This window comes from Melospiza georgiana, chromosome 23 (genome assembly GCF_028018845.1).
Source record: "Melospiza georgiana isolate bMelGeo1 chromosome 23, bMelGeo1.pri, whole genome shotgun sequence".
NCBI lineage: Eukaryota > Metazoa > Chordata > Aves > Passeriformes > Passerellidae > Melospiza > Melospiza georgiana.
This window is the reverse complement of record NC_080452.1, coordinates 5,913,766-5,970,414: the sequence shown is the minus strand read 5'-3', so window position 1 is coordinate 5,970,414 and position 56,649 is coordinate 5,913,766. Positions and strand designations below refer to the sequence as shown.

Sequence of the window (56,649 nt, the reverse complement as noted above, 5' to 3'; positions counted from 1 at the left end):
CCGGGCCCTGGCTCTTCTCACAGGGCTGCAGCCCGAGGAAGCCAAGCAGAGCCCCGGGAAGCTGCACACACATCCACGGCCTTCAGGTGCTTTGGCTCCGCTCTGTCTCCGGTCCATCTGCCCCCTGCAAGCTGCTGCCTTTGCCTTCCAAGCGTTCCCCGTGCTCGGAGGAGCCCAGACTGACATCCTGCTCCCTCCCAGAGCCTCGCAGGGAGCTGGTCCGGCCTGCCTGGGTTCCTCCCCTAGCCCGGCAGGAGCAGCAGGGCCCAGCAGGACTCGGCCCATCCGCAGCCATCCCGGCAGGCAGGCGCCTTTAAACGCTGGAGCCTCCTCTGGAGCCATTCCCATGTCAGCACACGGTGACACGGCCGGGGATGACGGACGAGCTGGGGCTGGCTGGGCAGACACCGAACAGGTGGCAGCTCTGGAGGGGGCACATCACATCACCACAGGCTCCCAAACACCAGAGGCTCCATCCCAGCCAGGGCTCTCGGCTGCCTTTGGCAAAGGATTCTCTATGGATAGGGAGGGAAAATGGGGGAGACCCCCCCAGCCCTGCTCTGAGCTATAACGTCACCATTGTGTGTGACGTGTCTGCAGGACAAGTGGCACTGGCTCCGGGAGGGAGAGGCAGCGCTGAGGATGCTCTGAGGAGCCAGACAGACAGACAGACCAGCAGCGAGACCTGCGCCCTTCCCCGTGTCCCAGCGGGGAGGAACAAGGACGCAGCCTGCGGCAAAAGCCATTTTCCAACCATTTGCACAAGCAGCCGGCAAGGGAGGCGCTGGGCACTCACACGCAGAGACCAAGGAGATGGCCCCAGGAGGCAGCTCCATGTGCCAGCCGGCTCCAGGCACCTCACACCTCTCTTCCACACCTCTGAGGATCATCCCCATCTCCCTTCACCTTCAGGGTGGCGTGTGTCACGTCTGGCAGCTCTTCCCTGTGACAGGCTCCAGCCACGGGGGGAGTGGAGCGTGCCATGCCGAGCAGCACGTCCTCCCCTGTCCCTGCTCCTGTCCCTGTCCCTTCAGGGCCTTGCCTGCAGCCCTGGAAGAGAACAGACAAATCCTCCTGCCACCTTCCTTCCTCTCCAACACCTTCCCAAGTACAAAAGGTGGAGTGCTGAGATGCTTCACCCCAGGGCAGATGCTTCACCCAGAGAAGGTGCCTGGCATCCCTCAGCTCTGAGAGTTCACGCTCACCATAAAACTCCAGGATTTTTCCTGTTGTCTGCCCTTCTCATCCCCTACAATGCACAGGCAGCCCAAAACTGGTTTCTCCTCCCATTCACCTGCAGACAATTTCCTACCTCCTCCTAACCAGCTCCAGTGCCTCAGTTTCCCCACACTGGGGGAATCAGGGAGCAGATTTTCCATACATAGGGGTGGGTGATGCCCCCACCAAGCCCCCAGCACGTCCTGTCTCGGATACTCCAGCATGGATTCATCACGTCTTTGTGTCACCAGGAGAAGGGACAAATGGCAATTAAAATAAGCCAGAGGCTGGCAGCTCCATTTATCATCTGGAGGGGAACAGTTCCAGCCTGGATGGGGAGGGAACTCAGGCAGGAGACAATCAATAAGGCCGTGGGTCTGTAAGGAGACACCCACCAACCTTCAGTCGGGGCCCCAAAGTCAAAACCTCGCCTGATTTTGCTGTTGGAGGAGCGCTGGACCTGAGGAGGAAATGTGTGAATTAATTCCCTCAAGATCTTGTGTTTCCAAGCTGACAGCTCTGGGCAAGGCTGTGCTGCTCAAGGAGACCCTTCTCCAGGTGTAAGGGGATCCTCCACCCTATGGAGGAGCTGTGAATAATTCATGGTGCTGGCTGGTGGCACAGCTCCTGGGCAGACCTAGGCGCTGAGGGCTGCTCTTCACAGGGGGTTTGAGCCCAGGATGATCCTTGGAACAAGGGAATCTTCTCATTTCCAGAAACTGGGAGCTGGGCAATGCTTTGGGAGCTCAGTCCCAACTGATGCAAAGAGCACAATGTCACTCTGGGCTACCCTGGTTATTCACACCCACCAAGCTTCATTCCTGTGGTGGCTCCATGCTCCTCATCCCATAGGACCACATCTGCCCCTGGTGTCTCCTCATGGATGCTGCATTATGGATTTAATTCCATGCTTTTCCATCCTCTGGGTGCCCCATCAGCAGTTCACTTCCAGAAGGGCTGGGCTTGTCACAGACATCTTTTATGAAAAATCCTTTCCTTAGGATTTTTCCTCCTGAGAAGCTGTGAGGCCCCAGGAACAAAATGTAAACAATGGTTATCTGCTGCTGTGGGATGCAACAGGTGCATCTGTCATTGGTCTCATGTTGGTTGTTTTTAATTAATGGCCAATCACAGTCAGCTGGCTTGGACAGAGAGTCTGAGCCACAAACCTTTGTTATCATTCTTTCTTTTTCTATTCTTAGCCAGCCTTCTGATGAAATCCTTGCTTCTATTCTTTTAGTATAGATTTAAGATAATAGATATCATAAAATAATAAATCAGCCCTCTGAAACATGGAGTCAGATCCTTGTCTCTTCCCTCCTGTGAACACGGTCACACTGGGCTCACTCCAGCACCTCCTCATCTGCTCCCAGCCTCCATGGGGACAAGGACCCAAGCCAGGCTGTCCTTGTCCAGCAGAGGCACCAGGAACTGGTACAGCCAAAGGAGAACCATGGAGAACAGGGTGATGCCACCACAAACCTGCCCTGGTGGGATGTAGGAGCTGGGGGTAGGACAATGGAGATGGACAGAGATGAGAGATCTCTGCAGCCAGGGTGGGAACTTGTGGGTTATTGCAAAGGGCCTGGGTGCAGGGCCCTGCTGGGAGCTGCCAGCCACAGCTGGAGCAGGACTGAGAGAAGAAAGGGGCAGAGAGGATGAGAGGGTGAGAGAGTAAAAGGGTAAGAGAGTAAAGTTCCCTTTACAATACCATAAATCTTCTTCTGTGTTGAATATTCTCATTCTCACTAACCAATCTAGTACAAGATACAAATCCTATAGCATTTCCATACAGCCTATAAGAATCATTACATTACCACACTGTGTTACATTTTGAACCCTAAAAACTCCTCTTTGGGCCCCTTCTGCCAAGCTGTAGGGTCTGCTCTGACCCTTGGGCCTGTCTGCAAGCAGAGGGTGTTGTTCCATCAAAAGGGGATCACCTTCAGCTGGCCACACCATTGTTTTCCAGTTGTTCAGTAACTGAGGGATCTCAAAGCTTGCTTTCATTTCAATCTCACTTATAGTTCCCATAGTCTCAAAATCTTTTGCCAGGCAATCATATTTATAAGGCTTTCCTGTTTCATCTTCCCCAACAGTGGGACCCACTGGGTGTCCACTGGTTGGGTGCCAGCCCTGCTCCATCAGCAGGACACCTGCTGGGACATCCTGGTGGAAAAGGATCCTGTTTTAGAGACCCAAAAGGTTCAACATGTGGCTTTCTGCAGTGTGGGGGCAGTTCACTGGCACGGGAGCAACCCTGCAGCCTCCTCCTGCCCTGGGATCTCCCTCACCTCCATCCCATCTCCATTCCTCCTTCTTCCCCCCTAGGCTGTGATAAATCCTGTGGGTCTTTATCAAAAACCACACTGTACATTTGGTGCCTGGAGCTCCTTCAGCCATGGACTATGAATTCCTGCTAAATATATATTTAAGGCAGTCGTGGGGATATTTTTAAATGACCCCTGAAGCTATTTCTGCCTAATTTCCCTCACTTTTTCTCCGTGTCTCTCCCTGATCTTCTCCTCCAGAGAGGACGAGAGCTCATTTTCATCTCTCCTGTCTGGGAGATGGGGTGCCTGACTGGCTGAGGACAAAAACCAGCCCAAAAAAGAGCAGACAGGGCTGAGCAAGAATAGCAACAGGGCTGGCCCAGGGCAGAGCACAGCAGATCCAGCCCCCCTCTGCCTTCAGGGTGCTGCTCATCACCAGCCAAGAGCACCCAGCGTGGAATATTCCCCTCTGCAGCCTCGTCCAGGCACCAAACAAGGCTTTCAGAACCTCTGTAACCTTAAATTGGATTAAACCTCCGTGGTCAGGATGAGATCTACTCCTGGTGCTGATGCTTGGGAGCAGCCCCTGCTCAAAGGCAAAGGCTGCTCAAAGCCTGCCCTGAGAAAACAGCGGGGCCAGCCATAGCCCCAAACCCAATTTATTTTCCACCTTGGGCCAAGCTGTTTCTCTGCTTTACATCTCAATTTTCTCATCTGACACCTGTGGAAAATCACCCGTTCCTGGAGCTAATAAGGGCCCGCAGATGGAAGGGGTTATTTTGCAAGGCAGCCCTCGGGGGAAGAGCAGCTATGTGTGTGTGTGTGTGTGTGTGTGCGTGCACACATGGGTTAGAGCACTGAAACCCTGCCAGGGGAGAAACACAAACCAGCAAAACCCAGCCTGGTGCTGAGGCGAAACCAGTTCGTTGGTTTAACCCTTTCATCTCCACCCGGTTCTCCTGTCCTTGGGAAGCTTTCATTCACCTGCAGCCATTGGCTCATTCATCTTCTCTGCAGGTGTGATCTGCCCTTCCAGCTCTGCCCCTCACCCTTCCCACCCTTTCTTTCCACAGGTGATTCATTCCCAGCCCTGAGCTTCATCCCTGTTGGGGAAGATGAGGGTTTGCAGGGTTGGTTTGGGGGTGCTGGATTTGGGGGTGCTGGGTTTGAGTGGCTGTGTTTGAGATGTGTTTGGGGTGCTGGGTTTGGGGTGCTGGGTTTGGGGGGCTGTGTTTGAGATGTGTTGGGGGTGCTGGGTTTGGGGTGCTGTGTTTGAGATGTGTTTGGGGGTGCTGGGTTCGGGGTGTTGGATTTGGGGTGCTGGGTTTGGGGGGCTGCATTTAAGGGGCTGCATTTGGGGGGCTGGGTTTGAGTGGCTGTGTTTGAGATGTGTTTGGGGGGCTGGGTTTAGGGTGCTGGGTTTGAGTGGCTGTGTTTGAGATGTGTTTGGGGGTGCTGGGTTTGAGTGGCTGTGTTTGAGATGTGTTTGGGGGTGCTGGGTTTGGGGTGCTGGGTTTGAGGGGCTGTGTCTGAGATGTGTTTGGGGGTGCTGGGTTTGGGGTGCTGGGTTTGGGGGGCTGTGTTTGAGATGTGTTTGGGGGTGCTGGGTTTGAGTGGCTGTGTTTGAGATGTGTTTGGGGGTGCTGGGTTTGGGGGGCTGGGTTTGAGATGTGTTTGGGGGTGCTGGGTTTGGGGTGCTGGGTTTGAGTGGCTGTGTTTGAGATGTGTTTGGGGCTGCTGGGTTCGGGGTGTTGGATTTGGGGGGCTGGGTTTGAGTGGCTGTGTTTGAGATGGGTTTGGGGGTGCTGGGTTTGGGGGTGCTGGGTTTGAGTGGCTGTGTTTGAGATGGGTTTGGGGGTGCTGGGTTTGGGGTGTTGGATTTGGGGGGCTGGGTTTGAGTGGCTGTGTCTGAGATGTTGTGTTTGGGCTGCTGGGTGTGGGGTGTTGGTTTTGGGGCGCTGGGTTTGGGGGACTGGCACAGCATCAGATGCTGCATTGGTGGAGAGGTGGCAGCCGGGTGTGTTGCTGAGGGTGACACAGGCTGAGAGAGCTGGGCATGTCCAGCCTGGAGAGGAGAAGGTTGTGTGGAGACCTCACAGCTCCTTCCAGGGTCTGAAGGGCTCCAGGGAAGCTGGGGAGGGGCTGCTCATAATGAACTGGGGTGACAGGACAAAGGGAAATGGGTTCAAACTGTCAGAGGACAGGGATACATGGATATTGGGAAGGAATTCTTCCCTGGGAGGGTGGGCAGGCCCTGGCACAGGTGCCCAGAGCAGCTGTGGCTGCCCCTGGATCCCTGGCAGTGCCCAAGGCACTGGTATGGGGCTTAAAGCAACCTGGAACAGTGGAAGGTGTCTTGCCCATGGCAGGGGTGGAACAGGATGAGCTTTAATGTCCTTTTCAACCCAGGGGCTGGCAGCCCTCACTGAGGGGACCTGGCTGGGACCCCCAGCAGGTCTGGCTGAGCCTCAGAGCTGCCCAAAGAGGAGAAGATCCCTCCCCACAACCATGGGTGCCCACCCAGGGCAGGCTGAAGGCATCCCTGTGAATCAGGAAGGTAAACAAGAGGAGGAACAGCAGAAATGGAGAAAAATCCCACCTTGGGCTAATCTGGGTCGTGCTCAGCCTTGGGCTGTCATTCCCCATGGCTGCTCTCTCAGGTTTTGGTTGTTAATTGCTGCCCTGAGATGTGCAGGATGTCTCTGCTTTGACCCACACAACTGAAGAACGAGTCTGGACTCTTCACTTTTCTGTCTTGAGGTTGTTTATTAATTCTTATCTATAAAATTTTCTTTCTGCCCAGCCAAGATCTGCTCAGCAGGGCAGCCACAGGCACTCTGTGTTGTCCTTTTATACTCCAAACTACGTATAACATATTTACACTTAATTCCCAATACCTATCACCTGTGTTAGACAGTGCACTTCTACTCTAAACCAATCCCTAAGTGCCAACATCACTGCAGAAAATGGAGAACAAGAAGAAGAAGAAGAAAGGCTGGACATGCCCAGGTTCCTCCATCTTGTCCCCATAACCCCCTTTACCAAAAATCCTAAAATCTACATTTTCACCCTGTGAACATTTTATTATTATACTATTCAAATTCCTGTGACTTTCAGGTCCTCAAACAAAGCTGGTAATTCACTCCAAGGGTCAAAATCAAATCCCCAGGTATTCTGGGCTGTGTGTCAGGGTCTCTGAGCCCCCTGGTGGGGTTCTCAGCAACTCTGGACACCCAAAGGGATGTGCTGAGTTCCCCCAGTGCTCTACCCCTCTATCCTGGTCAAACTGCCTCCTCTCCTTGCCCTGAGCCACAGCGGCGTGGTGAGAGCTCTGATCACTTGATCTGGAGCTGCTGCCTGGGAAAGGACTCCCAAGGACAGCAGACAGGGGAGGGCACACCACGCTCAGCTTGATTAGATGGATTTGAGATTGCTCTGAACCCTCCTCCAAGGCCAGTGGAGCAGGGCTGTGACCTTCCCAGGTGACTGGCTCCAGTTTGATTGGGATACCAAGGGGGAGATCACACCCATCCCCATGGCACCCACGTTTTCCTCAGGGCCAGGGGTGCAGCCCTCCAGCATCCCCCTCCCCTCTGGCCACTGTTCCCACAGGGAGAGCAGCAGCAGCTGAGATAATTTACCATTTAATGTGACCAGATGGCTTAATTTAAACCAAATCAGAGGGGAGAGACGCAGGTCTGAATGTCTCCAGGAGCTGAGCCTGTCCTCCCACCTCTCCCTCTCCCTGCAGCAGGGGAGGATCCAGCCCCAAAGCCCCTCAGGTCCTGCCATCCTTTCTCCTCCCCAGGCACCACTGTGCAGGAGGGAGGAAAAAAATATTTCCAGGTGTAGCAAAAATCCCAGTCTCCCCTAAAGCCCTTTGCACTGAGTTTTGGTCTACAAAATTCAGTGCAAAGGACCCGCAGGGATCATCCAGTCCAGCCCTTTGCAGATGGGCCCTTGAGTTTGTTTATCACTCTGGGGGTTGTGTTGGGTGGTGACAGGTGCTGCTGTGGCTGGAGGTGGTGGCACTGTCACCCAGTGGTGCAGGGGCAGAGCTGGCAGCCATGGGGAGGTGGGCAGGGTGGGTAGAAGCCCTGGAGGTGGGCACAGGGAGCACAAGGATGAAGATCAAAGCTGTGGCTCCCGTGTTAAATCTGTCCTGCTCCTCAGGAACATCCCATCAACCATGGTGCTCATGGATGAAGATCAAAGCTGTGGCTCCTGTGTTAAATCTGTCCTGCTCCTCAGGAACATCCCATCAACTGTGGTGCTCATGAATCCCATCCCCAACTGCCCTCCAGGCTGTGCTGCCCCAACCCTGTGCCCATCCCACTGCCCATCCCAGCTCTCACAGGACTATGGAAGGGTGGGAAGGTTGGCCAGGCTGGGAAGATCTGGAGATGACCCAACCCAAACCCTCTACCAAGGCAGAGTCACCTGGACACAGGAACCCCCAGGTGGGTTTGGAATCTCCAGGGAGGCTCCACAGCTCCATGGACAGTCTATTCCAGTGCCCATCTCCAGCTCTTCCCCTGTCTCAAAGCTTCTCCTGGCTCTTGCCTTCCACCCAGAACCAAATCCCCCTCTGGCTTTGGCCTCATGGGTCCCATTTTATGCCCTTCAAGCCCCTCATACCATAAAATCCTGCCCAGACCAGAGCTTTCAGTGTTAAAAATCAGTGTTTTCAGTGCTAAAAATCAGTGTTCTCTTGGTCAGCAGGGGTGGAGGAGGCAGCTCTGAGCCCAAACCATGCCCAGGGCACGGTGTGAAGGCAGAGGATGATTGAGAAGGTTGGCCAGGCTGGGAAGATCTGGAGATGACCCAGTCCAACCTCCTGCCAAGGCAGAGTCACCTGGACACAGGAACGCCCAGGTGGGTTTGGAATCTCCAGGGAGGCTCCACAGCTCCATGGACAGTCTATTCCACTGCCCATCTCCAGCTCTTCCCCTGTCTCAAAGCTTCTCCTGCCTCTTGCCTTCCACCCAGAACCAAATCCTTCTCTAGCTTTGGCCTCCTGGGTCCCATTTTGTGCCCTTCAGTTCTCTTACACCATAAGATCCTGCCCATACCAGAGCTTTCAGTGCTAAAAATCAGTGTTTTCAGTGCTAAAAATCAGTGTTCTCTTGGTCAGCAGGGGTGGAGGAGGCGGCTCTGAGCCCAGACCATGCCCAGGGCATGGTGTGAAGGCTGAGGATGATTGGGGAGGGTATGATCAAGAGTTCAGCACTGCTTTTTCCTACCCAGGAATCAGCCCAGCGTGGCCCCTGTGCCCACAAGGAGAGCCAGGCAGCCAACCCAGCTCCTTGGGCTGCCAACCTCCACCATGCCCACCTGCACGTGGAGCACAACAACCCTGCCATGGGGCGGAAGCACCTCCAACAGCTGTGCCCACCCCCCTCATTTCCAGAACAAACACACCGGGCTCTTCTCTGTCAAGAGAGGTTGATTTGCCTCTAATTACCAACATAACAAATCCATCCTGGTTATGCAGAGCTTTCATAACAGGTTGCATGGCCGTAGGTGATTGCTTTAAAAAGCTTCCCCACCCATGGAGCTGTGCTGTTCCCTCCGCTGTAATAAATGCTAATAATAAGGCTCAGCACCACCACGCAGCATTTTATGGCCTGTCTAATGCAGGAAGTCAAAGTTACTCAACACAATGGGCTCCTCCAGCCACAAAAATGAGCAGAATCCAAGGGAAAAGCCAAAGCAGCTTTTTGGGAGGAGCAGAGTTTGCCAGCAGCCTTGATTTGGGTTATCAAAGCTGGATCTGGAGTTAAATGATGCTCCACAAAAATGAGCAGAATCCAAGAGAAAAGCCAAAGCAGCTTTTTGGAAGGAGCAGAGTTTGCCAGCAGCCTTGATTTGGGGTATCAAAGCTGGATCTGGGGGTTAAATTATGCACCCGAGGCTGGAAAGCTGGGGCTGGGATCTGCTCCTCTGCCACTCGTGCCCATGAGCCTGCCTTGGGCACAGGAGTGGATGGATGGATGGATGGATGGATGGATGGATGGATGGATGGATGGATGGATGGATGGATGATTCCCAACCCCTCACAGCAATTTTCTCCCTCATTAGTCTAATTAGCCCCCTGTGAGAGTCTGTCCAAATTTTCCCTCATCTGCCTCACGATCGTCATTTGGGGAGCACTGAAGAGAAGGCCTCCCCTGTCTAGAATCTCTGGCTCTGAAGGGGAAAGTCACACACGCCAAAGGCCCTGAGATCTGAGAGCACATTGCTAAGTTATTGTTTTCACAGGTGTTGTTTGCTGTATGCTGCACTGAGCCCAATGAGAAGAAGGGGACACCGTGCCCTTCACAAACTGTGACCACCAGAGACAGGAGCCCTTCCCTCAAGAGCCGCTCCATGCCCGCTGTGGAAGTTGAGAATCCCTTGTTGCACCTCTTTTGGGATTGCCAACAACAGCCTTGGGAGCTGTCCCACCTCTCGGCCTGGCTGGACTTCTCCTGAGTTTCAGGTGGTCTCCCACAGAAGACCCTCACCTGTTTTACACCCACCATGACAGACAGACTGAGATGTGAGGAGCCTCGCCATCAAAGACATGAAACCCCCATGTGAAAAGGCCCCTCTGCTCCTTCCATGGACTGGGACTGAAACCCCCAGCCCGGGGGAGGTGTGTGGGGGACCGAAGCTGACCAAAGCGAGATGTTTGCCTGCAGGTTGTGACCACTGGACCAAAAATGGCTCTCGTTTACTGCTGAGAACATGGACTACCTGTTACCCTATTGTATGTTTCCCCCCTCCCCTCAGAATCATCATATTAAAAACCTCTGAGTTAGCTGGAGATTTTGAGATCTCCCTGACGTAACAGGTGGATCCTTAATTGGACTGGACCAAAGGACTTCGTCTCTACATTTGGTAGCTCCATCCCCTTCTCTCTCTCTCTCTCTCTTTTCTCTCTCTTTCTCTATATTTTTCTCTCCCTTAATCCCTCTATCACATTTTGCTGTGGCCATTCAATAAAGGTGCATTTGTTTTGATTATCACTGCAAACCCCCTGTGCCGTGTCGGTTCTTTTTGCACCCTGAGATCAATCCACGAACCATCATGAACTCCGTTGGTAAGGACGGATGGTGACACCCCCCCAGCCCAGCAGGTCCCGCCCGTTCCCAGCCCGTTCCCGTCCCATTCCCAGCCCGTTCCCATCCCATTCCCAGCTCGTTCCCAGCCCGTTCCCATCCCCATTGCTCAGCCGGGGCTGCTTGGTGCTGTTTCAGCCACTGCGGGTGGGACTGAGCGCCAGCCGGGCTGTGCTGAGCCGAATTTCAATCAGGCCAGGCAAAACCCATCCACCTGCATCCCCCACGGGGGAAGTGTGGAGGGAAAAATCCGGAGAATGGTTCTTGCCGCGTCTTGGGAAGGGTGTGATCACATGGAAATGCAGCAGCACTGGGATGTTGAGGGGGACACCTGTGTGGCAGCTCCAGAGATGATTTTATCCTGCAGGCTGAAAACGTGCAGGGAAAAAGCACCAGAGGAGCCAGGAATAAAGGTTGGGGATCACAAAGGATGGAGATCACAAAGGAGGGATCTCACTAAGAAAATTCTCTTTTTTTCCTCCCTCCAGTGAGGTTTTGAGGATGGGCACAAACCGTGACCACCAGAGACACCCTTCCTTCAAGAGCCGCTCCATGCCCACTGTGGAAGTTGAGAATCCCTTGTTGCGCTGTTTTAGGATCAGCTGGCACAAGGATGGACCGGAGCCCCTGGGGATCCATCCTGCTTTACCCCTCGCTCCTGTCCGTGGCCCTCGGGGCGGTTCCGGCTCTGCAGCGCAGACAACGGGATTAGCATCGATCTGCCGAGAGCAGCAGCATCCTGAGTGCCCACCGCCCCTCCCTGCCCGCATCTGAGTCCTCTGCAGCGTCCTGGCCCCATCCTGCCCCAGAGCTCTCCGTCTGAGGGGGTCCCGACCCATATAAACCATGGCCCAAACAGGCAGTGCAGATTTGAGGGCTGAACATCCCCATGCATCACCTCCCTCCCCTGGCTTGGCGTTTCAGTTACAGCTGGTTTAGGCACACGGCCATACCCCCCAGCCTTTTCACACACCAGAGAGAGGAAAACATCCCTGGTTTATCCTCAAATGCCTCTCTGGCTCCAGCAACATCTGTGCTGTTTTAGGGAGAAATGGGGAGAGGGGATGAACATAAGAAAAAGACAATTCCTACTGCATGCTGCGTTTTGGGGTGGGGAGATCTCAGCCCAAGGATCTCCTCCATTTAAATTCCTTTTCCTAGGAGCTCCTGCATTTAAATTCCTTTTCCTAGGAGCTGGGTCCCTGTTGTGTTGCCTGATGAGGAGGGGAAGGAGCAGCACGGCCAAGGCTCTGTTTAGAATCCTGGAATGGTTTTGGAGGGAAGGCTCCTAAAGCCCATCGTGTTCCAACCCCCTGCCACGGGTAGGGCCACTTTCCACTAGGCCAGGTTGCTCCAAGCCTGGTCATTGGCAGCAATTTCAAAGAGATGCTGAGGAACAAAAGCTCTTGAACATTTTTTATGATGGATGTTCCCTGTTCCCTGAACAAGGAGCCTTTAAAGTCGGGCTCCCTTTGATTAGACAATGGACCCAGACTGAAAGAAGTGCTTCTCCTCCTCCTTATCTATCATCTGCCCTCCTCCACACCCCTCCTGCCCCAAAAGGGCTAAATTTAGCAGCAAAAGCCCAAGAATTCCAAGCAAGGGGCAGGAGATGAGAGCAGCAGCCCCACAAACGGGAATTTTAATCCTCAGTGTCTCCTGAGGGGTTCTAGCAGAAGATGGGGGACATCAAGGGGGTTCCTCACCATCTATCCCTAATTTATCCCCATCATTTTCTGCAATACAGGAGCTCTCATTCTGAAACAACACAGCACCCTCATCATGGCCACAGCCAAGACCAGAGAGGAGAGCTTGCCCCTTCCCTTCTCCTCCTTAATCTCTTCCAAAGTGCTGCTCCAGCTGAGTTGTTTTATAGCCCCAGTCTCTTAAAAAGCCATTTCTCCCCACAAACGCCAGCCCTGCCAAGCTCCTCAGCTCACCCTGGCTCTCAGCATTCCCGGCTGGCTCCAAGGACACTTAAAGCAGTGACGGGAATGTGACGTCCCTCTCCGAGAGGGACAACGCTGGGGAGGCACGAAGAGCCCCCAGCTGCAGCTGACTCGCAATTGTTCTGCTCTGAAACTGCTCTCTGGTATTTTTTGGAGTTGTTAACATCCCATTAGAAGCGTCCTGTTGAGCAGAGCTGGCTGGCAGGGAGCAGGGATGGTGCACGCCTGGAAGGAACCGCAGCTCTCCCGTTATGGTAAGTTTTCCAAAACCCACTGGTTGTGTCCCTAAATAGTTTCCTTCCATGAACAGTGAGATGGTGTCAGCTGCCTTTTTTTTTTTTAATGAACAGCAGAAAACAACAAAAGAGCTGCAAGTGGCAGCAATAAATGCAAAGCAGGGCCTGGAGGGGGTTGGGGTCCCCTGGAGAGGGGCTGGGGGGGTTGTAGGGAAAGTGGAAACACATTCAAAGGGGACAGTGCTGGGCTGGCCCTGCAAGGAGCTGCTGCAGCCTGGCAGAGCTGCTGGGGCACCACTGACCTTCCCTTGGCTGCCAGTTTGGGAGGAGATGGTATCTGTTCCAGCTGGAAGCAGCCATCCATCCCTGGCAGTGTCTAAGGCCAGGCTGAATGGGGCTGGGAGCAAGCTGGGCTAGTGGAAGCTGTTCCTGCCATGGTAGGAGGTGGGATGGGATGGAGTTTAAGGTCCTCTCCAACCCAAAGCATTCCATGATCCACAGGGAAAGCTGCTCCTTGGACTTCTCCACTCTCCCCTTGGCCATGTCTCCTGCACCCTCTGTGCTCAAGGGAGGGCTCTGTGCTCTAGTGCAGAATGCTTCCCACCAGGGCTTGAATACATCGGGTTCATCCTCTACCTCTGCCCATCACTGCTGGGAATCACAGAGGTTGGAAAAACTTCAAAGGACATCGAGTGCAGCCTTTGAATGAAGCTGCAAAATCCTTCCTTTCTCCAGAAGGGCCACAGCTCCCATGGAGAACTCAGCCAGGTCACTGAAACAAAGTCAGTGGGTATCTGGAGTGCTGCAGTTTGGTTTGGGGGGTGGTTGGTTGGTGGGTTGGTTGGTTTGGGGGCTTGTTTGGTTTGGGGGATGGTGGGTGGGTTGGTTGGCTAGTGAGTTGGTTGGTTGGTTGGTTGGTTGGTTGGTTGGTTGGTTGGTTGGTTGGTTGGTGGGTTGGTTGGTTGGTGGGTGGGTTGGTTGCATGGTTTGGGGGGTGGTGGGATGGTTGGCTGGTTGGTTGGTTGGTTGGTGGGTTGGTTGGTTGGTTGGTTGGTTGGTTGGTGGGTTGGTTGGTTGGAGGGTGGGTTGGTTGCTTGGTTGCTTGGTTGGTTGTTGGCTGGTTAGTTGGTTGTTGGTTGGTTGGTTATTTGGTGGGTGGGTTTGTGGGTTGGTTGGTTGGTTATTTGGTGGGGGGGTTGGTTATTTGGTGGGGGGGTTGGTGGGTTGGTTGGTTGGTTGGTTGGTTGGTTGGTTATTTGGTGGGTGGGTTTTTGGGTTGGTTGGTTGGTTATTTGGTGGGTTGGTTGGTTATTTGGTGGGGGGGTTGGTGGGTTGGTTGGTTGGTTGGTTGGTTGGTTGGTTATTTGGTGGGTGGGTTGGTGGGTTGGTTGGTTGGTTATTTGGTAGGTTGGTTGCTTGGTTGGTTTGGGGGATGGTGGATTGGTTTGTTGGTTGGTTGGTGGGTTGCTTAGTTGGTTGTTTGGTTGGTTGTTTTCCTTGCAGGCTGTTCCACAAATTCCATTTTCTGTGAGCATTTAGCAAAGCCGGGGACTTGCTCACGCTGGGAAGAAAACAAAGGCTGACAATGGAGCAGCTCAGGCAGGGATAAGAATGAATTCATTTGCATTTGTTTCATACAGCCTCAGACACGCAGGAAATCAGCCCCTGGTTACCACAGAGCTCCTGGCAGCATTTAGAGAATGCCCTTGGCATGTGGTCTCGACCCAGGGAGAAGGGGACTCCTGGACACTCCTGCTGTGGTGACAGCATTCCCAGGGATTGGATCACACCCTGCATCCCAGAGGAATGTCCAGCCCAGCAGCACAGGGAGGGCTGGCCCTGTCCTGACCTGTCCAAACCTCAGCCAAATCCACGATCCAACCACAACCCCCCAGCACCAAAGTGCCTCTGGCAGCACCCCCTTGACTCCGTGGGGAACGACACAGCTTCCAAGATTTCAAAAAGCAAGGAGTTGGGCAGAAAAATGACTTTTTTCCTTTTTTATTGCAGAGAACAAGGAAAACATCCCATTTTCTGAGCACGGCTTGAATAGGAACAAGTCTGCCTAAATTCTCTGTGAATGGAGATGAAATCCCATCGTGTCAGCTGTTTCCAATCCTGGAAAATAATCCGTTGGAAAGGAACAGTTTCAGGCGTGCTGAGCACAGGGCAGGGCTGGGGGAGCAGCTATTAGTGCCACTGGAAGTGGTTCTCAATTAAAAAAAGCCGATGACAACAGTTTTCAGATCAAAAGAAGCCTTTCCACAGGACATTTTCTTTGCTTGGGCAGAAATGTTAATCAATCAGGCTGAGAGGAGCTGCAGCAAAAATCATTTGGTTTGGTACGAGTTTGTGAGTTGGATTTGGCTCCGAGGACACGGGGTGTTAAACACCCATTGCTCTTCTAATGAAAACACCTCTGAGGAAGCAAGGAGGCTTCTCCACAGATGGGATTTCAGGATTTTTCCCCAGGTAATGGATGGCGAAGCACAAACTCTGCTTTGAAAATGGAGCAATTTGTTCAACCGCGGCTGCTCATGGCTGGTTTGGAAAATCAAAATAATGAAGTGTGCTGCGAACAACGTGGCCTTGAAGTGCCTGATTGCACCAGAGCTTTGGTGGCTCGTGTCTGTCTGCAGCCTTGCACCTCTCCTTGGATCCCACCTGCCCTCACACACGGCTCTAAGAGATCTCACAAGGACATCTGGGTCTGGGGAGCTGTCACAGACATCTTTTATGAAAAATCCTTTCCTTAGGATTTTTCCTCCTGAGAAGCTGAGAGGCCTCAGGAACAAAATGTAAACAATGGTTATCTGCTGCTGTGGAATGCAACAGGTGCATCTGTGATTGGCCTATGTTGGATGTTTCTAATTAATGGCCAATCACAGCCCGGAGAACCTTTGTTATCATTCTTCTTTGCTGTTCTATTCTTAGCTAGCCTTCTGATGAAATCCTTTCTTCTATTATTTTAGTATAGTTTTAATGGAATATATATAATAAAATAATAAATCAAGCTTTTTGAAACATGGAGTCAGATCCTCGTCTCTTCCCTCATCCTGAGACCCCTCTGAACACCGTCACAGGGAGCCTTCTGCTGCCAGGAGCAGCTCATCCCCCAGAGATGCTCCATCCCTGGTCCATCCCTGGTCCATCCTTGGTCCATCCCTGGTCCATCCTGCCCAGCATTTCCATGTCCCTGTCTCTGCAGATGCAGCGTTCCTGTGCAGATCCTGTGCACATCCATGCAGGATGTGGTGATCCTGCATGTGGAAACCTTGAGAACCTGACCAGGAGCTTTGTCCCCAATCTCATTGTGCTTTTCAGCCTCCCTTGGGGCAGCTACAAGTTGGCTCCAGGTCAGGTTCTCAAGGTTTCCACATGCAGGATCACCACATGGAAAATCCCACTGTAGCAGGGGTAAAACAACTGGCAGGAAATGCTGTGGCTCCAGTTTGGATCTCAGTGGGCTCGTTTGGGAATCATCCCAAGGCACGACCCCAGTGCTGGAGCTGCACGAGCACAGATCATCATCTCCTGTGTCCAACATCTCACCTCTGCCCACATCCCCACCAAGGAGGGGCTGCACGAGCACAGATCATCTCCTGTGTCCAACATCTCACCTCTGCCCACATCCCCATCAAGGAGATCCCCAAGAATGCCGCTGGGATAAGGCCCATCATGGTGTGGTTGTTGGGAAAACCAAGCAGCCATCTCATGGTGGGTCCCTCTTGCTGAATTTTCTCCAGCGCCACACTGGGAGCACTCGGTTTTGTCCCACTTTGCCACCCAACACTGTCACTGCACCAGCTGGGGAGAGTCTTGGCCACAGGCAGGAGAAGGTAGAGAAAATTCCTGCAACAATTAAGAATTTTTCTCTTTTTTTCCCTCCAAATTACCAAGGAAAATGCAGCAGGAAGGGGAGGACAAAGTGGGAAATGTGCCAAGCTAGAAAATAACAGAGAACCCAACATTTTGGTCTCTTCTCCATGGGAGAGTCTCGTGGTTGATGTCTCTACGTTGGCCAACAAGCAAACCAAGACAAGACAGCCCTGTGGTGTCACCACCTCCATCCTTGTGTCCTCTGAGGGCATTTCTGGTCCCAAACATTGGTCTGGAGACAAACCTGCCCCAGGAAAGCTCTTTCAGAGATGCCTGGGGCAGAAGATGACCCAGCTCCAACAAGACAGCCCTGTGGTGTCACCACCTCCATCCTTGTGTCCTCTGAGGGCATTTCTGGTCCCAAACATTGGTCTGGAGACAAACCTGCCCCAGGAAAGCCCTTTCAGAGATACTCTGAGGCAGAAGATGACCCAGCTCCTACATGGGTAGGAGAATCTCCTGATTTAGCTCATTAAGTATCTAGAGATGGGGTAACAATTCCTGTTTCCACCATTCCAACCCAACCTTGGTGCCACATTGCCCCTTTCCTCCACAGTAAAACCCCCCAAGGGAGCACACCCAGCCCCAAAAACCCCAAAAAGGGCCATGGGGTGGATGGAGCAGCACAACCCACACCCAACCACCTCCACCAGCATTTCCCACCCGCACCCCCAGCCCCAGCACCCCAGCAGGAAGGAATTGGGGTTTCCAGCCACCACCACCACCCCATGCCCAGCCCTGGCACCCGCTCTCTACCTGCCGCATTTTTTTTTTTTTTTACTTATTTATTTTTTTATTATCATCATCATTATTTTTGCAAGGAAAACGGGTTGCCCTGGAGCTGTGTCTCCATGGAAACTTGGGTTTTTCAGACACTCAATGGAGAAGGCTGGCACGGAGAGGCTTGTGCAGGAATACTGATTCAGCCCCAGCGTCTGTAACACTGACTGCATTTTAATCCCGCTCCGCTACCCGGAGAGCTAAAAATACCCCGCGAGCTGTCGCCTCCTGAACTCGAGTAAACAGCTTAAAGCAACACGCTGCTGCCAGAGCAGAATTCCATGAATCAGCTAAAATAAAAGGGATGGGGGAGGGAACCAGAGGCAGTGGGGTCTCAGCCCTCGGTGAGCAGCAGCAAATCCCCGCTCCAGGGATGGAGAAGGAGCTGCTGGAGGGATCAGAGGGGTCCTTGGGGTTTTGTTGCACCTCTCCACGATGCCCTTTTGCAGGAAAAGAAGGTTTTCCCTGGTCCCCAGCTGGCTGGGAGGAGCGCTGTGCTCTCTGTGCGTGGCACTGACATGGGCTGGGATGGAGCCAAGTGTCCCCACCGAGGGGGCTGGGGACGGTTGAGGGAGGGGTAACCTTGCTGCCACACTGGCAATGTGTTTTTCCTTCTCCCTCCTGTCATCTCTCCAATAAATAGACATTGATGTGCAGCAAAAGGGGCCCTGGAGCTGTGGGCACTGCCAGCCCCTCACTGTGCCCACAGCCCTGTGCCAGCCCAGCCTTCCTGGGGCTCTAATAGGGAAATAAAACCCAGCTCTCCCCTCCCAATTAGCTGGGACTGTCCTCAGCTGACTCCCAGAGCTGCTTTTTGCAGAATACACAAACACCTCCTTAATTTAGTTTATTTTTTTTTTTCTAAAGACATTCTCCCAGCAGCTCAGCATTCCCCGGGGGGGAACACCCCGATGGGGAAACTGAGGCACGAGCCTGCTTGCTCACGAGCAGGGAGTGAATCCAGGTTTCCCAGCTGCGCCAGGAGCCAGGATCAGGCATTGCCCTGCACCATCCCATCAGGGGAACTCTCCTACCCTCATTAGTGCTGCCTCCAAATTAAAAAGAGGCTCTCAAAAGCCATGGCAAGGTGTGAAGCCACATCCAAGTGACTTTGTGGTGGCTCCAGCAGCTGGATGCAGAGCTGGCATTGATTTTTCTAGGGAAACTCTGCATTTTTACATTTGGTTTTCTTGCAGCTGTGGGGGAAACAGGAGGCACTCCGAGGACGCTGCTTTAAACCTTCCCTTATACCAGGACCTAGAGAAGTAGGAAAAATGCCATCCCCAGCTCACAATCAGAAAATTTAGGGTGGTGATAAATGGGGTTTAGCAGTGGAAAATTCCCCCCTGCCCTGCTCAGGGTGGGAAGAGCCTTATTCCCAACAGAAACCATTTCAGGGCTCAGCCATTCCCCTCCTAAGCCTCTCCCTGGCTTATCTGGCTTTTCAACACTTCTTACAATACTGCAAAACAGGGATGAGGGAAAAAAGAACATCTTAGGTCAGGTTTTGTGGGCTCTGAGATGGGATTAAGGCCATTGGCTCTCAATAGCCAGAGCAGTAAAATAAATCTGTGCAAGGCAGGCATGGCCTGGCCAAACCAGGCTGCAAGGTTTGCTCATTCCTGGGTGATAAATAAACTCTGTTTGGGGCTTGAGTTATTTATTAGACTGCATCTCGTTAGGAGAGTGGGAATTGGGCACACTGAGCACCTCCAGCCCGTCCCCTCCACCCGAATTCCTCTGTCCCAGCAATAAACTGGGAGCCTGGAGCATCCATGGGGAGGGGATGTGCAGGGATGCTGCAGTCAGGGAAAACTCTGGGTTCAGCAGCTGGAGATCTCTGTGGGACCAGGGCTGGATCAGGCTGGAATCTGTTGCAAACATCTTTTATGGAAAATCCTTTCCTTAGGATTTTTCCTCCTGAGAAGCTGAGAGGCCTCAGGAACAAAATGTCAACAATGGTTATCTGCTGCTGTGGAATGCAACAGGTGGGTCTGTGATTGGTCCATGTTGGTTGTTTCTAATTAATGGCCAATTACAGTGAGCTGGCTCAGACTCTCTGGCCAAGCCACGAGCCTTTGTTATTCATTCCTTTCTATTCTTAGCTTAGCCAGCCTTCTGAGGAGAACCTTTTCTTCAATTCTTTTAGTATAGTTTTAATATAATATATATAATAAAATAATAAAGCAAGCCTTCTGAAACATGGAGTCAGATCCTCGTCTCTTCCCTCATCCTGGGACCCCTGTGAACACCATCACAGGATCAAGGTGGCATCAATGTGGGCTCAGGCTGGATCAGGGTGGGACAGGCTGGGATCAGGGTGGATCAAGGTGGATTGGGGAGATCAGGCTGGGATAAGTCTGGGATCAGGGTTGGATCAGGCTGGGAGAGCTGGGGGTGCTCAGCCTGGGAAATCTCCAGGGACACCTCAGAACCACTCCCAGTGCTTAGAGGGGCTCCGGAAGACCTGGAGAAGGACTTTGGACAAGAGCCTGGAAGGACAGGACACACGGAATGGCTTCCCACTGCCAGAGAGCAGGGATAGATGGGATTTTGGGAATTAGGAATGGTTCCCTGTGAGGGTGGGCAGGCCCTGGCACAGGGTGCCCAGAGCAGCTGTGGCTGCCCCGGATCCCTGGCAGTGCCCAAGGCCAGGTTGGACAGGGCTGGGAGCAGCCTGGGGTAGTGAAGGTGTCCCTTCCATGGCAGGGGTGGCACTGGATGGGCTTTGAGGTCTCTTCCAACACAAACCAGTCCATAATTCTGTTCATGAATAAGGTTCCAGGAAGCTGGACAGAGGCTGGACTCAGGGGTCTCAGATCAGGTGGGGGCCCCACCTGAAGCCAGGATACATCCAGCACATGAGGCTGGGGCTCTGCAGGGGAAAAGGTTTTATAGGATCCCACTGATCCCAAACTGAACAGGAACCTTGAATCCCATTCCTCACCTTCACCATCCTCATTCCAAGGCCATGGCCAGTGACCTCAACTGCACCAGAGAAGTGGGTGGGCTGGAGAGCTGCTCTGGGGGGGTTCAGAACGTGCCCAGTGCTCCCAGTTCAGCCCCCAGGCTGTGGCAGGCACAGCTATCCTAAACTCAGAGCTGGGATTAGAGCAGGGAATCAACTCCTCACCTTCCACAGGGACTGAATCAACTCCTCATCTTTCACAGGTATGCAGCGGGAAGGAGGAGTCACACCTGGCCCCAGGGAACCTCCCCCTCCCAAAATTCCCCTCCCAAAGTCCCCGAGGTGAGCATGGTGTGAGGCCAAGGCAGCCTTCACCACGTGGAGTGCAGTTTGAGAGGAGGATGCAGGGATTCACCTGCCCCTGGGGGGACTTAGGGTGCTCCCCATATTCTGGTCGGCCCTTCCTGGAGCTCTGGAACCCAGCTGGCCCTTCCTGCTCAGGGCTGGATGCTCAGCTCCTCTGCCCTGTTCCCAGGCTTTGCTCCAGGCTTATCCCACATCCCATCAGAGGGAAAACAGCCCCTCTTTATCCCCCCCCCCCACCAAATCTCCCTGTCTGAAAGGGCTGATCAAACATCTCCACTTAGGCGTGGGGAAACCGAGGCACAAACCAGCTGGGGAGGATCCCAACAACCCCACACAAAGGTCCCATCCTTTTCCCCACTGCAGGAGTGCCCTGGCTCTGGGGGAAAGCCTCTCACAGCTCAGGTTTTCCCTGCAGCTCCTTCCCCAGCCCCATGCAGGCTGTTCCCTCCCAGCAGGTACTTTCCTAGATTAAAAACCCTGCTCTCATCCCTTGGCCCGGTGCCCCAGAGCCTCGCACTTGTTTTCCCTGACAGCCCCATCTTTTGTTGATTAAAATTCCTTTAAGTGCACCTGCTGGTTAATGCCATGCCCGAGCCAGGGATGCTGTCACTGTCCCCCCCATGGGGCCTTTCTGCCCTGCTCCCTCCCAGCCCTGTGTCCCCAGGTGCTCTGTGGCTTCAAAAATAAAGCAAAGGAAATAAAAATGCTGCGGGATGATGGGGGAAATGGTGATTTTTATTTGGGAAGAGAAAGGGGCTGGTGTCAGGGCGTGCCAGGCTCTGTGCTCATCCCTTGTCTCCCTTCTCCCACTTGGCTGGGCTCACACCTAGAGGGATGGAGAGCCAAGGGACCCGGGCCAGCAGCAGAGTCGTGCCAGAAGCGCTGCAATCCAAGTCTTGCAGCTCCAAACAAGCAGTGGCACTGACAGAACCCCAAACCCTGCCAGCCTGGGCTGGGCATGCCCGGGACCAGTGAGGATCATCAGTGCCAGGAGCTCTACCCAGCGAGGGGAGGATGCCTGGGTCCAGAAAAGGTTTGGAATCCTCTGATAAACCAACATTCCTGCTACCCTTTGGGATTTCTGCTCCCTCCAGAAACTGTTGCTCTTGTCCCAGATTGCAAGGCAAGATGGATTCTGTTTTTGTCTTCTGTTCAGGGGACAGTTTTCCTTATCTCTCTCTGAGTGCTCACAATCACTCCTCCCTCGGGAGAGGACATCTGCTGATAAGAGGCCTTTCAATGTCCCTGCATGGCTGATAAGAACTACAGCATCCCATTGGGAGATGTGAGCCCAGAGGGAGGAGCCAAGCATTCCTACCCGGATAGAATCTGGAGATTCTGGAACACCAGCACAGCTTCTGCACTGGATTGCCCAGAGGAACAGCAGCTGCCTCTTCTTCCCCTGGATCTTCAGAGGCAGAGACTGCACCTTTCTCCAGGATCCCTGCTCCAGCAGAACCAGCCCTGACACTGCAGGAGGGCTGAGCCACAATTCCAATGGGACTGCTGCCAGCACCCTGACCCACAGGGTGTCAGGCTGGGTTCTGACTCTGGCAGTGTTGTTTGAGTTTTACTGCATTGTTTATTTTATCCTTTTTTTTTTCTTCCCTAGTAAAGAACTGTTATTTCCTGCTCCCATATTTTTTCCTGAGAGCTCCTTAATTTCAAATTTATACCAATTCAGAGGGGTGGGGAGGGTTTACATTCTCCACTTCAGGGGAGGCTCCTGCCTTCCTTAGCAGACACCTGGCTTTCCAAACCAAGACAACCCCTGACAGGACTCAGGGCATGCAGGGCATGTTACCCTGACCAATACCCCCTCTCAGCCAGCCCTGGCCCCAGCAGGGTCCCTGTGATCCATCCCTGGCACAGCTGGCAGCACCACGGGGCTCTCCCCAGGGCTCTGCAGCCCAGCAGGAAGCGAAGCCTCCTCTGGAAAGGCTCTCTCCTCTCTCTGTAATTGCTCTTTGGCCCCCTGCCACCGATCACTCACATTTGGGAATGTTTTCTTTCCTGAAAGAGCAGACTCAGGGCTGCTCTTCAGTTCCCTCGCTGGTTTTACCCATCCCAGCCTCTTCCCACACCACCCCTCCCAAATAAAGGAGCTCGTGTTGTTGTCAAAGGTGGAGCCCCAAAAGAGATGTCAGATCTCCAGAGGAGGTCTCAGCTGCACCCCTCAGCTGATGGCAGCAGTGATTTGGAGCACCCACGGTTGTGCCAGGTCCCTGCAGTTCTCCAAGGGCTCTGGGAGAGTACAGCCACCAAAAGGGTGTGAAAGATGAACCCTGAGGCAGGGATAGGGCAGGGTGGCCCACGCAGCTCAGCAGGACCATACTGGTGCTCCCTCTGAGACCAAGGGTGGCCCCAGCAGTGCTGGTGTCTCTTCCTTGCTGGCTGGGGGGGGACAGAGCTGGGGGCAGCTCTGCAGTGTCCAGAGCTGCTGAGGACCCCGTTGGGGGGCTCGGAGACCCTGCCATGCTGCCCAGAGCACCTGGGGATTTGATTTTGACCCTTGGAGCAAATTCCCAGCTTTGTATGAGGACGTGAAAGTAACACAGGTTTGAATAATATAATAATAAAATGATCACAGGGTGAAAATGTAGATTTTAGGACTTTTGGTATGGGGGTTATGGGGACAAGATGGAGGAACCTGGGCATGTCCAGCCTTTCTTCTTCTTCTTCTTCTTCTTCTTCTTCTTCTTCTTCTTCTTCTTCTTCTTCTTCTTCTCCATTTTCTGCAGTGATGTTGGCACTTTGGGATTGGTTTAGAGTAGAAGTGCACTGTCTAACATAGGTGATAGGTATCGAGAATTAAGTGTAAATGTGTTATACGTAGTTTGTAGTATAAAAGGACAACACAGAGTGCCTGTGGCTGCCCTGCTGAGCAGATCTGGGATGGGCAGAAAGAAAATTTTATAGATAAGAATTAATAAACAACCTCAAGACCGAAAAGTGAAGAGTCCAGACTCGTTCTTCAGTTGTGTGGGTCAAAGCAGAGACATCCTGCATCTCGGGGCAGCGATTAACAACCCAAAGCCTGAGAACTTCAAACCTCAACCCCAGCCCCTGCTCATGAGTTCGACCCTGCAGACCCAACACAGCTCCAAAAACTCCTCCTTTCCCACAAAATAAAGGTCTCGTTCTCCATGGAGAGCCAGAGGCAAGGAGGCAGGAAGCAGGAGGGGTAGGGGAGCTGACTCAGCTCATGGATGACTTTATTGGAACTCTACACATTGGACAGGCATGCGCACAGGACAGACGGACAGGATTAGTATTGCCTTGGTCACAGAGATATGGAACAGCGTTGGAAGGACCCTGACCCCTCCAGGGACCCCCACACCTCGCTCTCCTATTGCTTCCATCCCCATCCCTGCACCCCAAACCCTCCTCTGGGCTCCCCTGGGACCAGCACCCATGGGAGGGGGTGATGATGGCACCCATAGTGGAGCCCTTGGCACCCTGGGGTGGAGCCTTTGTCACCCTGGAGTGGCACCCAGAGCAGAGCTTTTAACACCCTGGAGTGCCACCCTCTAGTGGAGCCTGTGGCACCCAGAGTGGGGCCTTTGTCACCCTGGACTGGCACCCAGCGAGGAGCCTGTTGGCACCTGGGGTGGCACCCAGAGTGCAGCATGTGGCACCAGAGCAGAGCCCAGGGCACCCTGGAGTGGCACCTGCAGTGGAGCCTGTGGCACCCTGAAGGGGCACCCAGAGTGGAGCCTTTGGCACCCAGAGTGGAGCCTTTGGCACCCTGGAGTGGCACCTGCAGGGGAACCTTTGTCGCCCTGGAGTGCCATCCTCCATTGGAGCCTTTGTTGCCCTGGAGTGGCACCCAGAGTGGAGCCCTTGGCACTCTGGGGTGGCATGCAGAGCAGAGCCTTTGTCACCCTGGAGTGGCACCAGATTGGAGCCTTTGTCACCCTGAAGTGCCACCCTCTAGTGGAGCCTTTGTCACCCTGGAGTGGCACCAGCGCAGGGCCTTTGTCACCCTGGAGTGCCCAGAGGAGGTGCCAGTGTCCGTGTGACGCTGGAGGGGTCAGGGCACGGTGCAGAGATGTCCTGGTGAGCAGCTGGATCTCCAGATGTGCAGGGTGAGGTGCAGCCAGAAGCGTGGGCAGCATGGGGGGCAGCCCAGGGGGTGCAGGGGCAGCGTGGCCGTGGCAGGGCTGGCACCAGGAAGGCGAATGGGGCTGTCCCCAACCTCCCCACGGCCCTGCTGCTCTGTGGCACCTCTGGGAGGGACCCAGCTGCCAACACCCCCAGGAGATGGAGCTTTGGGGAGAGAAAGCTCCTTGGAAAGGGCAGCCCTGGGGGAATGCATGTCCCAGCCTTGGAGAGAACATCTCTGGAGCTTAGGGAGGGCATCCCTGGAGGAATGCATGTCCCAGCCTTGGGGAGGGCATCCCTGGGCTTTGGGGAGGGCATCCCTGGAGGAATGCATGTCCCAGCCTTAGGAAAAGCATCCCTGGGCTTTGGGGAGAGCATCCCTGGAGGAAACATGTCCCAGCCTTGGGCAGAGCATTCCTTGGCCTCAGGGAGAGCATCCCTGGGCTTTGGGAGGACATCCCTGGGCAAATGCATCCTTCAGCCTTAGGGAGAGCATCCCTTGACCCCAGGGGGAGCATCCCTGCAGGAATGTACGTCCCAGCCTTGAGGAGAGCATCTCTGGGCTTTGGGGAGAGCATCTCTGGGGGAATGCATCCTTCAGCCTTAGGAAGAGCATCCCCTGGCCCCAGGGAGAGCATCCCTGGAGGAATGCATCCTTCAGCCTTGGGGAGAGGATCCCTGGGCCTGGGGAGAGCATCTCCCTTGGGAAGAGCATCCCTAGGCTTTGGGAAGAGCATCCCTGGGGGAATGCATCCTTCAGCCTTGAGGAGAGCATCCCCTGGGCCTGGGGAGAGCATCTCCCTTGGGAAGAGCATCCCTGGGCTTTGGGAAGAGCATCCCTGGGGGAATGCATCCTTCAGCCTTAGGAAGAGCATCCCCTGGTCCCAGGGAGAGCACCCCTGGAGGAATGCATGTCCCAGCCTTGAGGAGAGCATCCCTCAGCCCTGGGGAGAGCATGTCCCTTGGGAAGAGCATCCCTGGAGTAATGCATGTCCCAGCCTGAGGGAAAGCATCCCTGGGCTTTGGGGAGAGAATCCCTGGAGGAATGCATGTCCCAGCCTTGGGGAGAGCATCTCTGGGAAAATGCATCCTTCAGCCTTAGGAAGAGCATCCCCTGGCCCCAGGGAGAGCCTCCTTCCACCCTAGGGAGGGCATCCCCCAGGGAAAGCATCCCTGGCCAGGGGAGTGCCTGCACCAGCAGGGGCTCAGGAGAAGGTGACCACCTCACCCTGGGGGTAACTGGAAGCGAGGGTGTCCTGGCAGGAATCTGCAATTAAAGACATAAACATTAAACACAGAATTAGAGATTTGTTTCCATGAGGTGTGTGGGGAGAAATAGGAGAAGGAGAGGGACACTGAGCTTCCAGGGCACCCCAGCTTAGCTTTTCTTACTCTGCAGAAAACAGAGTAACCACAAAGTAAAGGGACCTTTTTCAGAGGGATAAAATGCTGCTGTTGCATCTGTAAGTCAGGGAAAAATGGTTTAAAAAAGCCTCAGGATGGTGGCAGAGATGGAGACTTGGGAAATGATTCTCCATGAGAAAGCATGCATGGAATCAGGATTTTGAGGGTATAAATGAAAAGCAGGAGGGGAAAGCATCACCTTCACCACATCCCTCTCCTCCCAGAAAGCTGCTCTTGCCCAAAACTTCCCAAGCCAACCCCAGAGCAGATGTCCCAAAGCCAAGCCTGGTGCATTAATCTCTCAGTGTTTTTTCCTCTCCCTTTCTCCCTCTCATTTGTTATCATTGAATTAATTATCATTGATTGGAGCTCTGAGTCACCCCCCCGCCTCTCCCCATGTGCCAGGGCCCAGTTTCCAGGCAAGGGGCTGTCAGGCAGGGAGTCAGCTCCTGATCCACCTGATAAACCACAGAATTTTGCTTTAAACCTCACCCCCAGCTCCTGCTCATGGGTTTGACCCAACACATCTCCAAAACCTCCTCCTTTCCCACAAAATAAAGGTTTCCTCCATCCAGCATCACGGGGTGAGCAATGCCCAGGCATGGAGGCTTTTCAAACCTCATTCCCATAAAACCCCCAGGGATTAAAGGAGTTTTCCTCCTGGAGCTCCCCACTCCAAAGACAAATCAGTTTGGGGACCCAAGAAAATCCCCCTGCAGCAATTTGGGGACCAGCAGCTGCTGAAAAATACCCCAGCTCCTGGTTCAGTCACTGCTGCAAGCAGCTAAAAGCTCTTGGCAGGGTTTGTGTCCTGCTAGAAACGTTCCCCATCAGGTCGATTGATTTACCAGGGGCACAACTTGGCTTTTAACTCCCATCTCCTCCTCCCTGCTCAAAGCCATTTTGTGTGTGAGCTCGAGACCTGCTGCCCACAGCCTCCAGGGACCTGCCTTGGAAAGCAGCTTCCCAGCCTAGGAAAGAAATTAGCACCACTAAAAATAAATAACAACAGCCCAGATTTTTATTTTTTTGTCCCCCGGAGCAAACAGCCCTCCTGTCTTGGCTTATGGGTAGCAGTTCTGTTCTGCTCTCGCCCTCAGTGATGTGCTACCCTTTCCTCAAGCCTATTTTGGGGCGCAGATCTGCCACCATCCTCCACAGAGTGCTGCCCTGAGCAAGGCAGGAGGTTTGGCACAGCTTGGCACAGCCTGGCACAGCTCAGCTCCAAATTACCCCAGGTTTGCTGTGCTGCTCTCAGAGCCACCCCCCCCAAATTTCCCCTCATGGGGAGCTCACCCAGTCCTGCCCTCCTGCTTTGAGCATCTCCTCAAACAGCCTGAAATGCTGCTGTGGGGGCTGCCAGCTGTGCCAGCTGTGCCAGGACAATGTTTGGGTTGGCTCTGCTCTGCTCTGCTTTGCTTTGCTCTGCTCTGCTCTGGCACAGCAGCCCTGAGCAGGAGGACTTGGGGGTGTTGGGGGATGAGCAGCTCAACATTCCCCAGCCATGTGTGTTGGACCCAGAACCCTCAGGTGATGCCCCAGCCTGGGCAGGAGGGCAGGGGGGGATTCTCTGCTCAGGTGAGACCCCACCTGCAGATCTGCCCCAGCCCTGGGCTCCAGCATCAGGAGGATTTGGAGCCAGGCTTGGAGAGCTGGGGGTGCTCACCTGGAGAGGAGAAGCTCCAGGGAGAGCTCAGAGCCCCTTCCAGGGCCTAAAGGGGCTCCAGGAGAGCTGGACAGGGTCTGGGGACAAGGGATGGAGGGACAGGATAAGAGGAAATATCTTCCCACTGTCAGAGGGCAGGGATGGATTAGATATTGGAAGGAATTGTTCCCTGTGAGGGTGGGCAGGCCCTGGCACAGGTGCCCAGAGCAGCTGGGGCTGTCCCTGGATCCCTGGAATTGTGCAAGGCCAGGCTGGACAGGGCTGGGAGCAACCTGGGATGGTGGAAGGTGTCCCTGCCATGGCAGGAGCTGGAATGGGATGGAATTTAGGGTCCCTTCCTACACAAACAATTCCCTGACTCTTTATTTTTGCACATCCACCAGGACACATTCCCTGCTCCACAGGTGAGGGACACGTTCCTACGACACACTCAATGCTCATCCCTGGATTCCTGCTCAATCCCATTGCCCTGCAGGAACGAGACCCAGCACACCCATCCCATCCCATCCCATCCCATCCCATCCCATCCCATCCCATCCCATCCCATCCCATCCCATCCCATCCCATCCCATCCCATCCCATCCCATCCCATCCCATCCCATGGATCCTATCCCATCCCATCTCCATGTCCCCTTTCCATGCTGCCATGCCCCACAATCACTGCAAACTCCTTAATGTTATTTTTTAAAATCCATTTTAGGGCTTGGGCAGGAGCAGTTGCACTCCTATGGATTTATGCAGTTTCTTGGGAATAAATCCAACAATTTGGCTTTCTCTTGGTGCCTTTACCCTGGGCAGGAATGTGAGCAGGTCCCTGTTCCTGCCTGTCCCACACAGGAGGAAGTGTCACCCTCTTCCCAGGAGCTCACAGATCCTCCCTGAGCCCCCATTTACCTTTTCCATGGGTAAAACCTTGGGCTCAGCTGCCCGGGTGGGGATAAGGAAGTAACAGACTGGGAGTTGGGAGGCTCCTATTTATAAGCTCCTCTGCATCCTATTTTGCATCTGCCTCTGCTCTCCCCGCTCCTCCTCAGCACGGGCCAGCCATGGGGTTGCTATTTATTTTCTGTTTTCCTTTATTGTCAGCAAATAAGCAGCGAGGATTTTTCCTGGCAGAGATGGGGAAGCCAGGAACAGGCTCCTTCTGGGTAGAGCAATTACTCTCCTGACATCTTCACCTCCTGCCCGCCTGCCTGACAGGCCTTTCTATTTCCTCAGCTCTCTCAGGCATCTCCCAAGAAACAGAGCAGTTGTTGCAACAATAAAAATTAATACTTTGCAAGCAAGCTGGGATCGTGGTGCAACCTCCACGCAGTGCTGGACCGAGAGTGTTCCAGGGGGAAAAGAGAAGGAAGGAGCTGAGGCAGGGAACTGCTCCCAAATCCCCCTGAGCCAAAGGCTGCTCTGGTTTGGCTCCTTGCACAGGGGTGGGTGGTCACAGGGGCTCAATCTTAGTCCCAAAGAGGGCAGAGGAATGTGAGGACCCCACCAGGGCAGCCTGGTGTCACCCAGCACCTCTGGAGTGTTCCATGCCAGGCTGGGCAGAGCTTGGAGCAGTCTGGTCTAGAGGAAGCTGTCCCTGCCCTTGGTCCTTCCAACCCAACCATTCCATGGCTCCATCATCTCTGGTCCTGTTCCCATTGCTGAGCATCACACGTGTCCCCATGGCGGGGAGAGGGACAGGGGGCACTGGAGCTCTGTGGGGTCTCACCCTGCTGAGCAGCCCACTGTCCCTGGGAGGGTGGGCAGGCCCTGGCACAGGTGCCCAGAGCAGCTGGGGCTGTCCCTGGATCCCTGAAAGTGTCCAAGGCCAGCCTGGACAGGGCTTGGAGCAGCCTGGGATGGTGGAAGGTGTCCTCAAGTCCCAGCAGGAGCTGGAATGGGATGGAATTTAAGGTCTTTTTCTGCTCAAACAATTCCCTGACTCTGTGATTACTTTTGCACATGACCAGGACACATTCCCTGCTCCACAGGTGAGGGAGACATTCCCATAACACACCCAATGCTCATCCCTGGATTCCTGCTCAATCCCATTGCCCTGACAGGAATGAGACCCAGCACACCCATCCCATCCCATCCCATCCCATCCCATCCCATCCCATCCCATCCCATCCCATCCCATCCCATCCCATCCCATCCCATCCCATCCCATCCCATCCCATCCCATCCCATGTCTCCTTTCCATGCTGCCATGACCCCACATTCACTGCAAACCCCAAATGTTATTTTGTTTAAAATCCATTTTAGAACTTGGGCAGGGGCAGTTGAACTCCTGTGGATTTATGCAGTTTTTTTGGAATAAATCCAACAATTTGGCTTTCTCCTGGTGCTTTTAGCCTGGGCTAGAACGTGAGCTCCCAGCAGATCCCCAAACACAGATAAGTCCTGCGAGGATATTCAGGGGAAGTATCGTATATTCCTGCTCTATTCTTATCCTCCTCTCCAGGCTGCCAATTTTGGCCACTGTTTGAGATAAAAACCTGGCCTCCAGAGATATTTACAGGTCTGCTCTGATCCACTACAGCTCCTCTTCTAATCTTACCCAGGGATTAACCTGTGCAAAGTCGCCCCCAAAACCAACCCAGACCCCACCTAAAAATAACAACAAGCTGTTTTCTCCCTCTGCATCCCCCAAATCCTGCTCAGGAGAGGGCGGGGAGGAAGAGGGACAAGATGCAATGGGTTTTTCAGCAGTTTGGTGCCTCCCACTGAAATCCCTCCATCTCCCTTTCGGGGCTGGGCTGTTTTAGAGGAGCTTTTTGCACATTAGTCATCCCTTCTCCAGGGTTGCATAACGCCCCAGCTAAAAATTGCATCCTGCCAGCTCCGTGGCAGCTCCTGCCCAACCCTCCTGGCTCTGCTGGGGATCAGATTTTGGGGGGGTCCGCCAAGGGTTTTCCACCCCACTCTGGCACTGGAGCTGAGGGGTCAAAGGCAAGGATGAGATCTGCTGGGATCTGTGACTGCTCTGGGTTTAATTCTGTACCTCCAAGAGACTCAAACCCCAAAGTCTGAGCACCTTGATCTGATCCTTCTGCAAAACCAGGGTTCCGTACCTGGCTCATCCCCAAAATCCGCTCATGACCTTGGATAAATCATTTATGAGCCAAACACCACTGAAGCCATGGAGAGTGGCCTTGCCTCTGGCAGGGGCTGGGGATATTCCAGCTCCTCCTGCTTCCAGAGGGAAGGATGAGCCAGAGAAGCACCTGCATGGTGCTGCTGTTCCCAGCCCTTTGCCCAGTTCATGGAATTTTGGGGGATTCTTGAACCTGCCCACGATCAGCACCAGAGCCCAGGATGGCACATCCTGAGCACAGGATGGATGCAGCTCATCCCAATTCCTCCCCAAATCCACGACAATTGTGCCTTCAGCACCAGCTCCTGCCATCCATCCCCAAAATCCAGCCCAAGGCACCAAAAGAATTTGGTTCTTTCACCTCTCTTCTGCTTCCCTTTGCCTCCTGCACAGCGGGGACAGGGAGGGAGGGAGGGAGGGAAGTAAAGAAGAAAGAAGACGAAAGAAGACAAAAGAAGAAGAAGAAGAAGAAGAAGAAGAAGAAGAAGAAGAAGAAGAAGAAGAAGAAGAAGAAGAAGAAGAAGAAGAAGAAGAAGAAGAAGAAGAAGAAGAAGAAGAAGAAGAAAGGGAAGGGAAGGGAAGGGAAGGGAAGGGAAGGGAAGGGAAGGGAAGGGAAGGGAAGGGAAGGGAAGGGAAGGGAAGGGAAGGGAAGGGAAGGGAAGGGAAGGGAAGGGAAGGGAAGGGAAGGGAAGGGAAGGGAAGGGAAGGGAAGGGAAGGGAAGGGAAGGGAAGGGAAGGGAAGGGAAGGGAAGGGAAGGGAAGGGAAGGGAAGGGAAGGGAAGGGAAGGGAAGGGAAGGGAAGGGAAGGGAAGGGAAGGGAAGGGAAGGGAAGGGAAGGGAAGGGAAGGGAAGGGAAGGGAAGGGAAGGGAAGGGAAGGGAAGGGAAGGGAAGGGAAGGGAAGGGAAGGGAAGGGAAGGGAAGGGAAGGGAAGGGAAGGGAAGGGAAGGGAAGGGAAGGGAAGGGAAGGGAAGGGAAGGGAAGGGAAGGGAAGGGAAGGGAAGGGAAGGGAAGGGAAGGGAAGGGAAGGGAAGGGAAGGGAAGGGAAGGGAAGGACAAACTCAGAGAGGCTTGGATATGTGCTGTGGGATCTGCCAAAATCCATCCCAGCTTCTTTCAGTTGCAGGGACCATGGAATCACAGAATCCTCAAAGTTGGAAAAGAGCTCCAAGGTCATCAGGTCCAACCTCACCATTCCCTGAGCACCAGATCCAGTTTGGCCATGATGGAGGCGAAGAGTCTGACCCCAGAAAAGCTCTTGGGGCTCTTTGCTTTTCAAACACATCCAAATTTAAGCTCTCCTCCCCAGAAAAGTCCCTGGGCTCCAGCCCTGACTTGCTCAGAGTGAGGAAAGAGGCCAAGAGATCACCAAGGGGGATTTGAGAGCAGGACTGGATGCCCCAAACCAGCCCCTTGCAGCCACCCAAGGCCCAAACCCCTCCAGGGAGGCTGAGCTGGACAGAACTGAAATAAGACAGGGACTGAAGGGTTTGTTCTAGTTCAGGAAGACAACTGAGATCATCCAAAATCATCCCAAAAAACGATACAGGTGAGCAAAAACCAGCAGTGCCACAGGGAGTTTGACTCTCCAGCCTCACCCTCCCAGGGATGGGGAGAGCCTGGCTCAAACCCAGTTCCCATCCCTGTGGAAATGCTCTGGAATCACCACTTCACATGCATCCCAAACAAGGATTCATCCCCCATCTATTTAGGCATCATTTTGCCTCAAATCTCTCTCTCAAATCCACACCAGCAGCAGCTTTGCCAGGGACCTTTATTCCTCTTGCCACCACTTCCCAGCTCTTCATGGGAGCATCCATACCTATCATCCCAGCCTCTGTGTGCTCCCTGACCCCTCTCCCAGGACCCTCCAGCCTCTACAGGATCTCAAGGCTGGTTTCCAAGGCCCTCAGGCCCATCCTGAGGTGGGAAGGAGAAAGAATAAGTAGGATTTAGGCAGAAAAACGCACAAAACAAGAGGGGAACCACTGCTGGGCAGGGAATAGAGGTTTATTCATCTATTGCCTCCAGAAACTTGAGGCTGCTTTAAAAAAAAAAAAACCAAACAAAATAAAACCTAAAAATATATGAATTCAGCCATTCCCAGCACAATGAGATATAATTTCATGAGTCAACTTGTCCTCCTTGTGTTTCCACCACCCTTTAGCCCAACACAAACGGCCCACGGGAGGGAGGGCTCGACACCAGAAGGAATTGCAGGGTTTATTTAGGATGAATAAGGTTTCAAAGAGGGGGAAAACCAGCCCAACACCTCCTCCAGGGACTGCCCATCCACATGGACACCAGACAAGCTCAGTGGAGACGTGATGGAGGAACTGGAGAGGGGGTCAGAACCAGCTCCTGGGGGATGGAGATGTCCCAGCTGGGGCTGCTCGGCGTGGTGGGGAGCAGAGGGACCCCCGAGGTCCTTTAGAGGATGGAGGGCACGGGGGAGCAGGGGTGCTGCAGGGAGCAGGGGGAGCTGCAGCGGGAGGCCAGCGGAGCCCGGCGCGCCGCTCCTCCGTCAATGCTGCTCAGGCTCCGCGACTTTCCACAGCCTCGGGACAGAAAACAGACAGGTTAGAGCCCAGCAGCCTCCTGCCCAAAGCTGGCAGCACCAGGCTGAGCCCCACAACCCCGAGCAAACCCCCTTAAAAAAATTCAGGAAGGGATTTTTGGGGACAAGCAATGCTCAGGCTCCGCGACTTTCCACAGCCTTGGGACGGAAAACAGGTTAGAGCCCATCAGCCTCCTGCCCAAAACTGGCAGCACCAGGCTGAGCCCCACAACCCCGAGCAAACCCCCTTAAAAACTTCAGGAAGGGATTTTTGGGAATAAGCAGCTCCTGCAGAGCTTCCCACGCCCTTCACGGCCAAATCCAGGGCTCAGAGTCATCAATGAGAGACCAAATTGCTCTGGGAGGCTGTTGGGTTTTTGTTTCCCAAATTGCTCTGAATGAGGAATGAGTCTGGGGATTTTGTGGGCTGAAGCAGACGGGGGAAAAGCAGCAGAACTCAAACAAATATGGGATTTGGAAGGAGTGATTCCCCCAGCTCTGGTTTTTACACCCCTGTAGCAGCAGGCTGCTGCTGACACCTTTCTGTGTGCAAAGGAGCAGGTAGACATGCTCATTCTTTTCCATTAGAAATTGCATTAAAGAGCAAATATTTCTGTTTCTTTAAGCATGGGGACACTTCACACTGCCCCAAAGAGCCAGGAATTTCTCCAGCTTTTATTGAACAAGGAAATGTTCTCGCAGGTCAAAAGCCACTTTGCTTGCTGGGAAGACACAAAGTCTTTGCACTGAAAATTGGACTTTTAGATCCACAAAGCATCACTGCTAAGGATGAGTCTGTTCCCTGGATCTGCTGCCAAAACATGGAAAATTAATGATGCTCCCAGCTGCGATGTGCCCAATGTCCCTGTGCCTGGACCTTCCCTGGGAGCACCTGGCTGAGCAAACCCAGCCAAGCCTGAGCCTTCCCAAGGCACCAGCGAGATCCAGGGAAAGCAAGGAGCAGGGAAGCAGCCTTTGTGTGGGGGGAGCAGAGGGAGGCAGCTCCTGACAGCAGAAAAACAAGGTGATGGATGGTTCCTTCAGCAGTGCCAGCCTTGGAATCCCTCCCTGTGTCCCAGCCCAGGAGTTCGTGGCACATCTTTGGGCTCTGCTGGTTTGGGTTTGGATCAGGGATCAATACTCGCAGCAGAGCAGTCCCAGCATCACCTCACACATCCCCAAGGGTGTGCTGAGACAGGAGCATCACCTGGGAAAGGCTCCAGAGCACTCACTACCTCTGCAATTCTGGGGCTTGTCCCCTTTTTTTGGGTTTTCCCAGCCCCAGCAGGGATTCTCCAACCCCAGCCCCTGAGGACACTCAGCTCCTCAGCTCCTCCAGCTGTGCAGCAGAGGCAGCTCCAGGGGGCAGAGGGACCTTCCTAAACCTGTTGCTGACTCCAGCACAGCTCTCCCTCCCTGCAGTGGAAGCAGGAGCAGCAGCAGGCCTGAGCAGAAGAGCAATTTCCTTATTTATCCTTGGCATGGATCCACACAGAGAGGAGGGAACGAGCACAGCCCTGAGCTGGGGGGAGCTGGGAGTTTCCCACCCACAGCAGCTGATGCAAAGACCACCCTGCTCCCCACAACACTCCCAAAAACTAATTTTTCCTTCCTCTTGCTCTTTTCCTGGGTGTGCTGAGCTCTTGGAGGAGCTCACGCATTTCCCTGAGTGTGGGAAGCAGCTGTGCTGAAATCCAAGTGGTCCCTGAGAGCTTGGGGTAACTCCAGGACCCAAACAGCCCCAACAGGAGGTGTTGTGGGGTCAGGGTTTGGTGGGAGCTGCCAGCAGGGCCCTGCTGATGGGTTTATGGGGTTTATGGGGTTTATGAGATGGGCTTTGCCTCTCACTCCAAACTATGAACAGAAAAGGTGCAAACAGGCAAAGAAACAGGGTCAAAATCCCACTGCTCACTCTGATTAAGTCTCAACCATCACATTTTGGGGCAGAACTTCATAAAGATGTTCAATTTCCCCACGGACCCTCTGCAATGCAGCATCAGGGGCAAACCTGCCCCAAGCCCAACACTTCATTCTCTCCATCCCAAGCCACAATTGCAGGAGCACCTGGGAAGGAGCTCAAGACTCAGTCCCTCAAGGCTGTCGTGGTTTCCCACCTCACCCAGGGCTGGATAAAGCCACAAGTGGACAAGGGGGTTGTGCTCTGCTAATAAACAGAGCTGGTGTCCCAGTAACTCACCCTGGGGCAACCCAGAGTCCCTGGAAGTGCTCTAAGAACTTTAGGAAAGGGTTTGCAGCCAATAAAAGAGTGCTGGGTGACCCTGGGGCTCCTCCCTGGCCATGGCACTGCTCCCTGCAGGCTCTGAGTGCTCACACAGGCACAGGCTGGGAGCTGTGCCAGAGGGATGGGGTAGAGCAGGGAGGCAGCAAAGGAAGGCAGGAAAAGGAAAGCAAAGAAGGAAAGCAAAGGCAGCACCAGAAAGGTGCTGCTGCTGGGGACAGAGACCTGGCACAAAGCTCCTGTGGGGTTGGGGACAGACAGAGGCCTGGCACAGCTCCTGTGGGGCTGGGGACAGACAGACGCCTGGCACACAGCTCCTGTGGGGCTGGGGACGGACAGAGCCCTGGCACTCAGCTCCTGTGGGGTTGGGGACAGAGGCCTGGCACAGTTTCTGTGGGGTTGGGGACAGACAGAGGCCTGGCACTCAGCTCCTGTGGGGTTGGGGACAGAGGCCTGGCACAGCTCCTGTGGGGTTGGGGACAGACAGAGCCCTGGCACACAGCTCCTGTGGGGTTGGGGACAGACAGAGCCCTGGCACACAGCTCCTGTGGGGTTGGGGACAGACAGAGGCCTGGCACTCAGCTCCTGTGGGGTTGGGGACAGGGGCCTGGTAAACAGATCCTGTGGGGCTGGGGACAGAGGCCTGGCACTCAGCTCCTGTGGGGCTGGGGACAGACAGAGCCCTGGCACTCAGCTCCTGTGGGGTTGGGGACAGACAGAGGCCTGGCACTCAGCTCCTGTGGGGTTGGGGACAGACAGAGGCCTGGCACTCAGCTCCTGTGGGGCTGGGGACAGGAGCCTGGCACTCAGCTCCTGTGGGGTTGGGGACAGAGGCCTGGCACACAGCTCCTGTGGGGTTGGGGACAGACAGAGGCCTGGCACTCGGCTCCTGTGGGGTCCTGTCCCTGTGCAAATGTTGGCTGCTCCTCAGTCTCCCCTAGCCAGGCAGCTCCAGCTCCCGTGAGTGTTCCCAGCTTGATCCCATCCCACATGCTCAGGCCATGTGGGAGTCACAGCCCTGCACTGACACCAACAGTGAAAATCAGCTGCACCATGCTCTACAGAGACAAAAATTGCTGCTGTGCCATGTTAATAAAGCAGCTGGAGTGTTTTAAGACACACACAGATGTGGCATTTGGGGCCATGGGTTACTGGCCAGGTGCTGGGGGGAGGTTGGACTCGTAGAGCTCTTTTCCAGCCCAGGTGATTCCATGGTTCCACCCTCACCAGTCTCACTGGCTGGACTCACCCTGCCTCCATGTCCCTCCACCCAAACAGAGGACAGGGCTCTTGTGCCAAGGCAGGTGTCTGAGCCAGCAGGACACTTTTTTGGGAAGTGCTGGGAAGGACCCCAGTGCTGAGGGGACATAAAGGCTCTGAAGCCATCCCTGGCAGCCAGGGAACAGAGCAACACCACTGCAGGCAGCCACAGGAGCAAAAACACATTCCACACAGGAATCCACAGCCCAATCTGCTCCAGGCTCAGGTCCAAGGGCAGGAGCAGCTCCTCTCTGAGCTGCCCCAACAAGACCAACCCAGAGTTGGGGTTAAACCACGATGGATGCTGAGATCTGCAGCTCATTCCCAAAGCAGCTCCCTCCCCTGATTTCCACAGCTTGCACAGACACCAGTACCTGTCCCAGGATCTGACAGATGGCCATCTGAGAGTCGGGCTCAGAACCAAGCTCATCTCAATTTGCAGAGCTGCCAACATCCCAGTACCAGAACAAACAGCCTCAGCAGGAGATAAATCAGGACCCAGGCAAGAGGAGCCTCTGCGGCTCCCAAGGGATTTTGGCTAGAGGCTGCTTCACCCCCTGGTCACCTCTGGCCATCTCTGGTCACCTCTGGTCATCTTTGGTCACCCCCGGACACCTCTACTGATCTCTGGGCATTTCTGGTCACCTCTGGTCATCTCTGGCCATCTCTGGTCACCTCTGGTCACCTCTGGTCATCTCTGGCCATCTCTGGTCACCTCTGGCCATCTCTGGTCACCTCTGGTCATCTTTGGTCACCCCTGGACACCTCTGCTGATCTCTGGCCATTTCTGGTCACCTCTGGCCATCTTTGGCCATCTCTGGTCACCTCTGGTCATGTCTGGTCATCTCTGGCCATCTCTGGCCATCTCTGGTCACCTCTGGTCACCTCTGGTCATGTCTGGCCATCTCTGGTCATCTCTGGTCATCTCTGGTCACCTCTGGACACCTCTGGTCACCTCTGGACACCTCTGGTCATCTCTGGTCACCCAAGACCAGTCCTGACCTCCCAGGACAGTCTCCCACCATCTGTCCCACAGCCCAAGCAGGACAGGGGCACTGAGGTTCCCCTCAAAAAGGTCTCAATAATTTCTGGAGTTCCTCTGGACCCAGATCCAGCCTTCTCCAGCTGCAGCACCATTCCAGCAACATGGGAATGAGTGACCCATGCACAGCTCCTGTTTGGAAGTGTGAAAGGCACTCTGAAATTTGCAGGGGAGACCCCAGAACACCCCAAGAAGCATCACTACAGTGCCCTTTCAAAGAGCTGCTGTGCCACCACACAAGGACAGAAATCTCCTGGTCTCCTGTGATGGGATTTGAGAGTGAGTGAAAGCAGCTCTGGATCCTCAACTCTCAGAGCTGCTCCACTTCTCCTGGCTTCAGCGGGACCAGATTCAAATGCCTCAGCTGAAGCCTGGCTCCAGCATTTGCTGAGGAGGAAAATCAGCTCTGGTTTCATCTGTCTCCTCCATCCCTCCAGCTCAGCATTCCCCCTCCCAGTCTGGAGTGGGACTAAACCTCTCTCCCCTCTCCACATTCACAGGAAAAGGCACTTCCAGGGAAAAAACATCAGGCATTTCAAGCAGATATTTGATGGCACCCCAAGGATGAGCAGAGCTGTTCCTCTCTGTCCTCTTTATGAGGCTGAGCAGCAATGCCAAAGGGAATCCTTGATTTCCCAGGAGGAAACAACCAACTTGCTCCTACTACTGATGAATGTGATTGCACCCAAACACCTCCCTGTGTCCCATCAAAAGGAATAAACCCTTCAAAGCTCCTGGGGAGCAGCTCAGAGATGCAGCACATCATCCCTGCTCCTGCCTGGTCCCAGCTCCCTGTGAGCAACGGGCAGCACTTGGTTCCAGGGAGGGAGAAGTAGGTCAGCTCTGCAACTACAGCATCCCACACCAGCCTGGACACACAAAACCCTGCACAACTGGGAACCTGAGCTGTGCCCTAAGAGTTATCCCAGAAATCCAGGGTGCAGAAGGGTTTTGGGACTGGAGTTACCCTCTCTAGGGCTGGAGTGCTGAGGGATGGGCAAAGGAGCAGAGAACTCTGAGACTAGGTTGAAGATGATTTCGTTTTGTCATGGGAAAAAGAGTTTTGTGTTTTCCTGATTCATCTCCCCGTCAGTTTCCCATGGAAAACCTCAACACATAGCACAGCTCCTGTTCCAAGCCCAGAGGAGCCTTTCTGGCAGCCCAGAGCTGCCCTAAGAGTCATCCCAGCAATCCAGGGTGTAGCTGGGTTTGGGGGCTCTGGATTTATCCTCTCTGGGGCTGAAGTGCTGAGGGATGGGCAAAGGAGCAGAGAACTCTGATGCCGCTGTTGGGGAAGATGAAACAGGAAAGCCTTATAAATATGATTGTCTGGCAAAAGATTTTGAGAATATAGAAACGATAAGCGAAATTGAAATGTAAGCAAGCTTTGAGATACCTCAGTTACTGAACAACTGGAAAACAATGGTGTGGCCAGCTGAAGGTGATCCCCTTTTGATGGAACAACACCCTCTGCTTGCAGACAGGCCCAAGGGTCAGAGCAGACCCTACAGCTTGGCAACAGGGGCCCAAAGAGGAGTTTTTAGGGTTTAAAATGTAACACAGTGTGGTAATGTAATGATATGTAATGATTCTTATAGGCTGTATGTAAATGCTATAGGATTTGTATCTTGTACTAGATTGGTTAGTGAGAATCAGAATATTCAACACAGAAAATTATTTATTGTATTGTAACGGGAACCTCACTCTCTTACTCTCTTATCCTCTCTTTTACTCTCTCATCCTCTTTACCACTCTCTTGCTTTCTCTCTCTTTACCTCTCTCTCCCTCTTTTGGGCCTGGCAGCTCCCAGCAGGGCCCTGCACCCAGGCCCTTTGCAATAACCCACAAGTTCCCAGCCCTGGCTGCAGAGATCTCTCATCTCTGTCCATCCCCACCATCCTACCCCCCGACGCTCCTACAGACCAGGTTGAAATAGATTTTGTTTTGTCATGGGAAGAAGAGTTTTGTGTTTTCCTGACTCATCTCCCCCTCAGTTTCCTATGGAAAACCTCAACACTTAGCACAGCTCCTGTTCCAAGCCCAGAGGAGCCTTTCTGGCAGCCCAGAGCTGCTGGCAAGGCAGCGCTGACACATCTCAGCTCCCCACGCTCGAACCCACCAAAAGCCACCACAGGAGAGAGCAGGGGAAAAGAGTCTGGGTTTTTTTTTTTCCTACTGAAAACCTTTTGGTCACCTTCAGTCACAACCTCACCGTGTCCCCAGGCAAGATGTCCCACACACACCATCCAGAAATGAGGGGTTGAAACCCAGGGAGAAGAGCTGCAGGGGGAGAGGTTGGAGCACTGTGCACCCAAGGAGGGCAGAGCAGCCAGCATTGGGTCACAGACCCCAAAGGGGAATCACAGATCTCAAATGGGAGTCACAGACCCCAAATGGGAGTTACAGACCTCAAATGGGAGTTACAGAACTCAAATGGGAGTCACAGACCCCAAATGAGAGTCACGGATCCCAAATGGGAGTCACATATCCTAGATGGGAGTCACAGACCCCAAATGGGGGTCACAGACCTCCAATGGGAGTCATAGACCCCAAATGGGAGTCACAGACCCCAAATGGGGGTCACAGACCCCAAATGGGGGTCACAGGCCCCAAATGGGGGTCACAGACCTCCAGTGGGAGTTATAGACCCCAAATGAGAGTCACAGACCTCAAACAGGGGTCACAGACCCCAAATGAAGGTCACAGATCTCAACTAAGAGTCACAGATCCCAAACAGGAGTCACAGACCTCAAATGGGAGTCACAGACCCCAAATGGAGGTCACAGACCCCAAATGGGAGTCATAGACCCCAAAGAGGAGTCACAGACCCCAAATGGGAGTCACAGAGCCCAAATGGAGGTCACAGACCCCAAATGGGAGTCATATACCCCAAAGAGGAGTCACAGACCCCAAATGGGAGTCACAGAGCCCAAATGGAGGTCACAGACCCCAAACAGGGGTCACTGGGGAGGAGAACACTGGGGAGGAGAACACAAAATGTGGAGCCAGCATGGAGAGATGTGTTGGGTGGAGGTGAAGCAGATGGGCAGGAAGATGTGGGTTTGGGGTGCAGAGGACAGCCAGGCAGGTGGATGGAGATGAACCAGTCTTGGGTCAGCCCAACAAACCTACACTCAACCTCCACGTGTCCCTCCCCATGCAAGTCCTGCTCGCACCTCCAGCCGTTTTACCTTTCTGGATGCCTCCATCTGCTGCACAGGAGAAGTCCCCCGTGGCCAGCAGGAAGCACGTGGAGGATTTCTTGTTCTTGTCGCGGGTGCTGGAGCGCCGCATCGGCCGCTGCTCCTCGTCCATGGGGGACAGCGGCTGCTCCTCGTCCGACAGCACCACGTTGGCCTCCCCGTTCTGCTTGGAGTCTGCAGGGAGGGAAGGAGGTGCCACAGAGCCATCAGCAGCTGGCAAACTGTGAGAGTCTGTCTGAATTTTCCCTCATTTGCCTCACCATCGTCATTTGGGGACCACTGAAGAGAAGACCCCCCCCGCTGTTGCAGACATATTTTATGAAAAATCCTTTCCTTAGGATTTTTCCTCCTGAGAAGCTGAAAGGCCTCAGGAACAAAATGTCAACAATGATTATCTGCTGCTGTGGAATGCAACAGGTGCATCTGTGATTGGCCCATGTTGGTTGTTTCTAATTAATGGCCAATCACAGTCAGCTCGCTCAGACTCTTTGTCTGAGCCACAAGCCTTTGTTATCATTCCTTCTTTTTCTACTCTTAGCCAGCCTTCTGATGAAATCCTTTCTTCTATTCTTTTAGTACAGTTTTAATATAATATATATCATCAAATAATAAATCAAGCCTGCTGAAACATGGAGTCAGATCCTCATCTCTTCCCTCAACCTGAGACCCCTGTGAACACGGTCACAACCCCTGTCCTCTTTGTAGGAGAAAGTCACATACACCACAGGCCCGAGACCTGAGCACAGTGCTGCCTATTGTTCACAGGTGTTGTTTGCTGTGTGCTACACTGAGCCCAGTGAGAATAAGAAGGGGGCACCAAGGCCTTTGTGCAACAACAGCCTGGGAAGCTGTCCCACCTCTCGGCCTGGCTGAACTTCTCCTGAGTTTCAGGTGATCCCCCCACAGAAGACCCTCACCTGTTTTACAACCGCCATGACAGACAGACTGAGATGTAAGAAGCTTCTCCATCAAGGACTGAGACATGGAACCCCCATGTGAAAAGGTCCCTCTGCTCCTTCCAAGGACTGGGACTGAAACCCCCAACCCAGGGGAGGTATAAGGGGGAAGCAAGCTGACCAAAGCGAGATGTTTGCCTGCAGGCTGTGACCACTGGACCAAGAAAACAATGGCTCTCATTTACTGCTGAGAGCATGGACTACCTGTTACATCTATTCCTTATTGTATCTGTTTCCCCCTCCTTCACAATTTCCAATAGAGTTATCATAATAAAAACCTCTGAGTTAGCTAGAGATTTTGAGATCTCCCCGACAAAACAGGCGGATCCTTGACTGGACCAAAGGACTTCATCTCTATGTTTGGTAGCTATATCCCTCTCTCTCTCTCTCTCTTTCTCTCTCTTTTCTCTCTCTTTCTCTTATTTTCCTCTCCCTTAATCCCTCTATCACTGTGATAGAGTCTGTGGCTGTGGCCATTCAATAAAGGTGCATTTGTTTTGATTATCACTGCAAACCCCCTGTGCCGTGTCGGGGTTCTTTTTGCACCCTGAGATCAATCCACAAACCATCATGAACTCCGTTGGTAAGGACGGATCGTGACACAAACCCACAGCACAAACTGCTCAGGGTGGCCAGGAGGGGCTGGTCAGAGCGTGCAAGAAGCAGAAGAGCAGGCTGCAGGTGGCCCAAAGCAACACCAGCCAGTTCAGCTGCTGATTTCACCTGGACACACTCATTTAGCACAGCCAGGGGAGCAGGACTGTCACAGACATCTTTTATGAAAAATCCTTTCCTTAGGATTTTTCCTCCTGAGAAGCTGAGAGGCCTCAGGGACAAAATGTAAGCAATGGTTATCTGCTGCTGTGGAATGCAACAGGTGGGTCTGTGATTGGTCTCATGTGGGTGTTTGTAATTAATGGCCAATCACAGTCAGCTGGCTCGGACTCTCTGTCCAAGACAGAAGCTTTTGTTATCATTCTTTCTTTTTCTATTCTTAGCTAGCCTTCTGATTAAATCCTTTCTTCTATTCTTTAGTATAGTTTCAATGTAATATATATCATAAAATAATAACTCAAGCCTGCTGAAACATGGAATCAGATCCTCGTCTCTTCCCTCTTCCTCAGACCCCTGTGAACACGGTCAAACAGGACAAACACAGATATGATTCCAAGCAGCTCCAGTCCTGCTGAGGGTTATAAAACCTGCTGGGGATGAAACACCCCAGGTTTTGTGAGATCCACCCACCCTAATTGGAGGGAATTAGCTCTCCAAAATTCACACTGCTGAGGAGCGGGCTGCTCGGGGTGGTGGGAAGTGCTAATTTATGTCCCCTGGCTCCCTGGTTCCTTGGCTGAGAGGATGCTCTGCCACGTGAGGGCCTGGCCTGGGCTCCTGGCTCTGAGTGCTCCCTGCTGCCAGGGCCCCTGGGGCAGATGGGATTCACAGGCATGTGGAAAAAGGAGATTTATAAAAGGAAAGAGCTGTTTGGGGCACCCAGAGCTCCCTGTTTCCTCAGCAGGGAAAGCCCCATCCCTGTTAAACACCGCAGTGTTGGTGCAGGACACAACCCCACCATGGTACCTCCTGTTTCAGACACCCCAGAGGTGCCACTGGCAGCAAACCAAGACAAAGGGGGCAGAGCAGCCACCAGGGCCAGCACTGACTGTGGGGCAGGGCTCACACAGACCCCCAAAGGTAGCCAGGGGATGGTGCCCACAGGTGCCCACGGCTGAGGCTGTGCCTTCTAAGAAAAGGATCACCAAACCTCTAAACTTTAGCCCAGTGCATGAGACAAAAAAAAGAGAGCAATGTCCAGGGACTGGTTTTGCTCAGGATTTGGAGCAGCAGCACAGGGATTCTGTCTATCAGCAGATGAATGAGGAGGTGGGGTCAAGCCCCGGGGAATGTCCCTGGATTTATAAATTTTGGTGAAAGTTACCCTGATTTATGGTGGGAGAAAGCAAAGGAAAAATCTGTGCCAAGGGCATGACCAGACTAACATGAGAGGAGGGCGAGTGGCCTTACCTCTGTCACTGTGAGGGAGGGGTGGGTTAGGCAGGGACACCTTGAAAGCCACCTCAGCGGCTTGATCTGTGCCATCAGGAGGGAAGGATATGGATTTTGGGAAAGCAGGTAGCCTTTTCCCCCTGCTTGGATGGGAGATTCAACCTGCAGTGTCCTGCTCCACCAGCATGGCCCCCAACACCCTTACAACTGAGGGGCCCCACCCAGAGCTGGGACACAGGGGATGGTGCAGGACCAAACAAACTGCCCTGAGAGCTCCCGGAGGTCTCCCCCTCCCTCAGCCCCACTTTTGGGGTCTCACCTGACCGTTTCCTCTCAGTCACCCCCTCCTCCACTGCCAGTGGGCATGTGTCGCTCTGGGTGCTGTTCCGGGGCGAATTCTCCTCAGATTTGCCGTAGGTGGGTGAGTCCAGCTGGGCTGGACGGGGTATATGCTTTTTCTTCTTCTTTGGCAGCTTCTGCTTGGCCATGGCCAAGGAATAATACATCCCAAAGTTATTGACGATGACGGGCACGGGCATGGCGATGGTCAGCACCCCAGCCAGCGCGCACAGGGCGCCCACCACCATCCCTGACCAGGTCTTGGGGTACATGTCACCATAGCCCAGGGTGGTCATGGTGACCACGGCCCACCAGAAGCCGATGGGGATGTTCTTAAAGTGAGTGTGGTCGTTCCCGGTGGGGTCGGACGTCTTGGCTCCGATCCGCTCGGCGTAGTAGATCATGGTGGCGAAAATCAAGACCCCCAAGGCGAGGAAGATGATGAGGAGCAGGAATTCGTTGGTGCTGGCCCGCAGAGTGTGGCCCAGCACGCGCAGACCCACAAAGTGCCGCGTCAGCTTGAAGATCCGCAGGATGCGCACGAAGCGAACGACCCGCAGGAAACCCAGCACGTCCCGGGCAGCCTTGGAGGACAGGCCACTGAGACCCACCTCCAGGTAGAAGGGCAAGATGGCCACGAAGTCAATGATGTTGAGCAGGTTTTTAATGAAGAGAAGCTTGTCTGGGCAGCAGATGATGCGAACCAGGAACTCGAGGGTGAACCACAGCACGCAGACCCCTTCGATGTAGGTGAGGATGGGCTCCGTCTCCACCTTGTGGGTCAGCAGCACCGTGGTGGTGTTGCCCACCACCAGGGTCTCCGTCACGTTGACGTTGATGTTGAAGGCCTCGTGTGTCTCCAGGCAGAAGGTTGTGATGGAGACCAGGATGAAGAAAAGCGAGGCAAAAGCAACCACCTGTGAAAGTCAAAGTTACACGGGCTGTGAGCTGATGTGGGGCAGCCTGTTCTGTCTGTAGGAGATCAAAACACTCCAGATGCTGCCACCCACTGCCCCAAGACCAAGGGTGGAGAATGAGGAGGGATCCCTGGACCTCTCCCATGGATTGACAGCAAACCTCAGTGCCTGGGGCCATCAGTCCAGGACCTTCTCCAAGTGCTCTAACCAGTGCAGGAGAAGGTGTGCTGGGCTCCCCAGCTGTGCAGTGGTGGGGATGAGGAGGAACTGGGACAGTCTGGGACTGGAGCAATCTTCCGATGGGAACAGACATGAAAATGGAATTTTGACAGGACAAATTCAATGGGCTTTCCCCCTCATTCATCACAAACCCCTCCAGATGCCAGGTTCACACTGTTCACAGCCATGAGCTTTGGGGTCTGGATGTGTCAGAGACATCATTCACCCCCTCCCTGAGGGTCAGTGGTGGGTGATGTGCCCACCACAGAAGGTACAGGACCAGGGGAGGAGCAGGCAGAGCTCAGCCTCCTGCTGCTAACTGCACCTGGTGACATCCAAATGTTCCCATTTCTCCGCTCTGCCCAAGCAGGGAGATCATTGTCCGCTCCATGTCACCTCCTCCTCCCTTCTCCTCACCATGGATGTGAGCAAGGAGGGGCCAGCAGCACGCACTGGAAGTCACAGGCTGTGTCACAAAGTTCCCCCTTGTGCTCCCATCAATCCTGCTCAGCTCCCTCCCTCCCTCACAGCGAGCCCATTACCTGGAGCATGTTTCCAAAAGCCACCCCCCAAAAAAACCCCAGCTTTGTCACCATGATATTTTATAAAATATCCTTTTGCCAGGATATTTTCTCCTGAGAAGCTGACAAGCTTCACCTTCTCCATGTTTTGCTGCTTTGGAATGTGATCTGGAGAATTGTTTACCATGCATGCGAAATCGTTTTTACTTGATGACCAACGACAGCCACCTGTGTTGAGGCTGTGAGCAGCCACAAGATTTTATTATCATTCTTTTTCATTCCTTGCTAGCCTTCTGATGAAATCCTTTCTTTAGTACAGTTATAATATATCATTTTCTTTTAATGTAATATATATCATAAAATAATAGATCTGAAACATGGAGTCAAGATTCTCATCTCTTCCCTTGTCCCTGTGAATATCACCACACAGCTTCAGAGCAGAAAAACTCTTGTTCCACCTCCCTGCAGCACTAAACTCCGGTGATTTCAGCTTCCCCAGAGCAGGTCCTGCTGCAGCCCCTGTGCTGGACGTGACCTTTTGCTGTCAGAGCCACCCAAGCGGCCGCTGCTGGCGGAGCAGCACCGTGAGGCTGCTCCAGGCACAGCCCGGATCCTCGGCTGGAGTGAATCAGCAGCAGAGACAGTCTGAGTCACGCTGGAGGAATACCCGACCCCCGGGTGCCCTGCGGCAGCCCCGAGCCTGCCTGGAGTGTCCTTAGGGCTGTCCCCAAGGGCAGAGCCACATGGGGCCACCACGGACATCACCAGCCCTGCAGGAGTTGGGTGTGAAGTTTAAATCTGGTGTTAAATAACGAAGAAACCTCTGGAAGATGGTTTTCCTGCCCCACTGAGAGACACCTGCTCGGGGATGCAGTGAGATGCTCTCACCTCTCAGTCAGACCCCTCTGGGCTGTGCATGGGGATTCGGCTCTGAGGGCTGACCTGTCGTGTCCAACAAACAAATCCAACACAATTGGGATCTTAAAGCAAGGCCAGCTTAAGCAGACAAGTGTCTCTACACTGTGGTGGCACAGCCAAAATAATCCGCTTTTCAGCTGAGGGCTGAGTCACGTTCCTGAGCTTCCCTGTATGGGGGATCTTGGGAAAACCTGAAGAGTAAGAATTTAGACTTAAAGCAAAGTAGAAAGGAAAAAAAAAAATCACCCAGGAAGGGAGGGAGACCATGCAAATACTTGAGTAATGAAGCAGGCCTGCTGCTGGGTGTGAGGTGAGACCTGATTTAGCCCAAGGAGCAAAATCAGCCTTTAAAAATAGAAGTTGGGTTCACAGCCAGTGCCAACCATTGTGTCCCCCCAGAGTGCTGCTCCAGTTCTGTGTCTGACCCAAGACATCTCACCTCAGCCTCAGTGTCTGCTCCAAACTCAAGTCCTTTTCCAAAACTGTATTTAAAATAAAATAAAATCAATGTATAAACCCAGTACTACTAATACACACCAAACAGGTCCTCCAGAACCTGCTGATGTTCTACACAACATTGACCTGCACTCAACAGCTTGCCATAGGTGTCACCAAAAATCCATGACCCTACAGAGGGTCACCAGCCTGAAAGTCCCCATGAAAGTGAGGTCAGGAGTCTCCAAGTTGGGCTGCAAAGGGTAAAAACAACCAGGAGCTGCACGTAAGGAGAGTTTGGACGTGGAGGTAAAATCCCAGCCAGGGCAGTTCCCCATGGGGAGGAGAAGTGTAAAGCTCCAGCTGGGACAGTGGCTGCACCAGGGACCAAACATTCCCAGAGTGAGGAGCCAGGGACCCCATGGCCATCGATGGTGCACAGAGGAGAGGCTAAAACATGGGAGAGATTTCCAACCACACGCTCACAGTGCTGCCAGCTCAGGAGGAGAAGTGCTGGAGGGTGGGAAAGATGGAAATAACGAGGAGCCAACTGAGTCAGGGCCCGAGGGGCTGCTCCGTGGAGAGGGGGAGCGATGACCAACGGAGAAATTCAGCTCTGGAGGCTCTTAGTCACGGCTGCCACACAGAGAGGGACAGTGTACATGAACAGCCTGGGACTGCTTCTTCCCAAGGTTTGGCAACCTGCTGTCCAGCTGCTCCAGTACATTCCTGCAGCCAGAAGCACCTCTGAGGCTCTGGCAAGAAAGGGGGAGACCCCAAAATGGGGTATCAAAGACATCCCAACCACTGCTAACCTCACCCACCACCAAAGCCAGGGCAGCAGCAGGAATGTTGTACCCACACAAATCCCACAGCATCCTGGTGCTGGATGGTGGCTCCAGCCAGGAGCTGGGTGCACTCAGGAATTTGGGCTGGTTGCATTGCTCTGTGCCTCAGTTTCCCCTCTTGCCAGAGCAGTTCCCCTAAGCTGTGGTAAAACTACATCGGTATTTTTTCCTGTTGCCTCTGGAAGTTGATCGTTCCCATGGCACTGCTGAGCTGAACATTTATGTAGAGCAGTGAGAAGGAAGCAGGGAGATCCCAGCACAAACTGGTCCCACTCCAGCCCCAGCTGGGCCTCAATCACCACCATCTCTGCTCCCTCCAGCACATTCCTCCTGCTAAAGCCTTTCCAGGATCAGCTCAGCACTCAGGAAAAGCAGAACCAAATGACACCAAAGGGAAAAAAAAGGAGTTGAATTATTGTGCCTGGGTTTATTTTTAATTTTGTTTAATTTTTTATTTGGAGCTTTACACCACTCAGAGCATCTCTCTGAGGTGAAGAGCCCTCAGAGATGGGCAGAGGTGGGGGTACCCTTTTAAAATGGGTTCAGCTCTTGCTGCCCAAGCATTCTCTGCATGTGTGTGTGTTGCTCTAACATTTGCTGCAAAAACACCTCCTTGCCAAACTGACCCCTGCCCCGCGTGCTGCTCGTGGGTGTGAAATGCCTGCAGAATTTCTTACCATTGATGGAGTTTTTTTACACCTCTAAATGCATCCAGAATTCATCTCCATCCCAACTGCCTGCCTGGGTGTGTGTGGCAGATTTATCAGCTGGGCGTGCCAGGGGCTGGGTGGGTATTGGGGGGTCGGGGCAGAGCTTTGGGGATGATCTACGAGGAGCTGGGAGAGGAGACACATGCGCAGAGCAGCGCCTGAACACGGGCTGGGAGCCTGCAGACACGTTGGGGTTTGGGGGACACGTCCTGGGCACGTTGGTGCATGTGGGGAGGGACAACTTGGGTGCCCAGGGAGGGTGCAAAGGGGTCTGGGTTTTGGGGGACGCATCCTGGGCACCTTGGTGGGGATGGACAGCCTGGGTGCCCAGGGAGGGTCTGGGTTTTGAGGGACATGTCCTGGGCACGTTGGTGCCTGTGGGGAGGGACAGGATGCATGCCCAGGGAGGGTGAGGGTCTGGGTTTTGGGGAACAAGTCCTGGGCATGTCCTGGGCCCATAGAGAAGGACAGCCTGGGTGCCCAGGGAGGGTGCAAAGGGGTCTGGGTTTTGGGGGACATATCCTGGGCACCTTGGTGGGGATGGACAGCCTGGGTGCCCAGGAAGGGTCTGGGTTTTAGGGGACACGTCCTGGGCATGTTGGTGCTCATGGGGAAGGACAGTCTGCATGCCCAGGGAAGGTGGGGAGGGTCTGGGTTTTGTGGGATGTGTCCTGGGCACGTTGGTGCTCATGGGGAGGGACAGCCTGGGTGCCCAGGGAGAATGCAAAGGGGTCTGGGTTTTGGGGAGCACATCCTGGGCATGTTGGTGGCCGTGGGGAGGGACAGCCTGGGTGCACAGGGAGTCCGGGGGGGTCTCTACTGTGTGGAAGAGCTCCGTGTGCACACACACGGTGCCAGGGCCATGTATGGTGAGGGGACTGCAGGACCCTGATGGGGTCTGTGGGGTGTCAGCAGCCCCTGATGGGCTCCATGAGTCACAGGGGTGACCCTGGTGGTGATAGCGGGCAGGGGGTGCAGTGGCACAGGGTGTCCTTTGGGGCTGTGGGCCCTACACGTGAGGAGCATGATGAGGATCCTGACCCCCAGCCCTGACCTCCACTCCACACCTGGGCTGTTCAATGTGGGTTTTGGCATGGTGCAGCCCAGCAGGAGGAACCCAAACATCCTATCTTAGAACATCCTGAAACTCTGCCAGGAGTCAGCCCTGCCAAGGACAATCCCTCATCTCTGAGTGCCCAGGAGGTGCCTGGGGAGCGCTTGAGGGTGCAAAGGGGGCAGGGATTGTGCTTGCCCCAGTTTCAGCCCAGATGTGATGAGTTGGGAGGTGATTGGGAGACAATGGAAGAGGTGTCCTGTAGGATGGGACGTGGCTCATGTACCCCACAGCAGGAGGGGGACAGTTAATGCCGACACTCTGGGTTTTGGGGGACACATCCTCCCAACACTCTGGGTTTTGGGAGGGCCTCACGTAACCCACCAGGAAAGCCAGCCTTGCCCTCAGGGATGGGGAGGTGAAGACACAACCCCAGCACGGCCCCATCCATCCCACCTCCCCTCCGGCGTGTTTCAGGAGCTTACCCTTGCCGCCTTGGACGAGTAGGGATCCTCAAAGAGCGCCCACATCTTGGGCTGCCAGTTCCTGCAGCATCCACCCCCTCCAGCCGCCCCTGCTGCCCCGGGAGGCCTGTCATCCATGCCCAGGCGCTGCAGGGCCATCTCCCTACCCCCTTCCTCTTCAGCCTCCTCTCCAGCAGCCCCTCCGCCAGGCTCGGGACTCTCAAAGATGTCCAGGGCCTCCTCGGCGTCGCGGTGCTGCCGGTAGGTCATCCAGCAGCAGGGCTCCACGTCGGTCTCGTCGATGCCCCAGTAGGTGAGCTCCTCCTCGAAGAGGGGCCCGCAGATGTCCGCGGGGCAGTGCAGCTTCCCCGTGCGGTAGTAGTTGAGCACGTAGGAGAAGATGCCGGGGTGCCGGTCGAAGAAGAACTCGTTGCTTTTGCCATCAAAGTCAAAGTTGCTCTGGGCGTCGGGGTCGGCCAGCCAGGCCAGGCGGGTGCCCGGCAGAGTCCGCAGGGTGCTCTTGTAGGTCTCATGCCGGGTGCCGCCCACGTTGATGGTGATCTTGTCCGACTCTTCCCCTTTGCCCATCTCTTCCTTCAGGCATGTTTTGGAGGGTGGTTTGTTCCCAGACTTGCGTCCACGGTAGGAGGAGACACACACCGAGCTGATCATAGATTTCGGTGGATGGGAGATGCCCACAACGTGCACCCTTCCTCCGGGCGAGGAGCTGGGGCTCGGCCAAGGCGGGAGGGGAGGACGGAGACGGGACTGGGGAGGGGAAAAGGGGGGGCTCAGCCTCGGCTCTGGCCTCGGGGGGAGCCGCGCCGGAGCCGCGCCGGACACCGCAGGCAGCCGGGGGACAGCAGGGGAGGCTGCAACCTCCACCCCCTCCAAAGCCACCCCCCCAAAATAAAACCGCCCTAAACCCGGGGCCAGCCCAGCCCCGCCGGGCAGCAACAAGTGCGGGATGGAGGGGCCAGCAGCGGGCGGGGGGGTGCGGCAGCCGGGGGGATGCGGGCCCGGCCGGGAGGATGCAGGGGAAGGGCTGGGGGGATGCCGAGCCCGGCCGGGCGCTGTGTCCCCCCCTCCGCTCCCGGTACCTGCAGCGCCCGGCGCGGGGGGGCCCCGCCGCCCGCCCCTCCCGCTCCGGCGGCTCCGCGCTCCCTCCGCCCCCCCGGGCCGGGCTCGGCGAGCAGGCGGCGGCCGGGGGGGCTCGGACCCGGTTAGCGGCGGAGAGAGGGGGGGATGGATGCGCCCTCTCCGCCTCCCGCTGTCCCTCCCTGCCCGGGGGTTCACGGCTGGCCGGGCCGGGGGGGCCCTGTTGCGCCCCGGCGGTGCCTCCTCCCCGCGGGGATCAAGGCGAGGGAGGCGGCGGGAGCGGCTGCGGGGCTTTGATAGCGCTGGGAGCTCGCGGTGGGGTTACGGGAACCGCGGACCCCCCGCCCCAGCGCCCAGCCCCGCAGCGCCCAGCCCCGCACCGCTGCCCTCCCTCCCATCCCCACATCCATCCCTCCCCTCCATCCATCCTTCCCTCCATCCCCTCCACCCCCAGCCCATCCCTCCGCCTACCCCCGGCTCCCCCGCACCCCCCGGCACCGGGCTCACCTCCCCGCGGGGCCCGGCGTGCCGCTGAGGGTCTCGGGGGGTCGGTGTCAGCGAGGAGTGAACCCCGGACACCCCAGCTCCTCTTCGCGCCGGAGGGGAAATGCAGCCCAGAGCTGCCTGCGGATCTGGAGCCAGCTCTTGGCAGAGGCTCCCGCAGATCCCATCCCTCCCTGGCTCGCAATGCCTCGCTCACCGAGAGGTCAGCGGAGACCGACCCCGGGGCCGGTGGGGAGCTGGGCGGCTGCACTCGGGGCTGACCCCCCTTCCCTCCCACCGCCCTCCCCGAGCATCTCCCCGCCCTGTTTCTGCTCCTGCGTGCGAGCTGCCCCTTTCCGCAGCGGCTGCCGGGGCTCGGGGTACCAACCACCCCCAGAGCCATCGATTCATCCCCCAAACCCCCATCCCTGGGGGGCTCCGAGCCCCCTGGAACGCTGCTGGTGCTGAGCTCCGGGGCTGGGCAGGGCGTGCGGGGCTGCGGTGCCCCCGGGCCGAGGCCGCCCCCAAGGTGGGGAACTGAGGCTCATCCTGCCAGCGATGTTTACTTCTGCGCTGGCGCTGCTGCACTGAGGGCTGGGGGATGTTTTGGGGTCATAGAAGGGGTGCAAATCCAGCACAGGCCTGGCATTGGGGTGGGGGGGCTCACCCAAGAGGGACAGCACTCAGGAAGGGAGTTTTCGGGGACGTGGAGGGGGGGATGCTGCCTCAGCACCCCTCTCTGCACCTCCCTGTCACCCCACCAGAGCCCCTCCTCACCCCCTGCCCAGGTTTGTCCCCCCTGTTCGTGATGCGCCCCCCAAAATCCATTGAGCACTGGGGCCAGCGGAGAAAACGCTCCACCCCAAAAAACCCACGAGGCGCGAGAGAGCCACGCTGCGATCTTACCACCGAGAGAGCCCCAAGAAAGCTCCAAGTGTGACAGCAACTCCGCAGCTGCCAGGGCCGGCTCCGGAGCGGGTGGAGGCTGCCGAGGCTCCACACCCGAAGCAGCCCGAGCTGCACCCGCGGGAGAGCCGGGAGCCCGAGGGAAAAGCGTGCTGGAAAGATCGAGCCTTGCATCACCGGCCAGGCATCGCAGCTCGGCTCCTGAGCAGGCCAGCAGTGAGGGATGCTGCGACCTGATGCTGATGGTTTATCTGTTTTATCTGCCGACTTTCATCCCGCCAGGAAAAGCTCCGTGCACCCGAGCGCGGCCGCTCCTGGGGTGGGAGGAGGTGGCCAAGCAGACAAATGAGTTGTTTCTGGGGAAGGAAGAGATCTTTTAGCCAGCAACACCCGCCCAAAGCTGTCTGCTCTCTCGAAATATGCCTTCTGATTTTTAATGTCCATGGGAAAGGGAAAAAAAAAAAAAAAAAGGAAAGAAAATAGAGAAGGAGAGAAAATGGAAAGAGCTGGATAAATAAGGGCCTTTTTTGGAGGAGGAAAGAGTCACTTCTTGCCTGCAAGGCATCTGAGATAACATCCAAAGGATGGAATGAAGAGCAGGACCTGGAAGATCTCAAAAAAAAAGAAAAAAAAATAGAGAAAATAGAGAGAGAGAAAGGAGACAAAATAGAAAGATCTGGATAAATAAATAAGGGCCTTTTTGGAGGAGGAAAGAATCACTTTCTGGAGGAAAGAATCATGTCCTGCATGGGACACCCAAGGCTCAAGGCACTGAGACAACATCCAAAGAATGGAATGAAGAGCAGGACCTGGAAGATTTCAGGAAAAAAATAAAAGCAAAAGAAAATAGAGAGAAGGAGAGAAAATGGAGAGAGATGGATAAATAAATAAATGAGGGTCTTTATGGAGCAAGAGTCACTTCTGCAGGGATGTCCTGCACAGCTCAAGGCATCTCAGATAACATCCAAAGGATGGAATGAAGAGCAGGACCTGGAAGATCTTGAAAAAATAAAAAACAAGAAAAAGAAAAAAAAAAAGAAAATAGAGAGAGAAAAGGAGAAAAAACTGGAAAGAGCTGGATAAATATGGGCCCTTTTGAAGCAAGAGTCACTTCTGCAGGGATGTCCTGCAAGGCATCTGAGATAACATCCAAAGAATGGAATGAAGAGCAGGACCTGGAAGATCTCAGAAAAAAAAAAAAAAAAAAAAAAAAAAAGGGAAAAAAAAAAAGAAAATAGAGAGAGAGAAGGAGAGAAAATGGAAAGAGCTGGATAAATAAATAAATAAGGGCCTTTTGGAGCAAGGAGTCACTTTTGCAGGGATGTCCTGCATGGCTCAAGGCGCCTCAGATAACATCCAAAGGATGGAATGAAGGGCAGGACCTGGAAGATCTCCAGGAGCATCAGCTCTAACCTGGAAAGCCCTGGGTGGGTCCTGAGGACATGGGAAGGGCTCTCTGGGTCACCATGGCCCCTTCCCCTGAGCCAGCACAGCACCCTGAGCCTGGCCCAAGGTCCTGCACATCAGGGACAACCCCAGAGGTGGGGAGGGACCAGCAGGAGACAGAGCACGGGATGCTCAGGGGGCTCAATGGCCCCACAGAGGGGTTGGGGACACATTCCTCTGGGACACAGAGAACTCTGTGCCACCTCCTGTGCCCTCCCTGGGCTCTGCTGCTACTTCAGCTGTGTCACAGAATTCGCAGAATTCACAGAATTCACAGAATAACCAGGTTGGAAGAGACCTCAAAGATCATCGAGTCCAGCCCAGCCCCAGCACCTCAACTCAACCCTGGCACCCAGTGCCACATCCAGGCTTTGTTAAACACACCCAGGGATGGGGACTCCACCACCTCCCCGGGCAGAACATTCCAGAACTTCATCACCCTTTCTGTAAAAAAACTTTTGCCTGATATCCAACCTGTATTTGCCTTGGTGCAGCTTGAGGCTGTGACCTCTGGTTCTGTCAGTGCTGCACCAACACCTCCAGATGGTGCCCAAAGACCTTCCCTGCCTCCCCACAGCTGCCCCTGGGTGGGGACAGGTTTGGTTCATGGCCATGGCAGCGTCCCCATGTGTGGTGCCATCCCCAGGGTGGGGATCTCATCTGGGAGCCCTCAAGGTCTCTGTCCATGGAAGGACAGAGGAGGAGGCTGGAGTGCAGCAGTTTAGGGAGAGACAATCCTGTTTGGGTGTAGAAATAGCCAAAGCAACCTCTGCAGGTCCTTCCAGGCCAGAATCTCGTTAATGAAAGATGTGCTGTCCTCAGGAACCCCTGGATGCTCCAAACAAGCTCTCTGCCCTTGTGTTTTTGGTGGGATCCACCTCTGATCTGTGTGTGGTGGCACCCAGGCTGTGATCCCCAAGAAACCTCTCTAGACTCTCTGTTAGAGCTGGATCTTCCCCAAAAAAAGCTGTCACAAGCCATGGACAAGCTCTGTCTCTGCCGGGTGAATTTTTCAGCCACAATTCCTCATTTCAGCAATGCAGGTTACACTGCCAGACTTTGCATCCTCATCCCTGCATGAGCTCAGCCTGGAAGGGGAACTCACAAAATTCCCGGGTGGGGAATGCTCCCCGAATTCCCGGGTGGGAGTGCTCCCCGAATTCCCGGCGTGTCCCTCGCTCTGTCACACGGTGCCACCTCACTCTGTCACACAGTGCCACCCTGCTCTGTCACACGGTGCCACCTCACTCTGTCACACAGTGCCACCTCGCGTCCTGCGCTCCGCTGGAGCCCCGGCAGGCAGAACGCGGGCGCCGGAGCCCGGCGGGGTCTGGCTCGGATCTGGCTCCATCCTCGGCATGGCTGATGCAATTTCGCTCCATAAAAGCAGCTTGGGGCCCGGAGGGGGCTGGGCTGGAGTGGGGACAGCGCTGGGGATGGTCTGGCTGTGGAATGAGCCGGAACGGTGGATGCGGTGGGGCTGTGCCTCAGTTTCCCTGTCTGTAAGCATCGGGGTGTCCTTTTCCTTCCCGAGGTGCCCGGGAATCACAGCAGATGCTGCTGTAGCAGCTCCACCTCGTGTCTGAACCCACCTCGAGCCCGGAGCCTGCTCCAGAATTGTTTTGAGATGGGACATCAAAAATCCACATCCACAGCAGCATCCTTCAGCTCCCAGCAGGCTCTGAAACCTCTCTCCATCACTGTCACAGGGAGTTCAATATTTATGGGGTTTGAAGTTCAATATTTATGGGGGTTTTTAAATAGAATGTATTCGCCTCAAATTCCACGTTTGGGCCCATTTCTGTGTCGTTTTCCCAGCCCCCAAGGGCCAGAATTGCCTTTTCCCGTTTGTTTTTCTCACCTCTTTTCAGGAAGCCTCTGGCACTGGGATTTCCTGGCCCCTCTCAGCCCCTGGGAGCACAGGATGGGCTGAGCTGGGCTGGTTCAGCACGGCAGTGACACCACACGTGTGTCCCACCGAGCTCTTGGCATGGCCCTGAGCTGGGATGGCCATCCCTGCTCCCCCAGTCCTGGGCTGTGCTGGGGTCAGAGCTGCCCCCACTG

The 56,649-nt window shown here is 54.5% G+C and overlaps 1 protein-coding gene across 5 annotated transcripts; it reads right to left on the bottom strand.

Moving 5' to 3' along the window:
• Nucleotides 1-23,897: 23,897 nt before the first annotated feature.
• Nucleotides 23,898-53,518, bottom strand: KCNC4 (potassium voltage-gated channel subfamily C member 4). Of its 5 annotated transcripts, XR_009115516.1 has the most exons (6): nt 53,140-53,515; nt 50,674-51,420; nt 44,547-45,483; nt 41,253-41,438; nt 25,714-26,083; nt 23,898-25,513 (listed from the first exon to the last, which is right to left on the bottom strand). XR_009115516.1 is itself a non-coding variant. In XM_058039599.1 (5 exons), the coding sequence occupies exons 1-5, from the start codon at nt 53,311-53,313 to the stop codon at nt 26,022-26,024; spliced, it is 2,106 nt and encodes a 701-aa protein (XP_057895582.1). In that variant the 5' UTR covers nt 53,314-53,515; the 3' UTR covers nt 23,898-26,021. The 5 variants fall into 5 exon arrangements, 4 of the variants coding, with proteins under 4 accessions (XP_057895582.1, XP_057895580.1, XP_057895583.1 ...); XM_058039599.1 differs by having other exon boundaries at nt 23,898-26,083; XM_058039597.1 differs by lacking the exons at nt 23,898-25,513; nt 25,714-26,083 and adding an exon at nt 32,187-33,521 and having other exon boundaries at nt 53,140-53,518.
• Between the last annotated feature and the right edge of the window lie 3,131 nt (nt 53,519-56,649).

What these genes read in the sequence shown, in the direction of transcription:
- KCNC4 (XM_058039597.1), bottom strand. Translation starts at nt 53,313, where the DNA reads ATGCAAGGCTCGATCTTTCCAGCACGCTTTTCCCTCGGGCTCCCGGCT. An exon ending in TTCTTGGGGCTCTCTCGGTG is followed by an intron (nt 51,421 to 53,139) that starts GTAAGATCGCAG and finishes TCCCCTCCCCAG; the next exon opens with TCCCGTCTCCGTCCTCCCCT. An exon ending in GACTGAGAGGAAACGGTCAG is followed by an intron (nt 41,439 to 44,546) that starts GTGAGACCCCAA and finishes CCCTCCCTGCAG; the next exon opens with ACTCCAAGCAGAACGGGGAG.